The 72089-nt window shown below is 44.9% G+C and overlaps 1 protein-coding gene across 1 annotated transcript; it reads left to right on the top strand.

Moving 5' to 3' along the window:
• Nucleotides 1-38205: 38205 nt before the first annotated feature.
• Nucleotides 38206-50542, top strand: PDP2 (pyruvate dehydrogenase phosphatase catalytic subunit 2). Its single transcript, XM_073605703.1, has 2 exons — nucleotides 38206-38357; nucleotides 48738-50542. Exon 2 carries the CDS (start codon nucleotides 48803-48805, stop codon nucleotides 50396-50398), a length of 1596 nt encoding a protein of 531 aa, XP_073461804.1. The 5' UTR covers nucleotides 38206-38357; nucleotides 48738-48802; the 3' UTR covers nucleotides 50399-50542.
• The last annotated feature ends 21547 nt before the right edge of the window (nucleotides 50543-72089 follow it).

The following is a 72089-nucleotide window of genomic DNA, read 5'->3' as shown; positions in this document are numbered from 1 at the left end:
TTTTATGTGATAGACCAACACAAAGTGGCACATAATTGTGAGGAGGAAGGAAAATGATAAATTGTTTTCATTTTTTTTTTTTTTACAAATATGTGAAGTGTGGTGAGTCAATACTTTGTAGAATCACCTTTCTCTGCAATTACAGCTGTAAGTCTTTTTGGGGATGTCTCTACCAGCTTTGTACATCTAGAGAGGGACATTTCTGCCCATTCTTCTCAAGTTCTGTCAGATTGGATGGAGAGCGTCTGTGAACAGCAATTTTCAAGTCTTGCCACAGATTCTCAATTGGATTTAGGTCTGGACTTTGACTGGGCCATTCTAACACATGAATATGCTTTGATCTAAACCATTACATTGTAGCTCTGGCTGTATGTTTAGGGTTGTTGTCCTGCTGGAAGGTGAACCTCCGCCCCAGGCTCAAGTCTTTTGCAGACTCTAACAGGTTTTCTTCTAAGATTGCCCTGTATTTGGCTCCATCCATCTTCCCATCAACTCTGACCAGCTTCCCTGTCCCTGCTGAAGAAAAGCATCCCCACAACATGATGCTGCCACCACCATGTTTCACAGTGGGGATGGTGTGTTCAGGGTAATGTGCAGTATTAGTTTTCCACCACACATAGCTTTTTGCTGTTAGGCCAAAAACTAAAATTTTGGTCTCATCTGACCAGAACACCTTCTTCCACATGTTTGCTGTGTCCCTCACATGGCTTCTCGCAAACTTCAAACGGGACTTTTTATGGCTTTTTTTCCAACAATGGCTTTCTTCTTTCCACTCTTCTTTGTCCCCTTTCGCACTGAGGTGCTTCTAAACTGCCAGTAAAACATGTGAGCGCTTTTGAAGAGCTTTTCAGGCACTTTTGAAGACCTTTTCATTAATTTCAATGGAGAGGGACTTTTTTTTCACCGCCCTGCCAGCGCACTGCCCCAGTGTGAAAGCATTAATTGATTTTAATGGAAAGGTTTTCGTGATCTTTTCAGGCGATTTTTTTTATAGTGAAAGCGCCTGAAAAGTGCCTCAGTGTGAAAGGGGTCTAGAGGCCAGATTTGTGGAGAGCACGACTAATAGTTGTCCTGTGGACAGATTCTCCCACCTGAGCTGTGGATCTCTGCAGCTCCTCCAGAGTTACCATGGACCTCTTGGCTGCTTCTCTGATGAATGTTCTCCTTGCCCGGCCGGTCAGTTTAGGTGGACGGCCATGTCTTGGTAGGTTTGCAGTTGTGTCATACTCTTTCCATTTTTGGGTGATGGATTGAACAGAGCTCCGTGAGATGTTCAAAGCTTGGGATATTTTTTTATAAAATAACCAGCTTTACACTTCTCCAAAACTTCATCCTTGACCTGTCCAGTGTGTTCCTTGGCCTTCATGATGCTGTTTATTCACTAAGGTTCTCTAACAAATCTCTGAGGGCTTCAAAGAACAGCTGTATTTATACTGATACTAAATTGCACACAGGTGAACTCTATTTACCAATTAGGTGACGTCTAAAGGCAATTGGTTCCACTAGATTTTAGTTAGGGGTATCAGAGTAAAGTGGGCTGAATACAAATGCACTCCACACTTTTCACATATTTTTTTGTAAAAAATTTTGAAAAAGATTTATAATTTTCCTTCCGCTTCACAATTATGTGCCACTTTGTGTTGATCTATCACATAAAATCCCAATAAAATACATTTACGTTTTTGGTTGTAACATGAAAAAATATGGACAATTTCAAGGGGTATGAATAGTTTTTCAAGGCACTGTATAACATCCAAGTGAAAGATATAACACCAACATGTCAGAAATAAATCCAAAAATTCAAAAACAGAATCACTGAGTTGGAAAAAGGATCCCCCCTTTTAGAATTGTGTTGAACCTCCATTTGCTTTAATTCCAACCTTTAGTCTGCTGTATATGTTTCTAATAACTTTGCACATCTCCGCCGGGCTCCCGCGATCGCTCGGGGCACACCGAGAACCGGGATCTGTCTGTGTAAACACACAGTTTCCGGTTCTCTGAGGGGAGAAAAGACAGATCGTCTGTTCATACAGAGCGATCTGTCATCTCCCCTACGCAGTCCCCTCCCCCTTCAGTTAGAATACACACAGAGAGAACACAATTAACCCCTTGATCGCCCCCTAGTGTTAACCCTTTCACTGCCAGTGACATTTATACAGCAATCAATGCATTTTTATAGCACCGATCACTGTATAAATGACAATGGTCCCAATGGTCCCAAAAATTTGTCAAAATTGTCCGATGTGTTCGCCATAATGTCGCAGTTCTGATAAAAATCGCAGATCACCGCCATTACTAGTAAAAAAAAAAAAAAAATTATAATAAAAATGCCATAAAACTATCCCCTGTTTTGTAGACGCTATAACTTTTGCGCAAACCAATCAATATACGCTTATTGCGATTTTTTTACCAAAAATATTTAGAAGAATACATATCGGCCTAAACTGAGGAAAAAATATTTTTTTTATATATTTTTGGGGGATATTTATTATAGCAAAAATAAAAAATATTGCTTTTTTTCAAAATTGTCGCTCTTTTTTTGTTTATAGCGCAAAAAATAAAAACCGCAGAGGTGATCAAATACCACCAAAAGAAAGCTCTATTTGTGGGGAAAAAAGGACGTAAATTTTGTTTGGGAGCCACGTCGCACGACCACGCAATTGTTAGTTAAAGCGACGCAGTGCCGAATCGCAAAAAACGCTCTGGTCAGGAAGGGGGTAAAATCTTCCAGGGCTGAAGCGGTTAATCACTGACACAGCCTACCTGTCTGGTGTACAATCCACCACTAGGTGGGGAATAAATAAAAACATGGAAATATGGAACAGCAAATGTGCAAAATGATCAAAGGTGAGATTCAAAGAAAAGGTAAAATCCGAATTATGACCCAATTACTTCCACACTATAAGCCAGTTATTGGCCGAGAAGGTCACTAATTCCCACCGAATCTCCTTTCTTGCCGGTCCAGTAAGTGGATCGGGGTTGTCGGGTTTCATGAGTCACCTCACCGCTCCTGTGAAAGTGGAGACGAGTATTCTATCTGGAGTCTACGTTTCACACCACGGTGAGGTCTCAGCACCGCTGATTAAAGAGGGGTGGGGGGTCAGATTTCCAGATATCACAGTTTTGGCTCCATCCTCTCTTAAAGGGTCACTCCTCCTTTCCCATCATGTGTGATATAAAGTATGGGGCAGGCTTGGTGGATTGACCTGGAGATAAACCTAAAGCTCACCACAGATGTTACAATCTGATTGTACAGATACCTCCATGTCTGAGCACAATGTGAAATAAAGTGTGGCTCTGCAGTCTCCGTGTCACTGCCCCGCCCCTCTAATCTCCTCGCTGGTCTAGTAGTGATATCACCACACTGGTGACACCCTCCCTGAGCTCTCCGGTAAGCCCAACTAAGTCGTTCCTGTTTTTGTCCATTAGCACGCAGAACAAGCTCTCCAACGGCAAGCCTGATTTCAGCTTTCAGCTGGTGTGTGTAAATACAAAGGCAGGCTCTGGTTAATTGCATTGGCTGAACTGGAAAATGATTTCATAAATGACTCCCATTTGCCCGCAGCTGTCTTAGTATGTAGATAAATAAGTAAAGCCAATTAGTAAAATCTCATATAAGCCCCAACATGCTGAGGTCATTTCAAGGGACATGCAGATGATGTTTTCAATCTGCAGCTCCCATTGTTCCCCGTCAGGCACTGAGAGGGTTAATACATAGAAAGCGGGCCCTGTCAGGCACTTAGAGGGTTAATACATAGAAAGCGGGCCCCGTCAGGCACTGAGAGGGTTAATACATAGAAAGCGGGCCCCGTCAGGCACTGAAAGGGTTAATATATAGAAAGCGGGCCCCGTCAAGCCTTAGACAGGTAAAGAAAGTGCTCCCATCAGACACCTAGAAGGTAAATACATACGAAGTTGGGCCCATTAGGTACTGGAAAGGTTAATACATAGAAAGTGGACCTTGAAGTGTGAAACTTGAGTCGGAATCATCTATAAATATTGCAGTGCCCCCTCCCCCCAATCTTCTGCGGAGCCCCACCCCCTGCGCTGTCTGGATCTGAGTTCTGGATGATATGTTGGAGACACAACAAATTCCCATCTGAAGGACAGACGGGGGGCGGGGTCAGACATTACTTGAAGGATCAGTCCACCCCAAGCAGATATTTCAGGTGTAGATGGATGATGGCGGCTTAAAGGAATTTACCATCTTTACACTTTTTGTGAATGTTATTAATGAATATCATTCATTGGTGTTTCTAATGACTTGACAGTCGTCTTTCTAGCTATGATTAGTAAATACGTATCTGCTGTATATGAGGGGAGGACATATTTCTTCATTTCATCTGCGGGATCCGCTTCATACACAGTGATGGAGCTTTGGGCCGGGTTCACATATGTGAGAATCGGATTCCTCGCATACGATTCGCATGACAGGTGAGTGTGACCGGCTCTCAATAGAGCCAGTTCACACAGGTCCGGGGTGGTGGCGGCGACGGTGGCGGTGCAGTTTCCAAAAGGGCCGTGTGTGTTCTTTGGTTTCCGGTTCAGGTGCGAATTCAGACAAAAAATTCGGACCTGAATCGGTGACCAGACACGCCCCGGACCCCAGGCACAAACCCGCGGCCGCACATATGTGAACCGGTGACCAGACACGCCCCGGACCCCAGGCACAGACCCGCGGCCGCACATATGTAAATCGGTGACCAGACACGCCCCGGACCCCAGGCACAGACCCGCGGCCGCACATATGTAAATCGGTGACCAGACACGCCCCGGACCCCAGGCACAGACCCGCGGCTGCACATATGTAAATCGGTGACCAGACACGCCCCGGACCCCAGGCACAGACCCGCGGCTGCACATATGTGAACCGGTGACCAGACACGCCCCGGACCCCAGGCACAGACCCGCGGCCGCACATAATTGAACCGGTGACCAGACACGCCCCGGACCCCAGGCACAAACCCGCGGCCGCACATATGTGAACCGGTGACCAGACACGCCCCGGACCCCAGGCACAAACCCGTGGCCGCACATATGTGAACCGGTGACCAGACCCGCCCCAGACCCCAGGCACAAACCCGCGGCCGCACATATGTGAACCGGTGACCAGACACGCCCCGGACCCCAGGCACAGACCCGCGGCTGCACATATGTGAACCGGTGACCAGACACGCCCCGGACCCCAGGCACAGACCCGCGGCCGCACATAATTGAACCGGTGACCAGACACGTCCCGGACCCCAGGCACAAACCCGCGGCCGCACATATGTGAACCGGTGACCAGACACGCCCCGGACCCCAGGCACAGACCCGCGGCCGCACATATGTGAACCGGTGACCAGACACGCCCCGGACCCCAGGCACAAATCCGCGGCCGCACATATGTGAACCCGGCCTCACTGTTCATACCTCGGTGTGCTCAGAAGAGAGAGATATGGCCGCTCGCCCCTCCTCCATCTGAAAGTACAAATCGCTCGGCTTCCTTAGGTATCCAATGGCTTTATTACTTACTGAATGACTGGTGCAAAACAAATAGGCAGTCCAAGGATTCTGACTTCACTGGCTGCATGCTTGTTCCAGGACATTGGCTCAGAGAGTACTGAAACCAGAGGAAACCTGGCAAGTGGCATTTTTAGGAGATGCTCAGCAATGGCAAACTTCCTATATCCCTCAGTACAGGGCCCTGTAGGTTTTTTGTTACCACAGCCTGTCTGTCTGATGTATAGTCCGCCACTCGGTGGAGAAGAAATGAAAACATGGAAATATGGAACAGCAAAGGTGTGAATTGATAAAAAGACGTCCTTCACAGTAAAATTATAACATGAATTTAAAATGTGGTATATTAATGCGAAGTAACGCACATCACTTTATCTTGAATGGTATCATAATGTACTAAGGTAGTGCCAATCCATCCAAAGCCTCTCAAGCAGGCATTGCTCTTCCCTGGGAATACATGGTTATAGCTGGTATAGATGTTTGGTGTCACCTGCTGGCTGCCTGTGGTAATAACACCAAAGATCTTCTCTTCCCTTCTTCATTATTAGACTATTATACTATTGTTAATGGGTCACAATGACATCATAATCCAATCAGAGGCCCCAAGAGGAAATTAATACTGTTCATGGAAAAGCTTTCATCCAATCACTGAAGAGGAGACAACAAGGCTGTCCACAAGGTTTAGGAGTGTGTCTATGGTAATGTTTGACCATTCTTCCAAAAACGCATTTGTGAGGTCAGGCACTGATGTTGGATGAGAAGGACTGGCTAGAATAAGGCTTACCTATAGATAGTGCAAATATCTCCTAAACGTGCGCCGCTTAGGAGATATTTCACTTGTAGTGCACCAATGTCGTCATTGGCGCATGCGCTGTGAAGAAACGGACCACCGTGCCGTTTCTTCCCCCAGTGAGTGCCGGCTCCCGGGCACATGTGCGGGAGTGACGTCACGTGGCTCTGGCCAGTCACAGAGCCGGAGTCCGCGGCCCCGGTAGGAAGAGGGGTGAAGATGTACGCGGCCTGCACAGGTGACAGTGCGGGCCTCGGTTGCAGGTAAGTGTCATATAATGGGCTAGTATGCAATGCATACTAGCCCATTATGCTTTTAATTTGCAGGCTTTGCAGGGAGCAAAAGAGGAAGTAAAACCCATCAGGGTTTACTTCCTCTTTAATATATCTGTGGTTTTCCAGAGAACTTTAAAGCGGACCTTCAGTAATTTTTTCAACTTTCCATCTATTAAATCATTTGCCCTTGTTGTAGCAAAACATTTTTTTTCTCCCAGTTAATACCTTCTACAGCCCACTTCCTGTTTCTTGTCTGGTGGAAAACCTAGGCTTTTGCCATCATGCACAGCTCTCTGTGAGAGTTTTCCAGGAAGGGAGGGGGGATGAGCCATAAGAGGGCCAATGAGAGCTGCAGAGCGTGAGGTGTGCCTCTGTGTGTCTGTGTAAATCCAGGAAGTGAACAGGCAGCAGCTTCAGCTGCCCACAGTGAAAATGGTTGCAGCCAGACTCAGTGGAGGGAGATTTCTGCAGCATATTTGGCAAGTACAGAATCACAGTATATATAAAATAATATGCAAAGTGGTTGGAGGGAAGCTTCAGAATGGCAAAGATGTTTTTATTACAAGTTATGTGAGTGGACTGCAGTTCCTCTTTAATTGCATGTGTGTGATAAGGTTCAAAAGGCATTGGCTTGTAATAAACTCAATTGGCCACAAGATGGCGCTCGGTGATTCCTCTTGGCTGCTGTCTTTAGCTAGAAAAGATCATTTTTAGACACTTTTTATACTATAATAACAAACATCTTTATTAGGTATACATTCATAAATTACATGACAGCAACACATGCTTGTTTTATATAATCCAATGTTAGAATGACTTCAAATAAATAAATGTCACAGCCTGAGCCTTCTGAAAGTAAAGACTTCATTTATTACAAGCCTCTTCTGAAAATGCTAGTTTCCCGGCCGTCTCTGGTTTTATTACTTTCCAAGTCACAAACCTGGAGCAAACACGCAGCCAGCAAAGTCAGCATAAAGTAAGCATTGAAGCCATTGGATAGGAAAGGCAGATCCAGAGAAGCCCTCCTCTGTATCCTTCTCATGACAGGTGCTCTTTATTGCAGAGATTTCCCGGCGCTGTGGAGTGACACTCAGCAGACGCTCTTTGGGATCAGACAATGTAAAATACACAATATCCAGGACCAGGCAATCTGGTGCCAGAGAGCCGAGTCCGTATTCCGGATGTGTTTATCGCAGCAAGAAGACAATTCTCATCAATTAGCTCTCTGAGTGCTGAGCTCCAGGAATCATTGCGGTTTATTCCATTCTCTTCCGCCTCCACAAAGACAATTACCATGAAGCTGGAGGACACATGGAGCATTTAAAGGGGAACTCATTTTGTGTTCAGTATTTTTGATGATTGTGTTTCATTTACAGATTTATAGATTCTCCTTCTATCAGGCAGTACAGTCAGCACTACTGCTAAATTCCTCTGGGATCAGCCAGACAAAGGACCCGCCCGGCAGACATTTTAAAGGAGGCAACCTCTAAATTGCTGTCCCTATAGGCAACCCATAGGAATTCTTTATATTTAAATTAAAGCTAAAGATTGCAAGCCCCCCTTTATAATCACAAAGACAGAATAAAGATTTAGATTTGCTCGGAGAGACTTTGTCATTGTTTTTTATCATTGTCTCAATGGGCTAATCTCACAGGCCTGTGGGGATTGTAAGGTACACCTTATGCAGAGTTATCGAGGGTCTAAAAATACCCCTAGACAATCTATAGTCCTAATATTGCTATTGGCCAATATTGTCTAAATCCATTCATCGTGTGTATTCTTCTTGAATCTTGGTGCTCTTCTGTATTTCTTCCAGATCTGTGCAGTAATCCAATGTGAGACTTCCTGTGATAAAGACCGCTCACTGCTGCTCTCTCTCCTTGTGCAGGGGGACTGGTCTTGTCTCCGCCCCCTCCTGTAGTTTTCTGCAGGCAGACTGTAGTGGGTGGAGCCTGCTGGGCCCCTCCTACAGCTCTGCTCTCTGCACAGGCGATGTACAGCACAGTGGTGATGTCACTGCTACTTTTACAAGGTTATTTTTGGGTTTGCAATGGCATTTGTTGCACACAAAGTGGATGTATATACTTTCTGACTATTGAGCTTCAAATATTTTTTGTCTAAAAAAAGAAGATAAAGATTGTGTATTGTGCAGCTTTTGAGCATCCAAATTTTTCATCACCCATGGTGATCCTCTGATATGTTGGCCAATCTTAAGCTGGCCATGAATGGGTCTTAGCTAGTGGGCTGTACAAAAAAATAAACAAATTGATTACTCCATCCACACAATTGAGGTGGATGGAGAAATCCTCCCTTTTGGGACATTGTATTCTGAGAGTGGGGACTCCTCCACTGATCAGCGGCAATGACAAAAATCAATTTAACAATCAACTTCTATCAAACAGGTACGCCCACACGTGGATCAAAATTTTTCTGGTCCCCGCTGAACCAGCCAAATTTTGGCCATCAAATTATGGCCAGCTTTTGTGAGTTCGGTGGCAGATTTTTACCTTTCCAGGGAACTGACATTCCATGGTTCTCCTGCCACACCAGAGGAGATGGAAGTCACTGTTGTAGATTTACTCATCTATAGACACATACATAAAGAAAGATATAATATAATTTAATTTTCAATATGTGAGTAATTTAATCCACAAACTGAATAAAGGGGGAGCAGATAAGAGCACAAAAGTTCACAATCTACTGTGACTTCTCAGAGTGTGCTCTGTACGCACTGCTAGTGACTTTATTTTACATAGTATGTACCATGTCCTGGAGTGCGGACATCTTGCTGCAATCCCACAGTCTGGACTTTGTTATTGGTACAGTTTGTACTGGGGGAGAGGTGAATGAAGGTACAAATAATCTGTGTATTGCACCAGATGGTACGTGCTATTTAGATCAGCACTCCTCGTTCCTCATCTGAAGCCCCTTATCCAACAGATCTCATCCAATGCTCCTCATCTGAAGCCCCTCACCCAACCCTTCTCATCCAACACTCCTCATCTGAAGCCCCTCATCCAACAGTCCTCATCTAATGCTCCCCATCTGAAACCTCTCATCCAACACTCCTCATCTGAAGCCCCTCATTCAATGCTTCTCATTTGGTGCTCCTCATCTGAAGCCTATCATCAAACACTCCTCATCTGAAGCCCCTCACCCAACGCTTCTCATCTGAAGCCCCTCTTCCAACGCTTCTCATCCTATGCTCCCCATCTGAATCCCCTCATCCAACACTCCTCATCTGAAGCCCCTCATGCAACACTCCTCATCCAACACTCCCCATCCAAAGCCCCTCATTTAGTGCTCCTCATTTGAAGCCTATCTTCAAACATTCCTCATCTGAAGCTCCTCACCCAAATCCCCTCATCTGAAGCCCCTTATCCAATGCTTCCCATCCTATGCTCCCCATCTGAAGCTGCTCATCCAACACTCCTCATTTGAAGCCCCTCATTCGACAATCCTCATCCAACACTCCTCATCTGAAGCCCCTCATTCAACACTCCTCATCCAATTCTCCCCATCTGAAGCCCTTCATCCAACACTACTCATCTGCAGCCCCTCATGCAACACTCCTCATCTAAAGCCCCTCATTCAATGCTTCTAATTTAGTGCTCCTCATCTGAAGCCTATCATCAAATACTCCTCATCTGAAGCCCCTCACCCAACGCTTCTCACCTGAAGCCCCTCATCCAACACTACTCATCCTATGCTCCCCATCTGAAGCCCTTTCATCCAATGCCCCCCATCTGAAGCCCCTCATTCAACAATCCTCATCTGAAGCCCCTCATGCAACACTCCTCATCCAACACTCCCCATCTGAAGCCCCTCATTCAATGCTTCTCATTTAGTGCTCTTCATCTGAAGCCTATCATCAAACACTCCTCATCTGAAGCCCCTCACCCAAATCCCCTCATCCAATGCTCCCCATCTGAAGCCGCTCATCCAACACTCCTCATCTGAAGCCCCTCATTCGACAATCCTCATCCAACACTCCTCATCTGAAGCCCCTCATTCAACACTCCTCATCCATTGCTCCCCATCTGAAGCCCTTCATCCAACACTACTCATCTGAAGCCCCTCATGCAACACTCCTCATCCAACACTCCTCATCTAAAGCCCCTCATTCAATGCTTCCCATTTAGTGCTCCTCATCTGAAGCCTATCATCAAATACTCCTCATCTGAAGCCCCTCACCCAACGCTTCTCATCTGAAGCCCCTCATCCAACACTACTCATCCTATGCTCCCTATCTGAAGCCCTTTCATTCAATGCTCCCCATCTGAAGCCCCTCATTCAACAATCCTCATCCAACACTCCTCATCTGAAGCCCCTCATCCAACAGTCCTCATTCAATGCTCCCCATCTGAAACCCCTCATCCAACACTCCTAATTTTTGAGCCCCCCATCCAACACTCCTCATCTGAAGCCCCTCATTCAATGCTTCTCATTTGGTGCTCCTCATCTGAAGCCTATCATCAAACACTCCTCATCTGAAGCCCCTTACCCAACGCTTCTCATCTGAAGCCCCTCTTCCAACGCTTCTCATCCTATGCTCCCCATCTGAAGCCCCTCATCCAACACTCCTCATCTGAAGCCCCTCATGCAACACTCCTCATCCAACACTCCCCATCCGAAGCCCCTCATTCAATGCTTCTCATTTAGTGCTCCTCATTTGAAGCCTATCATCAAACATTCCTCATCTGAAGCTCCTCACCCAAATCCCCTCATCTGAAGCCCCTTATCCAATGCTTCTCATCCTATGCTCCCCATCTGAAGCTGCTCATCCAACACTCATCTGAAGCCCCTCATTCGACAATCCTCATCCAACACTCCTCATCTGAAGCCCTTCATCCAACACTACTCATCTGCAGCCCCTCATGCAACACTCCTCATCCAACACTCCTCATCTAAAGCCCCTCATTCAATGCTTCTCATTTAGTGCTCCTCATCTGAAGCCTATCATCAAATACTCCTCATCTGAAGCCCCTCATCCAACACTACTCATCCTATGCTCCCCATCTGAAGCCCTTTCATCCAATGCCCCCCATCTGAAGCCCCTCATTCAACAATCCTCATCTGAAGCCCCTCATGCAACACTCCCCATCTGAAGCCCCTCATTCAATGCTTCTCATTTAGTGCTCCTCATCTAAAGCCTATCATCAAACACTCCTCATCTGAAGCCCCTCACCCAAATCCCCTCATCCAATGCTTCTCATCCTATGCTCCCCATCTGAAGCCACTCACCCAACGCTTCTCATCTGAAGCCCCTCATCCAACGCTTCTCATCTGAAGCCCCTCATCCAACACTACTCATCTTATGCTCCCCATCTGAAGCCCTTTCATCCAATGCCCCCCATCTGAAGCCCCTCATTCAACAATCCTCATCCAACACTCCCCATCTCAAGCCCCTCATTCAATGCTTCTCATTTAGTGCTCCTCATCTGAAGTCTATCATCAAACACTCCTCATCTGAAGCCCCTCACCCAAATCCCCTCATCCAATGCTTCTCATCCTATGCTCCCCATCTGAAGCCACTCACCCAACGCTTCTCATCTGAAGCCCCTCACCCAACGCTTCTCATCTGAAGCCCCTCATCCAACACTACTCATCCTATGCTCCCCATCTGAAGCCCTTTCATTCAATACCCCCCATCTGAAGCCCCTCATTCAACAATCCTCATCTGAAGCCCCTCATGCAACACTCCTCATCCAACACTCCCCATCTGAAGCCCCTCATTCAATGCTTCTCATTTAGTGCTCCTCATCTGAAGCCTATCATCAAACACTCCTCATCTGAAGCCCCTCACTCAAATCCACTCATCCAATGCTTCTCATCCTATGCTCCCCATCTGAAGCCCCTCACCCAACGCTTCTCATCTGAAGCCCCTCATCCAACGCTTCTCATCCTATGCTCCCCATCTGAAGCCCCTCATTGAACATTCCCCATCCAACACTCCTCATCTGAAGCCCCTCATTCAACACTCCTCATTCAATGCTCCCCATCTGAAGCCCCTCGTGCAACACTACTCACCTGAAGCCCCTCATGCAATACTCCTCATCTGAAGCCCCTCATTCAATGCTTCTCATTTAGTGCTCCTCATCTGAAGCCCCTCACCCAATGCTTCTCATCTGAAGCCCCTCATCCAACGCTTCTCATCCTATGCTCCCCATCTGAAGCCCCTCATCCAACACTCCTTATCTGAAGCCCCTCATTCAACACTCCTTATCCAATGCTCCCCATCTGAAGCCCCTCATCCAATGCTCCCCATCTGAAGCCCCTCATTCAACATTCCTCATCTGAATCCCCTCATGCAACGCTCCTCATCCAATGCTCCTTGTTTGAAGCTCCTCATCCAACGCTTCTCATTCAATGCTCCTCATCTGGTGCCTCTCATCCAGTGCTTCTCATCCAGATCACCCCATATGAAGCCCCTTATCCAACACTTTTTCCAATGCTCCTCATCTGTAGCCCCTCATTCAATGCTTCTCACCCAGATCACCCCATATGAAGCCCCTCATCCATCACTCCTTATCTGAAGCCTCTCATCCAACACTCCTCATCTGAAGCCCCTCATCCAAGACTTCTCATCCAATGCTCCCCATCTGAAGCCCCTCATCCAACACTCCTCATCTGAATCCTTTTATCCAACACTCCTCATCCAATGCTCCCCATCTGATGCCCCTTATCCAACACTCCTCATCCAATGCTCCCCATTTGAAGCCCCTCATCCAACACTCCTCATCTAATGTTCCTCATCTGAAGCCCCTCATCCAACACTCCTCATCTTAAGCCCCCCATTCAACACTTCTCATCCAATGCTCCCCATCTGAAGCCCCTCATCCAATGCTCCCCATCTGAAGCCCCTCATTCAACATTCCTCATCTAAAGCCCCTCATGCAACGCTCCTCATCCAATGCTCCATGGCTAAAGCTCCTCATCCAATGCTCCTCATCTGATGCCTCTCATCCATTGCGCCTCATCTGAAGCTCCTAATTCAATGATTTGAATCCAGTACACCCCATATGAAGCCCCTCACCAATCACTCCTTATCTGAAGCTTCTCATCCAACACTCCTCATCCAATGCTCCTCATCCAACGCTTCTCATCCAACACTACTTATCTGAAACCTCTCCTCCAACACTCCTCATCCAACACTCCTCATCTGAATCCTCTCATCCAATGCTCCCCATTTGAAGCCCCTCTTCCAACACTCCTCATGTAATGTTCCTCATCTGAAGCCCCTCATCCAACACTCCTCATCTGAAGCCCCGCTTCCAACACTCCTCATCTAATGTTCCTCATCTGAAGCCCCTCATCCAACGCTTCTCATCCAGTGCTCCCCACCTGAAGCCCTTTATCCAACACTCCTCATCTAAAGCCCCTCATCAAACGCTTCTCATCCAGTGCTCCCCATCCGAAGCTCCCCATCCAGCACTCCTCATCCAATGCTGCCCATCTGAAGCCCTTCATCCAACACTTCTCATCTATCCAATACTTCCCATACAACATTGCTCGTTCAACTCTCCTCATCCAAAATTTTATCATCTGAATTCCCTCATCCAACTCTCCTTATCCAACACTCCCCTTTCAATGCTCCTCATCCAACTGTCCTCATCTGACACGCTTCATTCAACTTTCCTCCTTCAACATTTCCTCATCCAACTCTCCCCATCTGAAGCCCATCATCCAATACTCCTCCACTGAAGCCCCTCATCCAAGGCTTCTCATCCAATGCTCCCCATCTAAAGTCCCTCATCCAACACTCCTCATCTGAAGCCTTTCATCCAACACTCCTCATCCAATGTTTTTCAGCTGAAGCTCCTCATCCAACACTCCTCATCTGAAGCCCCTTTTCCAACACTTTTCATCCAATGTTCTTCATCTGAAACCCCTCATCCAACACTCCTTATCTGAAGCCCCTCATTCAATGCTTCTCATGTAGTGCTCCTCATCTGAAGCCTATCATCGACACTCATCATCTGAAGCCCTTCATCCAACACTCCTCATCTAAAGCACCTCACCCAATACTCCTCATCTAAGGCTGGATTCACACCTATGCATTTTTGGTGCTTTTTGCATTTTGCATATTTGCACTACAGAACGTGTTCCATAGGAAACCATGTTAAATGGACTGTAGTGCAAATCTGCAAAATGCAAAAAGCACTAAAACTGCATAGGTGTGAATCCAGCCTAAAGCCCCTCACCCAACACTCCTCATCCAATGCTCATCTAAAGCCGCTCATCAAACACTCATCTGAAGCCCCTCATCCAACGCTTCTCATCCTATGCTCCCCATCTGAAGCGCCTCATCCAACACTCCTCATCTGAAGCCCCTCATGTAACACTCCTCATCCAACACTCCTCATCTGAAGCCCTCATTCAACACTTTTCATCCAATGCTCCCCATCTGAAGCCCCTCATCCAATGCTCCCCATCTGAAGCCCCTCATTCAACATTCCTCATCTAAAGCCCCTCATGCAACGCTCCTCATCCAATGATCCTCGGCTGAAGCTCCTCATCCAATGCTTCTCATCCAATGCTCTTTATCTGATGCCTCTCATTCAGTGCTTCTCATCCATTGCTCCTCATCTGAAGCACCTCATTCAATGCTTTGAATCCAGTGCACCCCATATGAAGCCCCTCATCCATCCCTCCTTATCTGAAGCCTCTCCTCCAACACTACTCATCCAATGCTCCCAGTTTGAAGCCCCTCATCCAACAATCCTCATCTAATGTTCCTCACCTGAAGCTGCTCACCCAACCCTCCTCATCTGAAGACCCCCATCCAACACTCCTCATCCAATGCTCCCCATCTGAAGTCCCTCATCCAACACTCCTTATCTGAAGCCTCTCATCCAAAACTCCTCATCCAATTCTCCCCATCTGAAGCCCCTCATTAAATGTTCCTCATCTAAAGCCCCAAATCCAATGCTTCCCATCCAATGCTCCTTATCTGAAATGTAACACCCCCCATCAAAAGCCCCTCATCCAACACTTCTCATCCAATGCTCCTGAACTGAAGCCCCTCACCTATCACATTTCATCTGAAGCCCTTCATCAAACACTTCTCATCTATCCAATATGTCCCATACATACAACATTGCTCGTTCAACTCTCCTCATTCAACAATTTTCTCATCTTGATTACCTTATCCAACTCTCCTTATCCAACACTCCTCTTTCAATGCTCCTCATCCAACTGTCCTCATCTAACACGCTTCATTCAACTTTCCTCCTTCAACATTTCCTCATCTAAAGCCTCTCATCCAAAGCTCCTCATCTTGCACTCAACATGATGCTGCCCACCTAAAGCTCCTCATCCAACACGCCTCATTCATAGCTCCACAGATCACAGCAAACATGAATTATTTTTAATCTCATTTACTTACAGCCACAGTGAAATAAATTAGTGTTTAATAAGTGACATGTATGCTTTCTGCACACCTGCTGTGCCCATTATGAGGGTTTCCCACCACCCCTGCACTGAGCTCCTGGGTCTGCACATGTGGAATGGGATGGTACCCAAGTGGTATCAGAATTCACCAGTTGTTCATCTCACTAGACTCCATCTATAATTGAACATATCACTCTAGATGGATTATTGGACCCTATTGTTGCTGTACAGCCATTGAAATGTCCTTGTGCTGGGACCTCAGGGTTCAAGTATAATCAATCTGAGCAGTAATAACACCTTGTGGAAATGTGATAGTCCCTCAGATAGATGTCAGATGTAAGAACATTCTTCTGTCACATATTTTATCTCTACAACAAATGCTGACTTCAGAACAATTCTGCCGAAGGTTGCAATTATAAATCTCTGTAAAAACCAGACTAAGATTAAAACATAGAATTCGAGAATGGTTTGGTTTGTCGGTTCTGGGCAGATCATTCTTGGTGACATCTCACTTCGGCATGGGGAATTCCAGTCTGTACAGAAACTTTCAGGTTCCTGCATACTTTAAAAGGAGATGTAAACCCCAACTAGGTGACATTTAGCGTTCTCTGTGTATAATAAACTATTGCTTTTCTTTTTACCTTTGCTACATCTCAGCACTGCTGATCTTCTGCAGCCTATTTGCTGCCACATCCGGTCTACATGCACTCCAGTAATGGCTGCATGGCATTTCTCAGAGCGGGATTCCTGACAGTGATAACAGTGGACCATGCAGTTTGGTATGGCAAGTTTTTGGAAAGGGTACAAGAACTTCTTTTATGTGTTCCTTGTGCGTAGGGCAGCCCATTGAAATGAATTATCTAGCCCCCAAATGACGCGTGGGAGCACTTGCTCACTGGGTCTCACCTGTGCAGTGTATTGTTTTAGTTTAATAATGATATAGATTTATTCCTTTTATTTATTGATCCAGGGATGAAAGGTTATCTGAATTCTCACTGTCGAATCTGTTATTGTGCTGACTTCCCAGCTACTGAGTGTGCCTATCTGCACCCAATAATAGAGCCTAATATGAGGGAAGGCTGCAACCTGTTTGATACTGCTATGTGCGTTCAGATGCCAGTAGACAGTGTGTGATGGCCAACAGATGACAGGACAGCGATTGTCAGACCTCAAGTGACCTCTGAGCCCTCACTCACAAACCGATGAGCCAAAGTGGCCACAGACAACTATCTGGTGGGGGGACATCTGTCCATCTTCTATAACAGAATCTGCTGCAGCTTCTCTTTTGGCTTACCCAATAAGCTGAAGAGTCACACTTTGGGGTGTCCTAAAGGTAAATAAAGTGTGCAATTTGCAAAGTGCAGTTACACTCTGCAAGTGTAGTTGTTCCAGAGCTTAGTAAATGAGGTAAAGCTTTACTTTGCAAAGAGTACCCAATCACATGCAAGGAAAAAAAAAAAAAAAAAAACCCACAGCATTTTTGCTTGCACATAATTGGATGATGAAAGTCATCAAAGCTTCACCTCATTTACTAATCTCTGGAGCAACTGCTCTTACAGAGTGCACAGTCTATTTTTCTTTATTAAATCAACCCCATTGGGTTAACACTTTATTTCCACCTTCTGGGTCTGAACCTCTCTTGAACTGAACTTATGCCGCGTACACACGACCGGACTTTCCGGCAGACGGAATCATTCTGTCGGACATTCCAATCGTGTGTGGGCTTCATCTGACTTTTTCTTTTGAAAATTCTGACGGACCTTAGAAATAGAACATGTTTCAAATCTTTCGGACGGAATCACTTCCTATCGGGAAAACCGCTCGTCTGTATGCTGACGGGCCAAAAACGACGCAAAGGCAGCTATTGGCTACTGGCTATTAAACTTCCTTTTTCTAGTCCCATCGTACGTCATCGCGTTCTAAATGATTGGACTTTGGTGTGATCAAGTGTAGGCAAGTCCGTTTCAGCGGAACTCCGTCGAAAAAACCGTCAGTTTATTCTGCCGGAAAGTCCGGTCCTGTGTACGCGGCATAAGTGGCACAGATGATTGGCAAAGGTAGGAGGGGGCGACGTAAAAAAAAAACGTCAGAGTTGTTTTCGACAGAAAGTCCGGTCGTGTGTACGCGGCATAAGGATGAGATCTCGGCTTTTTTAGCCAACCTCCAATGCCAACCCGAACAAGAGAATCGAAATCTGTAAAGCCTGCGCAATACTGATCACTGATTTCTGTATGAGTCTGAGAATGACCGGTTCTCTTTAAAATTGCCGTCATAATAAAGGTGAGATCCTTTAATGTATAACACAGAATATCAGCTCCACTCACAATAATTAACTTTGTCCCATCATGCGTTTTTATTTTTACAGCTCGGAGCAGAAAAGCTCGAGTGCATCATGTGCGCAGCATGCAGCTGAGTAATCATTAAACGCAGTTATCTGATCGCCAAATAAACAGAACGCCGGCGCTACGGGGGGGATGAATGGCGGTGAAGGCAGCGCTGAGAGGAAAAAAAAAACTGAGCTATATAAATGTCTAATATAATAATAGTGTGTGACTGTGGGGGGACCTTAGAGTGTAAGCTCCTTTGGTTCAGAGGTTGATGTGACTGGGTCAGTACTCTCTGTACAGTGCTACAGTATACAATGCCTTGGAAAAGTATTCATACCCCTTGAAATTTTTCATGTTACAACCAAAAACATAAATGTATTTTATTGGGATTTTATGTGATAGGCCAACACAAAGTGGCACATAATTGTGAAGTGGAAGGAAAATGATAAATGGTTTTCAATTTTTTTTTACAAATAAATATGTGAAAAGTGTGGGGTGCATTTGTATTCAGCCCCTTTACTCTGAAACCCCTAACTAGAATCTAGTGGAACCAATTGCCTTCAGAAGTCACCTAATTAGTGTAATGAGGTCTCCGGCCTCCTTTAGTCTAATGAGAGCCTCCAGGGCCAGAGATAGCCAACATCCTTCTGTATGTAGGGGGTTGTGAGGCATAATGGGTGCAAGGTGGAAGTTATTGGGCGCCAGACACTTCTTGAATGGAAAAGAGATATTTATCTTACATACTTTTATGGGGAAAAAGAGGGTTAGGGCCAGGACACCCTTGAGTAGTTGCAAGTTCAATTAACCGACTCCGAGACTTCAATAGAAGGACAGCCGTGCAGGGAAAGGCCTCCAGCAGGAAGCCACATCTGTCCCCTTTTTAATATTTTTTAGTATATTTTACATTGACCCTGCACACCCAGGTTGGGTTTAACATTTTGCTTCATGCATACGTTCTGGTCTATGCCTTCAGCTGCACCTGAACGTTTGGATTCCATTCATGTGGGAAGTACTGTTATTGCGCTACAGCGCATGCGTATATTCATGTGTCGGCTCGGAACGAGGCTTGATACGCTCCCTGTTTGTATATTAGAGGTGACGCAGCGCGCCGCCCGTGCCCCTGGACAACGTAAGTTATTACGAAACGCGTAGGGCGGAGCGACGCGCTGACGTCACCTCGCACTCCACTCGCTATCCAGTAGGAACGGGCTGTCTGTTTGTGCTCCGGCCGGTTCGGAATTTTTACATCCATTTTCTTGTAAGTGCATTATTCTTCTTTTAATAATAAACAATCGTTGGTTTTACACTATTGGAGCATTTATTTCCTCCTATGTACCACGGCATTTCCTTGCTGATCCGAGCCGCTGTAAAGTGATTTCCCACCATCTGGTGTCTGCTCGCTCTTCCATGGAGCCGTTGTGTAGTACAACATATGCCTTCCCTGATCCTCTGTGATGGGGGATCATGGTATTCCGGTAAGGGCGCATTCTTGTTGGCTTGTGGTGGTGGATTTCACATATTATTTGAAGACAACAACCGATTCACCAGTTTTTCATACCATTTTTCATATTTTGATGGACTTTAATTCACTTTAATTCGTATCTCACTGGTGTACACTACACTATTTTGTTTATCGATCACTGATCATTTGTTATTGAAAGCCTATTGATCACTGGTCATTTGTTATTGCATATGTCAAATATTATTTTCACCACTGTTTAATATTACCTGTATGGTATATCAATTTTCCTGTTTGTTTTTTATTGGTTTTGGTTTATATACCCATGCTATACTCATCACGCAGGTTTCTATATATATATGTGCTATACTCACTATACAATAACTTTTAAGGGTAACGCGATTTTTTAAAAAATTTTTTCCAGGAAGCCACATCTGCATGTGCAGGAATGCTGTCTTCTATGGTAACAGTCTTTAACAGTTCCTAACACAAAGAGTAACAGTTCTTTCACCTTCACTACAACTTCTCCTTGTAGTTCTTCAGCACACTGAGTTCCCAGTCTCTCTCACTAGACCCTCTTATTCACTGCCACTGAATCCCTTGAGCTCCTCCAATCTTCATGGTGGTATTTTCCTCAATCGTCACCCCCGCCTCTCTGCTGGGTCCCTAGCTTGGCACTCCCGATACTTCTCAAGCTTCACCCCACTGGTCTGCTCGGTCCCTGGCTTGGCACACAAGGCTTTTGTGGCCCCCAATGAATCCCTGAGTGCCGCACGGCGCTAGGGGATTCGTTGGGGGCCACAAAAGATATATACCGTAATTATGGTTCCCCGGAGGGGACAGGAGGGGGAGGGACAAGTGCCGTCAGATTACATACAGGAGAATCTCCTGTATACTCGTATGTAGTTACTGTATCTAATCTGTTGGCGCTCTTCCCGCCCCCTCCCTGTCCCCTCCGAGGCTGCAGATGCGCATGCATCAGGCTGCACTGATGGCACTTGTGGGGCTGCATTCATGGCAATGGTGAGGCTGCATTGATGGGCACTGACTTTTATTTTGTTTTACAGTTCTTTATTTAAAATGTAAGTTTTTTTTCCCTAAACTTCCCTCTTAAAGTGAAGGTGCGTGTTATACGACGATAAATATGGTATATCCAAATAACATGCCCAAGTTCATCCTTAGACTCTTCACCACACAGCCACAAAGGCAAGAGTATTCTTGTTGGGCAGTGTATTGGTTAATTTGCATTACATTTTAATGGTTCAAAGAATGGCCCTCTTTGAAAAAAAGTTTGGACACCCCTGGTTTAGAGCAAAGCATATTTATGTGTTAGAATGACCCAGTCAAAGTCCAGACCTAAATCCAATTGAGACTCTGTGGCAAGACTTGAACATTTCTGTTCACAGACGCTCTCCATCCAATCTGACAGAGCTTGAGATATTTTGCAAAGAATGTCAAAATAAGAAACGGCTGCACCTCACGTGGGCTCCAAGTAAAGTTTATTGGAATATGAAAATATCCAAGGGTCTATGGGGGTTTTAGTATATTTTCCCCGACTTTTACTGCCCACCTATGGACATGATACTTCTGGCCATGTGTGATTGTATACATGTCCAGGTTTGCCACATGGCTGAATATGTCATCTTATGCAACTTTTATAGGGTTGATGGGATTTCAATATATTTTCCCCAACTTTTCTTGGTCATCTGCAGATGTAAGATCTTTGGCCACATATGGTTTCATACATGTCCAGGGTGGACATAGGTAATTGGTATATTTACCATCCTACAGGGTTGATGCAACTTTAGTATATTTTCCCCAACTTTTACCGCCCACCTGTGGATGTGATATTTTTTGGCCCTGTGCGACTTTACATATATTCAGAGTTGTCACATTATACAATATGCTTCCACGTGCAACATTCAATGGGTTATCTGTAGTCATATACAGGAAAAACTTGGTTTGAGAGTAACTTGGTTTGAGAGCGTTTTGCAAGACAAGCAACATTTTTTAAATAAATTTTGACTTGATATACAAGCGATGTCTTGATATACAAGTAGTGTCATGTCACAACTGAGTATAAAAGAGAAGAGAGTCACCTCTAAGTGTAGCAATATGGTTACATTTAATGAAGGTCCAACATTTTGCAACATATTGCTACACTTAGAGGCGCCTCTCTTCTCTTTTATACTCTGTAGCTCCTGCTGGATTTTGCTTCTAATCCCATTGTGGAGGCTTCCATTTGTGGAAGGACATTTTATGGTTACACAACCTATCACATTGCTATAATCTTTTTATATGGACTATAAACTGAAGGACTTATGAATAAATGGCTGTGGAACGGATAATTTGAGTTTCCATTATTTCTTATGGGGAAATTTGCTTTGATATACAAGAGCTTTGGATTACAAGCATGTTTCTGGAACTAATTATGCTTGTAATCCAAGGTTTTACTGTATTATGGAAAAAAAGAAGAAAAATAATTGCGCTTCAAAATATCTAAAATGTGAAAAAAAAAGCAGCGAAATCTAAAATGTGACACAAACACACAACATAAGTAAGAAAAATAGAAATGATTTGCGCTATATAAATTAGTAAATGTGTGGCCGTTTAGTCACACCAAAAACACTAAATGCAACCTGTGTAAATGAATACATAACCATATGTGCAATAGTGTATCTCAATCAATGCAAACAAATGTAGAGGATAAAGTCCAAACAAAATAAATGTACTGAAAAGTCATTTGTGAATAATTGAAAAAATAGTCCATAAGAAGAACCCAAAAAGAGTGAAAATAGCGATCACGGGTTTTTCAACCACATGGAACCTCAGATATATGGGACCACCACCAACAGTAAGAGCCTGGCCGCTTACCAGAACCCCATGACCCCCCGTTACAGAGGGTCTAAAGGGCTTTTGAGATCCTAGTAATCCGAGCTATCCAGGAACAGAGATGGAGGTGGAAACTGGAAGGAGCGTCAGGTGTTGGGATGAAGATGGATGGGTCCACAGGAAGGGGGCTCAGCCCTCAGCGAGGCAATATCATCATAGGAAAGAAGAAAGGGAGGGCTCCCATAGTGTAAAATCCGGTAGCAATTTATTATAAAAAAAGTATATAAACACTCACATGTAAAATAAGATGATCAGCATCATCAGACAATCAGCATCATCAGACGGAAGAACAAACTGTGGCACTGGCCGGATGACCACAGATAGCTCGTCCTGTTAGATGTACAGCGACAGTGGGAGGTGGCGCGATGATACCGCTCAGCCCTACACTGCGTTTCGCAAAAAAATGCGTCTTCCAGGGGTTTATATACTTTTTTTATAATAAATTGCTACCGGATTTTACACTATGGGAGCCCTCCCTTTCTTCTTTCCTATGATGATATTGCCTCGCTGAGGGCTGAGCCCCCTTCCTGTGGACCCATCCATCTTCATCCCAACACCTGACGCTCCTTCCAGTTTCCACCTCCATCTCTGTTCCTGGATAGCTCGGATTACTAGGATCTCAAAAGCCCTTTAGACCCTCTGTAACGGGGGGTCATGGGGTTCTGGTAAGCGGCCAGGCTCTTACTGTTGGTGGTGGTCCCATATATCTGAGGTTCCATGTGGTTTAAAAACCCGTGATCGCTATTTTCACTCTTTTTGGGTTCTTCTTATGGACTATTTTTTCAATTATTCACAAATGACTTTTCAGTACATTTATTTTGTTTGAATTTTATCCTCTACATTTGTTTGCATTGATTGAGATACTTTACTGTATTATGAACTTTTAATTCTAGTTTGACAGTGTTTACCCGATGTCTTTTTTTAGTTGAAAACATGTGATATTTATCATCTTTCATGTATTAATTTATTATAATTTGTTTGTTTTCTTCTTTCATTCATTTTGTTTGAATGTTTCACTTGGTAAATATTTGTTTTTATGTGTTTATACTTGTATGTTTTGATTTAATCATTTATCAAGGTTGTCACCTGCCTTGATGTTCCCCTAGCACCTGTACAGGGGATGGCTCTATAGAACACGTATCAGTTATGCCGCGTACACACGGGCGGACTTTTCGACCGGACTGGTCCGACGGACCGAATCCAGCGGACAATCCGATCGTGTGTGGGCTTCATCGGACCTGCAGCGGACTTTTTCTGTCGAAAATCTGACGGACTTTTGATTTGGAACATGTTTCAAATCTTTCTGATGAACTCGAGTCCGGTCGAAAAATCCGCTCGTCTGTATGCTAGTCTGACGGACGAAAACCAACGCTAGGGCAGCTATTGGCTACTGGCTATCAACTTCCTTATTTTAGTCCGGTCGTATGTCATCACGTACGAATCCGTCAGACTTTGGTGTGATCGTGTGTAGGCAAGTCCGTTTGTGTAGAAAGACTGTCGAAAGTCCATGGGAAAGACCATTGGACCTTTGATGCCGAAAAGTCCGCCCGTGTGTACACGGCTTAAGGCATGTCTTTGTAATGATTGAGCATTTCTGTTGCGTGAAACGCATCTGCCTTGACCACCGCTGGTGTCCTCTGGTGTCATTTTGGATATTTTTGTATTCCAATAAACTTTACTTGGAGCCCGCGTGAGATGCCGCCTTTTCTTATTTTGACAATTTACCATGGAGGCGAGCCGGGGTTGGCGCTCAGGTGTGTGTTCCAGTGGGCGTATCAGTTACACCTGGAACGGTGAGCTCTTTTCATTTGTATTTTGCAAGAAGAATTGGCAAAAATGCCACTCTTTAGATGTGCAAAGCTGGCAGAGACATCCCCAAAAAGACTTGCAGTGAAAGGCGGTTCTACAAAGTATTGACTCCGGGGGGCTGAGTACAAATGTACACTACACTTTTCACATATTTATTTGTAAAAAAATGTGAAAACCATGTATCATTTTCCTTCCACTTCACAATTATGTGCCACTTTGTGTTGGTCTATCACATAAAATCCCAATAAAATACATTTACGTTTTTGGCTGTAACATGCAAAATGTGGAAAATTTCAAGGGTTATGAATACTTTTTCAAGGCACTGCAGGTCAGAGCAATTTAAAGTGTAAGTTCACCTTTACAAAAAAATCAGTAAGGTGAACTTACACAGGACCCCCCCCCCCCCCCAGTCCCATTGACCTGCAGCGTGGCGATCTCCCATTCTGAGCCCTGCTCACGGGTCCGGGGCTTAGAAATCCTCTCGGCATTCCCGCGTCGTCTTCCCCACTGAGAGAACGGGCTACGCAAGTTCTGATAGGTTGGCTCTGCCCATGTGACGGCGCCGACCAATTTGAAATGCTCCTAAACATCCCTCCTGAAAGGGTACATTTAGGAGATTAAGTTGCAGGGATTTCTAAGCCCCGGACCCGTGGGGCGGCTATAGCAGGGCTCAGAACGGGAGATCGCCGCGCTGCAGGCCAGCGGGACTGGGGAGGGTGAGGAGGGGGTCTTGTGTAAAGCCTCGTACACACGATCAGATTTTTGGACATGTTAGTCTCATGTCAAAGGAAGGAGGTTACTCGCAATACGAACATTTTCGTACGACAGAACAACGTCAGAAGTGACGTAATGTGTTGAATAGTTTTGTATGTAGTCTTTCGTTCATGAGCATGCGTAGTCTTTTGTTTGGGTACAGCGTCGCACCACCGCGCAATTGTCAGTTAAAGCGACGCACTGCCGAATCGAAAAAAAATGGCCTGGTCACTGAGCAGCCAAATCTTCCGGGGCTGAAGCGGTTACATATATGTCAGAGCTATTTAAATGTATAATTATAATAGTGTGTGACTGTGGGGGGGACATTAGAGTGTAAGCTCCTCTGGTGCAGAGACTGATGTGACTGGCTCAATGTTCCTTGTACAGCACTATGGTATATGGCAGAGCTATATAAGTGTATAGTAAAAATAATAATAGTGTGTGACTGTCTTATGTCGGAGCCGATGTGGTGAAGGTTTGTTCCTTTTTTCAGAAAACAGGAACAATCGCTCATCGGTCAAAACAACAAATGATCGGCACATGGCGGCAGAGATGTGACAAGAAGACAAAAAACCTCCGATTTGACCCAACCAGCCGTAAAAGGATAACAATACTGACAACGCTTCCTTCCCTGCGATGAATTCCCAGCAGCGTTGTCACCATACATGGCTGCTTTCTTACACATGCGGTGGAATCATGTATTATCCAATCAGTGCAGGATATGTGATCTAAGCGGAAGAAACACGTAGAAGGTACTGAGGCATCAGCATGGAAGCCAGGAAACTAGTCTTTTCAACAGGAGAAGATAGTGATTATTGCTAGCAGCTATAGCAGCCGCGCTAGCAATAATCACAAGTAAATCTCGCAGACTGGTTGTGCCTACGTTGATCGATCGACTTCACTGGGTCTCTGTGCTTCTCTCTGCAGTGCAGGCAGATCATGGCTGGTGGGAGGGGCTGGCAGGGGGTTGTACATAGCTTCCTGAAAACATCCCAACCCCCCGGCCTCAGTACTCTTCTGAAAAGCCCTCAGTCCTGATGCAAGCAGTAGACTGACTCTTAGAAGTTCTGCAAATATTAATCCACACAGACAATTCGATTTTGCCCCATTAGCACAGGATGAATGTACAGTACATGCAGTTTTGGTGGATGAACAGCTACGCACATTTTATTGTATACATTGACCCCCTAAGTGATGCCGCAGCTTGATAAATCAGGGTCCCGGGGTCTTCTATATGAGCACAGATGGTGAGATCAGATCTGAGAGAGACCGGCCGCTCCTCATTCTTGTTGTAGAGTAGACGGGTGACCGACGGCTGAATACGTCCTACAACACCCAGTCAGCTGATTCTGGATCCCCGGAGAGGAACGTCCGCTGGGGAATTTTTGTGTCACCAACCGAGACAAACTCGCCCTTTTCTAGTGTGACGGGCGGCTGAGACAGGAAATCTTCACCTTTAACAGTAGAGGAGAAACGTAATCCAGAGACTGGAGAATCCGTCCCCCAATCCTTCTATATGGGCTGTACTGGGTATCATGGCGGAGATAGAAAAGAGATGTAGAAATTTACTTCAATGGTACCCAATGATACTCAATGGATGTAGAAATCTACCCCAATGATCCCCAATATGGAAATATACCCCAATGATGCGCTATGTAGAAATATACCCCAATGATGCGCTATGTAGAAATGTACCCAATGATCCCCAATATGGAAATACACCCCAATGATACCCTATGTAGAAATTTACCCCAATGATACTTTGTGTGGAAATATACCCCAATGATACCCTATGTAGAAATGTACCCAATGATACCCGATATGGAAATACACCCCAATGATACCCTATGTAGAAATTTACCCCAATGATACTTTGTGTGGAAATATACCCCAATGATACCCTATGTAGAAATGTACCCAATGATACCCAATATGGAAATACACCCCAATGATCCCCAATATGGAAATACACCCCAATGATACCCTATGTAGAAATTTACCCCAATGATACTTTGTGTGGAAATATACCCCAATGATACCCTATGTAGAAATGTACCCAATGATACCCAATATGGAAATACACCCCAATGATCCCCAATATGGAAATAAACCCCAATGATCCTCAATATGGAAAAACACCCCAACCCTATGTAGAAAAATACCCCAATGATACTTTGTGTGGAAATATACCCCAATGATACCCTATGTAGAAATGTACCCAATGATCCCCAATATGGGAATACACCCCAATGATCTCCAATATGGAAATACACCCAAATGATACCCTATGCAGAAATATACCCCAATGATACATTGTGTGGAAATCTACCCCAATGATCCCCAATATGGAAATACACCCCAATGATACGCTATGTAGAAATATACCCCAATGATCCCCAATATGGAAATATACCCCAATGATCCCTAATATGGAAATATACCCCAATGGTACCCTACAGGGCCGCTGATAGATATTATGGGGCCCCGTACAGCCTACCTCACAGGCCCCCTTCAGCTCCGCCCCTGGCCCCTACCCAGACCCCGCCTTCAAACAAAGTGAAGGTCTGTCTTCAAGTGATTTTTATCTTTCTCCAGCCAGTTATAAGTTTGATTATCCAAAAGAAATACGGTTTTCAGATGAGAACAGACCTCTTTGATATCTATATGTGATAAAATGAAATGAATGAAATGAATGAAGCAGTATTTTGAAAAAACTATGGAGATTAAACAAATGCTGCCATTGCCATAACGCATGTGCTGCCTGCAGAGACAAGAGTGACACCCATGCTGCCAATGCCATAATGTGATCCTGATCCTGCTGCTGCCTGGAGTCGGTCACAATTTCAAATGTCAGCTGCTTCCTCCGCCGTTCGCCTCGCTGCTTCTTCTCCAGGCCAAGTGGAGAATAGAGCAGAGCGCCATGAGCGGAGGGAGAGCACCATGAGCGGAGCCAGCATGCGGAAGCGGGCACGAAAGTGACATGCACCCGAAATAGAAAAAATAGTCCCTCCCACATACCCACAAGGGGGTAAGGTGCTGGCTGAAGAAAGACTTCTTTTTAATATTCGGTATTCTTTCATTCTCTGATTGCCCGGGCACCTCTGCTGGCCAGGACCGGAACAACAGGGCCAGTTGTACTGGCTTATCAGCGGTCCTGGTACCCTATGTAGGAAAGGTACCCCAATAATCCCCAATGTAGAAATATACCCCCATCAAATCATTCCCTGCATCTATTACCTTTTGTACCATCACCCCCTCCCTTTAGAATGTAAGCTCTACGAGCCGGGCCCTCCTGTCCCTTCTGTATTGAACTGTACTGTAATTGTGCTGCCACCCCTCTACATTGTAAAGTGCTGCGTAAACTGTTGGCGCTATATAAATCGTGTATAATAATAATAATAATATAAACATATCCCAATGAGCTCCAATGTAAAAATATACCCCAATGATACCCTATGTAGAAATACACTCCAATGATACCCTATTTGGAAATATACCCCACTTCTGATGGCGTCTTGATGACGAAACGCATAAGGCAAAGCTAGGGCGTCATTATGTCACATCCGGTTTGGGTCCGTGGAGCGCAGCGAGCTCCAGATTTCCTGTTTTCAATGCCTTTTACCTGCTGTAAGTTCAAATATACCTTTAAATCCAATAAGCGGTTTACAGAATTACACTATGGAGGCTTTTTATTATCCCTACATGGTACCACTGTGACAACAAAGCACGCTAAGGAAAGCAAGGCAACCGTGAAAAAATCTATATACAACTGTGAATACACGCTACCCCTTGAGTGGGGAGATTCAGCTGGAGAGTGCAATCACATAGGGCGGCAGCACGAGTGATACACGGATACCGCTCGCCTGTGTGGATTTTGCAGTACTTTTGATTTAAACTTTTGATTTTGATTTAAAGACTCTCTGGTTTTTTTATCACGCTTTGCAACGGTGGACTTCGTATTAACTATATATTTTTTAATTTAGTTATGCATGTGGAACTTTTATATACTGTATGTTTTATGAATTTCGTTTTGATATTGGAGTACTGTGGAAACTTATGCATTATATGGTATGTTTACTTTAGTTTAACACTGGTTTAAGTTCACGGCATTTGCAAATTTGCACAGTTTCTGGCAGTAATGTAATATATATATATATATATATATATATATATATATATATATATATATATATATATATATATATATATATATATATATATATATATATATAGCGTTTTTTGCACATCTTATGTCATATGGTGATATTTACCTTTGTTTGACACCTATTTGAACAGAATTCATTTTACCTCATTAACAGCGCCATACCCACGCTTATAATTTACTTTCCTGGCCCACCTCCCGTCAACCCACAACGGGTTAACACCTCCTCCGGAGCCCCACATGACCACCTGTATCTAGCTAAATCTAAAGACAGCCCCTCCCCCCAACTAGGATGTTCTTCTTTTTTGGTCTGCTCCAGGCCACCTGTTGATAAGTCATTTGTTTGCTCCATCCCCCCCTGCTGAACCTACCCCTCCATGTTCAGTCTCTCATGGATTTCGAAGACCCAGAATGCTGAAAGTAAATCTTTCTGAAAACTGAGGTGCCTTGTGCCAGGGCTGCGGGCAAAATAATGCTTAAACAGCATTGATGTTGTACAGGTGTGGTATTATATGAGCTCTGCAATGTATCTTTTGCCTTTCACCTTGGTTTTTTTTTTTCCTGTCTTTTTATATGCAGCGCACCGCACTGCACTCCTGGCTTTATTGTCTGTCTGAGAGTGGCTGTGAATGGTGTCACAGGGGGCAGGGAGATGGGCAGCACAGGATGGGAACCGCCAGACACCACGCAATGGGGTTAATGATTTTGGAGGTCTGCAGTTGGGAGGACTTCTCTCCCTCCCTCTCTCTCTCTCTGCAGTCCTTCCAGGTAAAGGACTTACCTCAGATTCTGACTGAGTCTCCTGTCTGTCTCTGGATGTGCTGTCCTGGCTCCCCTGCTATGCTGTGTACTTTTGTGGGTTTGACAGTCTGACTGGTTTTTGTCTCAGACTCTGACTCTGTCTGCCTTTGGAAATTCTGCCTGAAGCTCAGCTGCTGATGCCTTGAAGTGAGTTGATGGAGGCAGATGGGTCTTAAAGAGACAGGGTACCATGTTTTTTGGTGAGAGGTAAGATGCTTTTCTCCATATGTTTTGTACAAATATGAGCTTGCCACACCTGTTATGCTACGTACACACGACCAGACTTTCCGGCAGAAAAGGTCCGACGGAATCATTCCATCGGACATTCCGATCGTGTGTGGGCTTCATCTGACTTTTTCTTTTGAAAATTCTGATGGACCTAGAAATAGAACATGTTTTAAATCTTTCCGACGGACTCAATTCCTATCGGGAAAACCGTTTGTATGCTATTCCGACGGACCAAAAACGACGCAAGGGCAGCTATTGGCTACTGGCTATTGAACTTGCTTTTTCTAGTCCCGTCGTACGTCATCGTGTTCTAAGCGATCGGACTTTGGTGTGATCGTGTGTAGGCAAGTCCGTTTCAGCGGAACTCCGTCGAAAAAACCCGTCAGAGTTTATTCTGCCGGAAAGTCCGGTCGTGTGTGCGCGGCATAAGTGGCACAGAAGATTAGCAAAAGGTAGGAGGGGGCGACGTGGGACGTATTTCTTAAAAGAGTGCCCAAGGAAAATATGCAAATTAAGGTGTTTTGCATTATTTGAGGAGCAGAAACCCTGAACACAAATGCTCCAAAAAACATAAGACCCGCCAACGATTGCAGGATGACGACACCTAATGCCGTGTACACACGAGCGGACTTTTTGACAGCAAAGGTCCGACGGAACGAATCCGCCGGACAATTTGATCGTGTGTGGGCTTCTTCGGACCTTTGCTGTCGAAAAATCAGACGGACTTTAGAAATAGAACATGTTTCAAATCTTTCCGACGGACTCGAGTCTGGTAAAAAAATCAGTTCGTCTGTATGCTAGTCCGACGGACAAAAAAGGACGCAAGGGCAGCTATTGGCTACTGGCTATGAAATTCCTTATTCTAGGCCGGTCGTACATCATCACGTTCAAACCAACAGACATTCGAACGGACTTTAGTCTGTTCGTGTGTGGGCAAGTCCGGTCGTTCGAAAGTGCGTAGTAACTCCGTCGAAAGTCCGTCGGAAAGACCGTCGGACCTTTGATGCTGAAAAGTCCACTCGTGTGTAGGCGGCATAACAGGTTGTCACATTCATTAAGCATGTGGTCAATACACTCTAAAGTAGTTGTTTCCACTTACCCTGTTAAGGGACATGATCCAGGAGATTGGCACATGCATTTATACCAGCATGACAAAAGATGCCTTGCCAAGATCGGGGTGCTTTTTGGGGCCTGCATGCAGTCTGCAGTGTCAGAGAAATTAAATTGTACAGGTTGCCTCACAAGGATGTGGTTGTGCAAAATTCTAAGGCTTATTAAGGTGGCTATAGCAGAAAATATGCTGCAAATATCCACGCCACAAGCAACACCCATAACGATAGAGTGTAAATCGCTGGTTCATGAAGGATGGTCCTTTTCCCACAATGGCAGAGCGTAAATCGCTCATGATGAAAGATGGTCTTTTCCCATAACGGAAGAGCGTAAATCACTTGTTGATGAAGGATGACCGAGACCTCATCAGAAGACCAATTTACAGTAACAGGTTGTCTGAACTTTATCCAAATAGGATGGCTGATGTAGGTTTATGCCCTGCACTCCCAGGGGTGGATGCTGCCCTCTAGTGTCTGGGACAGCAAGTGTCTTTGCCTTTTTATAACCCGGTTATCTTCAGAGATCCTACGGATGAGAACATGGACTTGTTCACACCAGATGCAGTCCAGTGCGTTTTTATTCTGCATCAAGAACGCTTGGACAGTGTCTAATTTTGATTCCAATTACTTAGTTCACACCAGTACAGCGCATTCTAGTGCAGTCAACAAAAGTAGAATGTTGCATTGTTTCTGTATGGAACACATCTGGAAAGTGGCAAAAACGCATTGAGAATGGGTCAAAAACACTCATGCAGAAACACATCCGGAACATAGCAATTGTGGCAAACAGGCCATTAGACTTGCACAGTATCTATACAGTGACAGATTTTGCCTATGGTTTGTAGCAAGAGATATACAAATAAACCGCCCCTGAATCTCTCTTACTCCACTGCGCCAAAGAAAAGTGCAAAGCTATATAAAAGATGTGTAAATGAATAAAAAATGTGTGTACATACACAGTGTACAGTGGAAAAAAAAAAGCTGCCACTTAAATACGTAAACTGATCAGAATCCCAAAACTATACCTCTCACACGTGTACACAATCTATATTAGCGCCGCTATCTCTATCTGTACACGTGTGAGAGGTATAGTTTTGGGATTCTGATCAGACAGATTTTGCCTGCCAATCAGCAACAGAGTTAAATTTGCTATATAAACTTCAGAAATGGTATTGCATTCAACACAGGAAACTACAAGTTTTGGCATAGCTTCCAGAAAGAGTTAAATCTAGCAACTGACTTTTGGTTGATGCTATTGGTAGACCTATTACAAGCGCTGGCGCACTCAGTCACTGCTATGAGAGCATTATGGTTATGCCACTGGAGGGCAGGCGGAATTTCTACACAAGCCTTTGACATTACCTGTAATGGGAGGTTAGTGTTTGGCCAAACACTGAACTATGCAATTAAGCGAAAGACAGGAGGAAAAGTCTGGACGGTGGCCACAGACTAGTAAGATCATCCTTCACTCAAGCCTACTGAACTTCAGAAGGTGCAGGAAGCCAAACCTTATAAGACAGGCTGCAGAGTTAACAGATCACAGTGGAGGTGTCTCAAAGTTACTTTTGACATGAAATCAAGTCCAGAGCAAGCTGCTGAGATGGCTGGAAAGTCTTTTGAAGGTGCGTCCAACCAGTGTCTTCCAGTTGGGACCATGGGGGCCTGAGTGAAATTGATGGTTGCAGCCTCCTTCTGGAGGGTCCAGAGGACAGGTGGGAGTACAATGGAGAATTCAATAGTTGACCACCTAATTCATTTAATTTATGTTCAACAGCTCTCAGAAGAGAAAAAGTGTTTGCAAGATTTTCATACTGCTACAAGGCCATCAGTGATGCCGGAAACATAGAATCATCTGTGGGCCTTTCTCCCCAGTTTTTCTAGTACTTAAGGCAAGAGCCTTCTGGCCCGTTTCAGTTTGAAGGAATCGAATGTGTTTATATACACCAAGAGGATGTGCAAGGCCATTGGAATGCTTTTAAAACCCAGACTCCCCAGGTATCTTGAATGGAAGGAAGTCTTTTCTAGCATTGCAAGCCTTTCAGGATTTTCCAGGGGGCCGAGTAAGGTTGACAACAAGACTGTAGTAGCCTACATTGCCCGACAAGAGGACACCAAAAGTCTTTTCTTGTTACATCTTGCAAATAAGAACCACTTCTTGCCTTCTTGCCAGGGAAGCAAAATCGAATTATTGGTTCGGTTAGGTAGAATATTTTTTTCTACAAGTGCCTCATACCAATATTGGCCCTATGGGGCATCCCGGCAGTAGTTCTCAGGGAGACTTCACTGAACATGCAGCTTTTGATATTTGCAACAGGATACCAATGCAAAGACTCCGTCATACAAGATACGTTCACAGTGCCATGGAATTTTCTGTCTGATCTTTGTCTCTGGTCGAATGAAATCTTTCATGGCACCCAATCCAATGAGACTACTTTTGATAGCCTGGCTATGGAATAGGCTACACTAGAGGTGTAGGGATTCTCATCTGAGGTTGTTTCAGACCTTGGTGACCAGAAGATCATCCATGAACAATACATAGAAGAGGATATGAAAGAGGTTTGTTTTGTTTCCTCAGCGAAAGCTTTCTCTCCTGCATTTCCTGCTCTAGCCAACATCCTTGACGTTTTACAGTCAACGCTAGAGGTTGGTCTGGCATACAACTCCAATTAAGGTGCAGATCTCTACCTTATCTTTTCACAGGCTGCAGATGCATGCAAAAGCTGATGCTTTATCCAGATGGCAATCTATACATGACCTTGAGGGAAATCCTTGTTCCCTCTGTGGGACTTGGGCTTGAATCTGAGAGCACCCGTTGCTCCAATAGGTTTAATTTCCATTGAAGTACCTCACGGTAAAACTAGTTCTCCTGACAGCAACTACTTCAGACAGAAGGGTGCTGAAGATTGCAACACTTTCCTGCAAGGACCCTTTGATGTCTTTTTTTTTTCTGTTCCTTTTACCAGAGATAGGGATACCATGTCTATCTCCAAAGTTCAATTTTAAAGTGGTATCCAGTTTCCAGAAAAACTTGGAAGTAGTCCCTCCAAGTTTCACACGAGAGTCGCTGGGTGCACAGCAGGAAGACTTCAGTTTTCTTACACATGGTCGAGTTATTAACAGTGTACTTGGTCAAAAGAGGAAAGTGTACAATCTTTTCATTTAGCCATCAGGCCCTCAAGAGTCATCCACTCTTGGGTTACCAGCATAGCTCCCAACTGTCCCTGATTTCGAGGGATTGTCCCTGATTTGGAACAATGTCCCTCATTCCTCCTCCATTTTGGTCTGATCTATATAGAAGTCTATAAAATGCACTTTTTATCTATCTAAAAGTGTTTTCCACCACTGGACCTTTTTATCCGGATTCTAAATTGCTGCATTTGTAAATACCAAAAGCCAATATAAAGGAATATTAGTGGTGTAAAAATCTCCTTTTAAGGGGGCGCGGCGAGGGGTGTGTCCTATGCCTGCATACTTCTGCTGATAGGTGTCCCTCATTCTCATCTCAAAGTTGGGAGGTATGGTTACCAGGGTGATTGGCATGCAAAAAGTATGATTTTCTGCAACAATTGCAAGCCTATTTGACGAGAGGGGTGGCAGTCTTTGGGGCAGTTATGCCAGGATTGCTTGGAAGATATAGGTAAGGGCTAGCTTGAAGGTCTGGTGCCTTCATTCAACCTTTACAAGCTAATATGTGACCAACAAGTTTCGGACAAGAGAGATCAATTCTTTCTGGCTTTAGCAGCTTTCTGCGATTGTCAGTGTCTCTTTTCGTTTGTTCTCTCCCGCCCTATATCAGCTTTGGTATATCCCATTGTGTTCTGATAGGAGGTGGGCCAGGAAAAGGGAAAATTGTTATCAAATACTGTAATTTTCCTGGCCCATCCTCATGTCCGCACAGGACTCCCTCCCTAGTGGCCTGTCACAGGCTAAGTTATCCGACATCCTAGTTGGGGGAGGGGCTGTCTTTATATTCAGCTAGATACAGGTGGTCATGTGGGGCTCCGGAGGACGTGTTAACCCGTTGTGTGCTGATGTGAAGATGGGCCAGGAAAGGAAAATTACAGTACGTATTTGATAACAAATTTTCCCTTTTCTATTCACACCCCAATAATACCCTATGTAGAAATACATCCCAGTGATACCCTATGTAGAAATACACCACAAAGATACCCTATGTAAAAATACACCCCAATGATACCCTATATAGAAATACACCCCATAATACCCTATGTAGAAATACACCCCAATGATAACCTGTGTAGAAATACACCCCATAATACCCTATATAGAAATACACCCCAATGATTCCCTATGTAGAAATGCACCCCAATGATTCCCTATGTAGAAATACACCCCAATAATACCCTATGTAAAAATACACCCCAATGATACCCTATATAGAAATACACCCCAATGATAACCTGTGTAGAAATACACCCCAATGATTCCCTATGTAGAAATACACCCCAATGATTCCCTATGTAGAAATACACCCCATAATACCCTATATAGAAATGCACCGCAATGATTCCCTATGTAGAAATACACCCCAATGATTCCCTATGTAGAAATACACCCCAATAATACCCTATGTAGAAATACACCCCAATGATAACCTGTGTAGAAATACACCCCAATTATACCCTATTTAAAATACACCCCATAATACCCTATGTAGAAATACACCCCATAATACCCTATGTAAAAATACACCCCATAATACCCTATGTAAAAATACACCCCATAATACCCTATGTAGAAATACACCCATTAATACCCTGTGTAGAAATACACCCCAATGATAACCTGTGTAGAAATACACCCCATAATACCCTATGTAAAAATACACCCCATAATACCCTATGTAAAAATACACCCATTAATACCCTGTGTAGAAATACACCCCAATGATACCCTATGTAAAAATACACCCCATAATACCCTATGTAAAAATACACCCATTAATACCCTATATAGGAATACACCCCAGTGATACTCTAATCTAATGATGATTATATAATCTCATGATACTTTATGTAGAAATATACTGATGATCTAAGTTTGGGAAGTTTAGAAGGTTGCAGGATGACTCATGCGGATTGTTGTGTAAGCCTTTCCTGGTCAGGTTTAAACATGTATTGGAGGATTCTTGTTTAATATACAATACAAAGTAACTTCAGGAAGAATAAGAATAGTTGTATTTGGGGTGACAGGGAGGTCCTCAGACTCTCAGCCTCATCCATCGATTTGGTAATGAACATCTCACAAGGACTCCCTTTTTCAGGTGACATCTCTGGAGCTTCTCTGTGATTGGATGAGACTTTGTGACTTCATTTCAATTGAGATTTATAAATGGAATCATTTTACATGGAAGATAACAATGTGGAAATGTTTATGAATGACTAAACCTTTCTACTGCTTTGTAGCACATTCACACAATTGGGAGATGGGGACAGAGCGTTGTCACCCTACAACAGGAAGTGCCTGAACAAGACCACATGGCAGGATCACCAGGGATTATTATTATAATGAAAGTTACATAGTCAGGTTGAAGAAAGTCATCTAGTTCACCGCTATGCAGAGCGATTCAGGGTAAAAATGACTTTTAACCCTTTCACATCTCGCAATTTGGGATCACGAGCAGAATGGGTGCGATTCTGTCCACAATTCCTAATCCCCGCAGAACGTGTGACGTGCTTCTGGGAGCCATTATTCTTTAATGGTACCCGCAACGCGATTGAATTCATCCACCATTGTCACAAGACGTGTGGCGATTGCGGCAAAAACGGAGTTTTAAAAACACGCTAAAAGGACTTTTATGTTGCTGAAAAAGGAGGAGGAGGAGCTTACACACACATCGGGCAGCCAATGAAGCGAATGGTTTTTAACTTTTCAAAGTTGGAGCGACTTGAGTTGCACCGATTAGAACAGTTCCATTGCTGTTAATGTCGTGCTTGTCGAGCTTGTCGTGCGACTTTGAACTGTCAAGTCGCATGGCAAGTCGGGGCAATGTAAACCGGGGCTTAAAGGGGGAGATTTATTAAAACTGGAGAGCACAGAATCTGGTGCAGCTGTACATAGTTACCAATCAGCTTCTAGCTTTTAGGCTGGGTCCACACCATTGCGAATTGGATGTGGATTTTCCCGCATCCAATTCGCATGTCAGGAGATTGTGACCGGCTCTCTATGGAGTCGGTTCACATATCTCTGCAGCGGGTCTGGTGCGATTTACACAAAACACTGTGCGTCTTTTGGTCCATTTCGGGTCCGAATTCAGCCCAAAAATAGGGGCTAAAAACCTAGACGCACCGGACCCCTGCTGGGAGCCGCATGCGGCTCATATGTGGACCCAGCCTTAAAGTCGCTGGGACACGAGTCACAGCAATTTAAACGGTTCCATTGCCTGCAATGTGGTGCGACTTGCGATCAGGAACGGTCAAAATCGCATTTAAAAAACCGCACCGGTGTGAACCAGGGCTGATTGCCAAAGCTTAATTGAACAAGCTGAAGTTAGAAGCGGATTGGTCCTCTGCGAATTGCTGTGATGATGGGAAGGGGCTGCGTCTGCGCGCTGGCGAAGAAAAAGTCGCATTTTACAGCTGATGATTCCTGAAATGTAAATGAAGTGACTCAGCTGGAGGAGCAACAAACACACGTGTGCAACTGTGCGTGGTAGTCAGAGGGCGTGGAGGGGGCGGGGCTGGACACAAGGGGGGAGGGGAGGGGCTGGACACATGGGCTTGTCTCTAGCTTCCAATCCTCTGCTGGAGTCACAGATCAGAAGCTCGTTGACGGAGAGTCAGCAGAGGAGCAGCACAGCGTCCCACCGACCGATCGACTCCATATTATCCGCCCAGCCGGTGAGTCCACCATCCATAATCATTATTATTATAAGTAGTAGTAGTAAAAGGCGAAAGATTTATTCAATCTGAAGAGAAACCAGAGTATGTAGTAGTATTATTATTATTACATCTGATCCCTCTTCTCATGCTGATGATCTCCCGCCTTCCCCGGTCGCTCAGACCTCTCTGCGGGATCCCCAAATGCTGGATCCCCCATCCCCCGTAGTCACAGCATTGTGATGGAAGGTTCTACCCCTGGAATCCGAATGAGGGGCGTGTCCAGAAAGTCATTTTGGCACGATGGAACATTTTGCTCCACCTCCCCGTATCAGGACAGCTAAGATCGAAAGGAATGCAGCGATTGGACCCCCCCCCCCCCCCCGTAAATCGAATTGTGCATAGCTCCCAATTGTCCCTGATTTGGAGCAATGTCCCTCTGTCCCTCATTCCTCCTCATTTGTCCCTCATTTTGGTCTGATCTATATAGATGTATATAAAATGCACTTTTTATCTATCAAAAAGTGTTTTCCAGTGCTAAACCTTTCATCTGATTTCTAAATTGCTGCATTTCTAAATTCCAAAAGCCAATATTAAGGAATAATAGTGGTAAAAAGAAAGCAACTTGTGTGTTTAACCCCTTCAATACCAGGCACTTAGACACCTTCCCGCCCAGACCAATTTTCAGCTTTCAGCGCTGTTGCAATTTGAATGACAATTACGCGGTCATGCTACACTGTACCCAAACAAATTTTTTATCATTTTGTTTCCACAAATAGAGCTTTCTTTTGGTGGTATTTGATCACCTCTGCGGTTTTTATTTTTTGCGCAACAAATAAAAAAAGACTGAAAATTTTGAAAAAAAACAAGTTTTTCTTTGTTTCTGTTAAAATTTTTTGTAAAGAAGTACGTTTTCTTCTTCAATGACGGGCACTGATACGCCGGCACTGATGATGGGCACTGATAGGCGGCACTGATGGGCACTCGTAGGTGGCATTAATTAGTACTTATGGGTGGCACTGATAGGTGGCACTGATGGGCACTGATAGGTGGGCACTGACAGGTGGCACTGATGACACTGATGGGTGGCACTGATAAAACTGATTGGTGGCATTGCTGGGCAGAACTTAAACATAATGGTGCCAATCAGTGCCCATTTGTGGTCACTGATTGGCACAGATTGGGCACATGTGGATGGCCATGGGGTACATACCTGGCCATCCACATGTTGTCCCTACCCTGGTGGTCCAGTGTGGTGATCTGAGGGGGGGGGCTGTGCTGATAAACAATCAGCGCAGACCCCCCCTGTCAGGAGAGCCGCCGGTCGGCTCTCCCCTACTCACGTCTGTCAGACGCAAGTGAGGAAAAGCTGGTCAGTGGCTCATCCTATTGACATCGTGATCAGCTGTGATTGGACACGGCTGATCACGTGGTAAAGAGCCTCCGCCGGAGGCTCTTTACCAAGATCGATGGAGCAGTGTGTCAGGCTGACACACCGCTCCACCGATCGCCGCGATGGGTGCGCGGCGGCAAGTTATCCTGCTGGATGTCATATGACGCCCAGTCAAGATAACTGAACCACCGCCTGGCCGTCATCTGCTATGGGCTGGGTGGGAAGTGGTTAAAGTGGATGTAAACCCGAAATTTTTTTTTTTTAATGTCATACTGTAGAGTATAAGATTTCCTATCATTTGAGCCCAGTCTTGCCACACAGAGTTAATCCATCTCTGAGCAATCCTCTTTTATTGTTCAGTGAGATAAAACTTGACAAACTGAGAAAAACTTTGTCAAATCCTCCCCCTTGCTGTGAGTGACAGGTGATTTACATATCTCGTGCACCAGCCTTAAGCAGGCCATACACGGTGGAATTTAGAACGAATTTTCTTTTCAAAATCAGAAAGTTTTTTGTTTTTTTTGTGATCCGATGGTGCCACCATTGATTTTCGAAATTCGGCCGACCGAGCCCTTCAATTTCACCGCATGTTGCTAGAGAAAAGAATTTTCTTCACCGGGAATCTTCTTTTCTGTCCGTAAATTTTCTTTTCTTATTACATTTCTCGCATGATTCTCCCATCATTGATTAGAAAATCGTTCATTTTTCTAAAAATTTCCAGCATGTCCGATTCCTCAAATTTGATTGCCGCACTAAAATCGGCCGTTGTTGCAGCCCACTAATTTATTTATTTATTTCAGGTACTTATATAGCGCCGTCAATTTACGCAGCACTTTACATATGCATTGTACATTCACATCAGTCCCTACCCTCAAGGAGCTTACAATCTAAGGTCCCTAACTCACATTCATACATACTAGGGACAATTTAGACAGAAGCCAATTAACCTACCAGCATGTCTTTGGAATGGTAAATTCTTTCATACGATTTTCAAAAGAAAATTCTTACAAAATTCGAACCGTGTATGGCCAGCAGAAGACATGCATTATTTTTTTTTAATTCCCACCCCCCACTCCTTACTTCAGCAGCTCTGCAAGGATTGGCTGTTCCACACCTCAGCATGATTGGGCCTGCTGAAGTCATGTGGTTACTTTCCTGTCTTTTCACTGGATGTTAGAGATCATAGCTGAAGTTCAGTGTAAGAAATACACAGGAGAAAATGCATATTAATAAGGGAAGTGTAGAGGTGGGCGGGGAGTCTGACATCACGACTCCACCCACCGAGCTCCAGACAACAGACCCGCCCACAGAATCTGCAGTTTTTCAGGTCTCATAACAGACAGAGGGGAGACATTTGTCAGGTAAAGATACATGCAGGAGGCATGTATATCCTTATAGATAACCCCTATGGCAGTAGCTTAGAAAGGATGACATTGGGTTTACATCCACTTTAACCAATCTTTTTTTTTTTTTGTACAATTCTCCTTTAAGGGGGCGTGGCAGGGGGTGTGTCCTATGCCTGCATACTTTTGCTGATAGGAGTCCCTCATTCCCATCTCAGAAAGTTGGGAATTATGAGATTGTGTGAGATCTGCATTCATGTCGGATTCCAGTTCTGTGCAGAGCATTTTTCAGCCCATTAATTTTGAATGCGCCAAAATCGCATCGCACCAAAACGAGAGCACTACTTACTTTGTAACCCACAATCCGCTGTGCGCAAAGTCGCACCTGCATTTCGGGTCTCGTTAACATACTATTGACGCACGCTGCAGATCGCATATGCGGTGCGTGGAATGTGCACGGAACGCGGGTTTCATGCCAGGGCTGCCACCTCATCCCTTTAAACCCGAACACATATGAATCACACGGGTTCTGTGGCTGATTAAGGTGGTAATTAAACTCACTTGGCGACTTATCTGCATTAAATTGGCCTCATTCAGTGTCATTCATATGTGTTCGGGTTTAAAGGGATGAGGTGGCAACCCTATTTCATGCACCGCGTTTTGGTGTGAACCAACCCTGAGCCCCAGTTCACAGCAGTGCGACTTGTCATGCGATTTGGCAGGTCCAAATCGCATGGCAAGTTGCACCCTATTGTCCGCACTGGAGATGTACAAATCTGTCTGGTGCCAATTAAAAAAAAAAAAAGTTCCTGCACTATTGGCGATTTCAGGTGCGACTTGCATAGATATCTGTGCCTGAAGCCGCACAAATATCAGCCAAGTTGCACCAACATGCAGCTTTTAAATGCGATTTCAAGTGAAGTCGCACAATTTCAAAACCACATTAAGCCCCCGTTCACATTGGAATCGTGCGACTTTGTCTGAAACCACGCGATTTCAAAGCCGCAGATCGGTGCGAGTTGGAAGACATCTGTGCAGCTTTACGCCCAGATGTCTATGCAAGCCGCACCCGAAATCGCCAAAACTAATGCAGGAATGCCTTTTTCAAATCAATGCGGCACCGCAATGTTGGCGTCGCACTGGTTTGGAACAGTGCGATTGCCGGAATTGGGGTCACATGACAAGTCGCTCCAATGTGAACAGAGGCTCGGCGTGAACTAGCGGTGCAACTTTAAAAAAAAAAAAAAAAAAAAAAAATGCTTTGCAGCACTTTTCAAGCGATGGGCAGGGGAGCTTTTTAAAGCGCTCTCAACATGCCTCCAAAGATGCTGCTTGCTGGACTTTTTTAAAAATGTTAAAAAAAATTCAAAATCTTTATTTCATGCCTCACCCGTTCCCCATCTGTTTCTGTCTGAAGATTCGATTTCCCACTAATATCTAAGGCTGCTTTCACACTGGGGCTGTGGGGGCGTCGGCGGTAAAACAGCGCTATTTTTAGCGCTGCTTTACCGTCGTTTTTGCGGCGGTATTCGGCCGCTAGCGGTGTGGTTTTAACCCCCGCTGGCGGCCGAAAAAGGGTTAAAACCGCTCACATAGCACGGCTATAGCCGCGGTATTGCCGCGGTATAGCCGCGCTGCCCCATTGATTTCAATGGGCAGGAGCGGTTTAGGAGCGGTGAATACACCGCTCCTTCACAGCTCCAAAGATGCGGTTTGCAGGAGTTTTTCTCTTCTGCCAGCGCACCGCACCGAGGGCTTTCACACTGAACAAACAGCAGCGGCTGTTTTGGGTCGGTTTGCAGGCAGTATTTTTAGCGCAATAACGCCTGCAAACCGCCCCAGTGTGAAAGGGGCCTAAGGAAACAAATGAATTTAATGTTTCCTACTTGGAGAGCACGAAGGGTTAAAGCCTAAATCCATTCTTCCTCTCCTTATAATGAATCTGGGTCTATATTTCTGTCTGTGACCCCCAGTGGGGAGAATCTCCCTCACTTCCTGTCTCTGTGACACCCATACAAGAAATAGGGGGTGCAGTGCTAATCATTTCTCACTGTATAAAGCAGAACCCCCCCCCCCCCCCCATCTCCAATGTGTGTCAAAAGAACCCCCTCCCCCCATGTACACACTACTGTGCAAAAGTTTTAGGCAGGTTTGAAAAATGCTGTAAATGAAGAAGGCATTCAGAAATAGAAGTGTTATTCGTTTATTTTTATCAATTAACATATTGGAAAGTAAATGAACAGGAGAGAAATCCAAATCCAATAAATATTCCCCCTCACACCGACATAGGTACACTTACATTGAAGGGACTCGGCAGGTCGGTTGTTTCAATCATCCTGGAGAACTAATCGCAGATCTTCTGTGGATGTCGGCTGCCTCAGATCCTTCCGTCTCTCCATGTAATCCCAGACAGACGCCATGATGGGGAGATCAGGGCTCTGTGGGGGGCCAAACCATCACTTCTGGTCAATTGAGAACAAAGTTGCAGGGTGAAGTTGCAATGGAAATCGCATGATTTGTAAGCCGCACTCCATGTGAATGGACTCAACACTGAAAGAATTCTTCATTTACAGCATTTTTCTTCATACCTGCACAGTACTGTATACCAGGAGATGACATTGTTGCCGGATAGCCCCCCCCTCCCCCCCCATTGTTGGAGTGCCCCCCCTCCCCCCATTATTGGAGTGCCCCCCTCCCCCCCATTATTGGAGTGTTCACACCTGACATTATTTCATCATGTGATCTAAAACATTTTTTTATGGTCGCTGGGCTCTGCGATTTTTAGCATTCCTGTCATTTTAATGATTCATCTGCTGCGGCCCAGCAAAGGGTTAAACGTGTCGGTGGAGCCGGATTCCTCCTTTACCACTTCCTGGTCATGTGACCCGCCGCAGGAGAGCCGCCAGTCAGTGTCAATAAAGCCGCATGACCTGCAGAGCATTGCACAATACAATCCGATTGTACAATCTCCTTCAGATCTACCAATAACTATGTAGTACACGGGGCGATCTGATTGGATGCGGAGTGACCGGACAGGTCAGCCCGGCTCTCGTGTTCCGTAATTTTAGTAATAATAAGGTGTCCATACACAGCGACTTGTGATTGATTTTATAACAAACAAGGAGCTCCTTATTGACAGATACAACACATACAGTAATGGATTGAAAATGATCATTTAATCGATTGGCATTACAATCAGTTGTCTGACACACACACACAGATATTTGTCCAATCGATCAGAATCAATTGAAAAAATTCTGCCACAACTGATCGATTGAAAGCTCACTATGTTGATGAAATGGAAGGTCTGTTGTTTACCATTTATATACAAATTCGATCATTTTAGGCCAGCCGTACACAATGCAAATTTCTTTCCTGCAACCACAGGTTGCAAGAAAGAAATTCACACAATACCCCACATTGACGCTGACACTGTCTTCTCCCGGTGGGGGAGGGGGGGGGGTTGTTCAGACGGATGGGGGGGGACTGGGGAGTTGTTTGGGGGGGGGGAGCCATTCCCTTCGGGAGAAAAAAGCGATTATTTTTAGCCCCTATAGCAGCCGCTAGCTATAATTTTAAATCAATTAGTCAGGCCGGTTGTACCCGAGTTGATCGATCAGCTTTGTACATTCGGCCCACCCACAAACTTCACACCGGCACCTCCCGGGCCTTTAAGGCCCCTTTTCACACTTTGTGCGGCTTTTCCTGCGATCCGGGACTGCAAAGTCGCATGACAAGTGGTACCCCATGATTCCCAATGAATACCGTTCATATCTGTGCGACTCTAAAGTAGTCCCTTGTCCGGCTTTGATGTGACTTGAGATCCATAGACCTCCAACATTAGACATTGCTTCAAGTCGCATCAAAGTCGCGTGACTTTCAGGTCGTAGGAGTGTGAAAGGGGCCCTAAGAGGTTTAGGTTGCCGGGAGGCGGGGCTTTAGACCCCGTGTGCACCATGATTGGCTGTCGTATGTTCCGAAAACTCCCGATGTGAAGCGGTGATTGGAGCTTTTGATTGGGTGCCGGGCTTCTCGGCTCAGCTGTACGGATCTTGGGTTCACGCGAATATGTGACCGCTCAGCGCCAAGGACCAGACGCCGTATATTTTGCGTGCGGCCGGCGCTAAGGGGTTAATGATTGGATCAGTGCGTGGCCGGCCTTGGTTGCATTGATTGATCAGATCCATACAAGGGTGACCACCGTTCAGGAGATCGTACAATCAGATTGGATTGTGTATGGTGAGCATTCGATCTTATCAGTCAGCATGTATTATGTGACTGGATACAACCAGAATAGTTTAGGATTGTCCTCCTAGGACAGCGGGGGAGGGGGGCGACTAGACACCCCCCCCCCCCTCCTGAAATCCAACAACCTCCACCACACCTCCTACAAAAAGACAACACAATCCCCCCAACAACAAACCTTCCCGGGACGTGTCCAGATCTGGCGGGTGAGGGGGGGGGGGGGATTCGATCTTCTCCGATATTTATAATCTCCAATGTTGCAAATCAAAAATGATTTATTTGGGATTTTACAAAAAGAATGATCACATGTGATTAGGGGGGAGGGGATTCTGCTGGTTTCCTGGCTTTGAGCGATATTTATAGTGGGAGGGGGGGGGATGTAGTGAAGGACATACATGGAGATTGTTGTGTGTCGGGGGGGGGGGGGGGGCATTCATTCATTCTTGGGGTTCCTGGCAGGAAATTCCTCCATAAGGCTCCATTCACATTTGTGCAACTTGTCCTGCAACTTTGGACATCAGAGTCCCATGACAAGCCGTTCCCCGTGTTTTCCAAGGATAACCATCTATACGTGTGGTTCATGCACTACTTTGGTCCGACTTTCATGCAGCTTGAGGGCGTTAGACTTCAATGTGAACCCTCAGAAGTTACATGAAGGACCAGTTCACACCACATGCAGTCCAAGGCGTGTTTTATTTATTTATTTTTTATTTATTTATTTGTTTTCTGCTTCAAAAACGCATGGATAGTAGGTTATATGGTTTTCAATTACATAGTTCACAATGAAGTCTCAGTGCGTTCCAGAAAAAAAAAAAGTACAACATGCTGCATTTTTTTCTGTACTGTAATGCAGTAAAATGCATTGAAAACGCACATGTTCTTATTTGGTAAAAAAAAAAAGAGTTAGCATTAAAGCATTAAAAAAGGGCCAAAAACGCATCAGAACGTACTTAAAAAAAAAAAAATTGCATGCAAAAAAAGCATCTGGAACACATCCGGACTGCGTTTCTATGATGTGAACGTGCCCATTCTGCTGCATTTTTGATGCGTTTCCAGATGCTTTCTTCCTGTTTTTTCACTGTACTGGGGGGTCCTGTCCGTTTTTTATGCGCTCCAGTGCATTCTTGATGCATTTTAGTGCTAGTTCACACCAGATGCAGTAAAATGCGTTTTTTTTTTTTGTTTTGTTTTAGGTTTTGTTTTTTACTGCATGAAAAATGCATACAGTGTATTCTAATGGTCCTAGTTCACACCAGTGCAGTCAGTTCCAGTGCAGGAAAAAAAGGTAGAACACATGTCATGTCAAATCGCATCAAAAGTGAATCAGGGCTTAATGCATATCGATTTGCCTTGATCTGACGTGCATTTTTCAAGTGTGCTGAAAACACAGATCAACGCATATTAAAATGCATATAAAACAAATAAAAACGTACATGCATTTTAGCGCAAGTCGGCGTGAATTCAGCCTTCGGGAGCTTATCCAAATAAACGAGTGGGGGGAGGGGATTGTACATTACAGGTTTACAAACATGAAATTGCGACTCATTCCAACCGTAAATGGATCGCATATTTGTCGCAGATCGCCATTTGATGTGATCCGCTGATCTGGTAATTGAATTCTCTTGGGGGGGGGGGGGCTGTACCCCAAAAAGGACACCATTCAAAGGACCCCTTCTTCAGATTGTTTAATGCTGGAGATTCGCCGCCGCTATCTGGATTCGCCAAATCTCACTGGAGCGAATCTGCACGTATTTTGCTCCTCGCTGGTGACACTTTCCAGTCTGAACTTTCTGCGAATGGAAATTTCCTCCACGTGTGTATGTGAGCCACAGATGGTTCTGGAATATGTTTCCCTTTTTATGATCTGTAGATAAGACTGAAAGGCGGAGGCCGGAGGCTGTGCACTCATATGGGAGGAGGTGACCTGAACCCGTTCACCTTCCGCATTCCTCAACCCAGCTGCCGCCCCCTGCTGGGGACTCTGAAAACTGCACACTGTGCTGGGGCTCATTTACACCGAATGCATCGATCAATGCAAGGATACTGCCAATTCTACGGCTGCGTCCAGTTTACACCAAAGTTTTGCATTGGTGTGTGCCGGGGAGCAATGTAGACACGCTTCATTTTTAAAAAAAAATTTGTTTTGCAAGGCAGTGCATTATAACGCGCATCAATGCATTGCAATGGGCTGCAGTGTATAAAATGTACATAGAAGGTAAAAAAGAGAAAAAAAAACAAAAAAAAAAAAACCAAGGACCGTCATGTGTTAACAACGTTATCCAGCTCATAGCACTGTGTATTCAAACCGCAATCCAGTACAGGCGCATTATATGCACCAAAACGCACATCAATTTACACGTCACTGTAACATGATTGACCGGAGCTCCAACATCGTACCTCTGGCAATTCATGGTTGTGTGTTGGGTTGCATTGCCAATAATGGTGCACGTCTGCTGTTTGGCCTCCTAGGGATCGTTTGCAGTCCATTCATTTCAATTGACTTTCTTAACGCTATGCAAGTTAACAGATTAACGCACTTCTAAAATGTAAAAGGGCCATTTAATACGTCTTGTTTCTATGTATAGTATGTGTAATAATAGGTGTAGAGAACACATTCTTTTCCACTAAGGACTGTGCCCTTAGGCTCGATTCACACCTATGCATGTTGCTTTTGGGCGTTTTTGGAGGTTTTTTTTTCATGCTTGCCACGTTTTTGAGCAGCGTTTTGCGGCGTTTTTGCCGCGATTTGCGTTTGCGTTTTTTTTTTTTTTTGTTTTTTTTTTTTACTGTTTTTTTTTACAGTCTTAAAAAAAAAAAAAAAAAAAAATGTAAAAAAAAAAATTAAAAAAAAAAAAAAAAAAAAAACGGCAAGAACGCATCAAAAACGCACCAAAAACGCTGCAAAAAAACGGTGCACTTGCGTTTTTGATGCTTGTCCATTGAATTCTATTACATGCAAAACGCTGCATTTTGCATGAAAAAAAGTCCCTGACCCTTTCCAAAAATGCAGAGAAACAAAAAGGCATTGATGTGAACATGTTCCATAGGAACCCATGTTAAAAAACTCCCGTGCATTTCTGCAAAATGCAAAATGCATCAAAAAACGCGCTAGTGTGAATGGAGCCTTAGAGTGACCTGATACAAAGGTATATACTCTCTGTATTATATTCCTTGGCATTATATTCCTGGGGCGCCTCCTGGCTTGGCTCTGTCAGACCCTACGCCTCCTACTAGAGGGAGAACTTAGAAAGCGGTTTGTGAAATTAAAATATGAAAGAACAGTCATGTAAAAAATAATTTACAGGTATTATGATAACTAAGATGAGTACTTGGTGTGTAGTTTTTTTTTGATTTGTCGGTAATATTGTAAATCGGAAATAAGTCTAATGGGTTTGTTTTTTTTTTTTTTTTCTCCTGCAGGAAACCGAAGATTTCTCTGCTCTACAGACCAGAAATCAGGATATCTTTGTCTGGCGTCTGTTAGAATGTCCAGCGCCTTCTCCGGGTGGGTCCTGAGAACCGCAAAGCGTCAGATTAACCTTCTCCATGGAGGGAAACGTTCTTATTCGCAAGGTCTGATGAGAAGAGGCCAGGCAAGATGGCGGCGAGCGCGGCCTGGTGGTGCCGCCACGCAGACGTGTCTGTGCTACCCACTGCTCTACTCCACTGACCGGTCCTACCGGCCCACGGCTGAGGATGTCAACTATCAGTTGTTACCAGAGAAGATTAACGACATCCTGCGAGCCAACGAGCAGTCCTGCAAGATGGCGGACAGCGATCCCAAGAACCGTGGCACAATCCTGAAGTTTGAAAGCAACATCCTGGCCTCTAACATGCCTTGCGAGGACCGCCGGAGCGCCGCCACGTGCCTGCAGAGCAAAGGGAACTTGTTTGGGGTCTTTGATGGCCACGCTGGGACCGCATGCGCTCAGTCGGTCAGCGAGCGCCTCTTCTACTACATTGCCGTCTCCCTGATGTCACAGGCAAGCTTGGAGGAGATGGAGCTCGCCCGAGAGAAAATGAAGCCCGTCCTTCCCATCCTCCACTGGCACAAGCACAAAAATGACTACATGTACCGAGAGATCGCCTCGCTCTACGCTGACCACCTGCGGGTGTTTTGGCAGGAGCTCATCGACCTGGACAACGAATCCGGCATGAACGTGGCGGACGCCATGGTCTACGCCTTCCAGAGGCTGGACTCTGACATCTCGCTGGAGGCCCAGGTCCCCACTGACAACCAATTGCTCAGGAACATCACCTTGCAAGTCGCCTTTTCTGGGGCCACGGCCTGCGTCTCGCACGTAGACGGCATCCACCTGCACGTCGCTAATTCTGGAGACTGCCGGGCGGTGCTGGGCGTCCAAGACCACAATGGCACTTGGTCCAGTGTCCCGCTTACAGCTGACCACAACGCTTTTAATCTATCCGAGCTGCAGAGGGTGCAGTCAGAGCACCCCGAGTCCGAGGAGGAGACAGTTGTGTCTGACCAACGGTTGTTGGGGCTCTTGATGCCCTTCCGGGCCTTTGGGGACGTTCAGGTCAAATGGAGTGAGGAGCTACAGAAAAGCATCCTTCAGGGCGCCTGCGATGCGGAACCTTTAAATATTTATCAGTATTACCCGGCAAACTACCACACCCCTCCATACCTAACGGCAACCCCGGAGGTCACCTACCACAAACTGAGGCCGCAGGACAAGTTCCTGGTCATGGCCTCCGATGGACTTTGGGACTTGCTTGACAACCAGGAGGTAGTGCGCCTCGTAGCGGAACACCTATCCGAAATCAGCATTCGGGAGCCCCAGATTTCCACAGAGAAGCGTAGCCTTGGCACCATGCATGACCTGCTTCTTCAGAGACGGAGCAGCAGGGTCAACACACAGGACCGGAACGTTGCCACACACCTGATCCGGAATGCCGTCGGCACCAACGAGGACGGAGAGGTGGACCAGGAGAGACTGGCTGCCATGCTGAGCCTGCCTGAGGATCTGTCCAGGATGTACAGGGACGATATTACCATAACAGTCATCTACTTTAACTCCAGCGCTATTGAGGCGCAGTACCAGGAGAGCGAGGAGCAGTAGAGGCGCCAAATCAGTACGCCATCTGCTACCTTGTGAGGTTTTATAAATGATTTTCTTTCTTGTACAGTAATGTTGATGTGTGACCATTAGGTAAAGCTGTTTGAATTTTTTTTTTTTATTAAATAAGATGCTTTATTCTACTAAGCCACTATGTCTGGCTTTATTTCAGTATTCAGTTATTGCAACCAAATATCAGCGAAGAACTTAGTAAGCGGAGAGAGAGGCTTCATTCTCTGAAATATAACTCCAGCCCATGAAATGCCAACCCTCATACAAAGTTGTTCTAACCAGAACTGGTCTTGTGTTTGTTCCCGGATCTGTACACCTGCTGTGTCCATTATGAGGAGTTCCCAACATCCCTGTGCTGAGTTCCTGGGTCTTGTACACCTGCAATGTGGATTGAGGTGTTCCCACCATCCCTACACAGTGTGTGTGTGTGTGTGTGTGTATATTTTAATATTTTTATTTTAATTTTATTTTTTTTTGTTAAAAGTATTGGAACGCCTGCCTTTACACGCACATGAACTTTAATGACATCCCAGTCTTTGTCCGTAGGGTTCAATATTGAGTGAGGCCCACCCTTTGCAGCTATAACAGCTTCAACTCTTCTGGGAAAGCTGTCCACAAGGTTTAGGAGCGTGTCTTGCTTTGTGAACTGGTGCACAGTCGTGTTGGAACAGGAAGGGGCCATCCCCAAACTGTTCCCACAAAGTTGGGAGCATGAAATTGTCCAAAATGTCTTGGTTTGCTAACAACTTAACCAGGGCCATCTTTAATATTGATTGGACCCCGGGCGAACATTTTTTTTATTTTTTGGGGCCACCCCCCCTCCAAAGCCCCCACTCTGAGACATACAATAAATAGCAGCTAGACTCAAAATCAGTTCACTGCAGCAGATCAGGCAGCGATTGGTTGCCAGAGGTTACAGCACACATTACGGCTCAGTGATTAGTTGCTAGAGCTTACAGCACATCATTTCTGCTTGCTGATTGGTTTTTAGTGGTTACTGCACATTATTACTGCTCACTAATTGGTTGCTAGAGGTTACTGCACATCATTACCCCTCACCAATTGGTTGCTAGAGGTTACTGCACATCATTATTGTTGCTCACTACTTGGTTGCTAGAAATTACAGGAGATCATTACTGTTCACTGATTTGTTGCTGAAGGTTACTGTAGCACATCGTTACCACTCACTGGTGCTAGAGGTTATAGCACATCATTACAGTGCAGGGTTGAGGGGTGCGCTGTGTATGGAGTGCAGGGCGAAGGGGTTGCTGTGCAATGCACGCAAGTGTGAAGCAGTAGTACGATAATTAGAGGTTTAAATCAGGTGTGAGGAGGCGACATTGGGCCCGGTGATCTTTGACGTCTCCTTTGTTGTTCAGGAGTTGTTCTCAACCTCTTTAACACCCCTTTCACACTGAGGTGGTTTTCAGTTGTAGCACTAGAAATAGCACCTGTAAAGCACCTGAAAGCTGCCTCACATTCATTTCAGTGCGACTTTTCACACGGGGCAGTGCACTTGCGGGACGTTAGGAAAAGTCCTGCAAGCAGCATCTTTTTTGGGGGGGTGGGGGGGTGGGAGCGCTGTATTTAGAGCTCCCAAAACACCCTGCCCATTGAAATGAATGAGCAGCTCTTCCAAAGCACCTGAAAAGGGCTTCGGAAGTACTGCAACACGGGCACTTTTAACTCCTTCTTAAAAGCGCCGCATAAACAACGCTTTAGCGGCGCTTGAGCGCTAACGTGGCTGTGGCCCCAGTGTGAAAGGGGTCTAAGGTTGCCTACCCCTGCTCTACAGTATATGTAGTGCTCACATTCTAGCCCCTGTTCTGGATTGGTTTTTAAAGAGCTGAAAAATGATGAGTATATTAGAATATATATATATCTATCTATCTATCTATATATATCAATGAGAGAAAGTGTTCTGAGTAATAAAGAGTAAATTATTGGTTTACAGGTCATATGTATTTCAACATTTTCCATTCTCCTGAACATCAGATCAATCCAATCTGCAGAGAATAATCAGCTCTTGAATAGGCCGGTAGCATACAGGTTGGGAATATAAAAAGGTACAAAGATCCATCTGCCCCCTTCTGGCCATAACTGGTATGCATTATTTCATACAAATTTTCCTGCCATAAAGCACCACGGACCCCCCTCTACATTCAGGTTATTCTTCATCCATATCTGCCAATGGCCCTATTCTGCAGCACTGTATAGGGAACAGTCACATCAGTCTCTGCACCAGAGGAAATGCATTTTAATGTCGCCCCCCCCCCCCCCCATTACACACTATTATTATACATTTATATAGCTCTAACTCATTCTGCAGTGCTGTACAGAGAACACTCAGCCAGTCACATCAGCATAACTCCCAACTGTCCCTGATTTGGAGCAATGTCCCTCTGTCCCTCTTTCCTGCTCATTTATCCTTCATTTTGGTCTGATCCATATAGTTGTATATAAAATGCACTATTTATTTTTCAAAAAGTGTTTCCCAGTGCTAAACCTTTCATCTGATTTCTAAATGGCTGCATTTGTAAATGTCAAAAGCCAATATAAAGGAATAGTAGTGGTAAAAAAAAAAAAGCACCTGTGGCTCTAACGAATCATTTTTTTTTTGTGTCCTATGCCTACATACTTTTGCTAACAGGTGTCCCTCGTTCCCATCTCAAAAAGTTGGGAGGTATGACATCAGTCTCTTCACCCGAGGAGCTTACACTCTAATGTTCCCACCACCCTCTATTCTTTGGGTTTTGCTGCCATGCATCCTACTCAGCTATTCAGTTCCAGCCTGGCCCACCATTTGGGGGAGGAAAGGCACCGAGCGGCAGCTGGTATTTAGCAGGTCTCAGGTTGGTTTCACTTACTCTTGTTGTCTTTCCTTGTATCTCCTATGAGGAATATTTTTATACATTACTGATGGACCTGTGTTAAAAAAAAAAAAAAAAAAAAAAATTATAAATCATTTAATAATTTATTATTATCTCTACATATTATAAGTGAATGTTTGCTGCTGTTCCAGGAATCTGATATAAAATATATGCTGAAAATGGATGACCTTCTACATTTGGAGGGGGGCTCATGTCACCATTTAGTGGCTGCATTACCCAGAAGGAACGAGCCAAAGAAACAAATCGCAGAGGTGGCTTCCATCGTGGCTCAGTGGCTTTGTCCTCCAGCAGGCCAGTCCTGGCAGGAAAGAGCGCAGAGAAAGGCGGCCAGGATGGTTCGGTGGATTTGTCTTCCAATGGGATAGTTTTGGTGGCTTATTTGGATGGAGACATCTGGTATCTGCCACATACAGTCACTTTGTAGAGCAATGGTCTCCAAACCTTTCGGTACACACTGTGGGTTTTACAAATATTGGTGGGCCAAAGAAAAAAGTCTGTTTTTAAGGAGTCCCCTCTTATATCCAGGTGTACCCAGAGACTTAACCCCCCCAACCCCTAACATCCAGGAGTACCCATCAGAATCTTACCCCCCCCACCGGGAATGATGAGAGCACATGTACAGTATCTTACAAAAGTAAGTACACCCCTCACATTTTTGTAAATATTTTATTCTATCTTTTCATGTGACAACACTGAAGAAATGACACTTTGCTACAATGTAAAGTAGTGAGTGTACAGCTTGTATAACAGTGTAAATAGTTACAATCCACGGATATAGCACCACTAATGCATTTCAGCCTGAAGTATTCTTACTCATAGCCAGCAGGGCTTTTTTTTTCTCAAAGAATAGGTCCCGGTACTCTCCCCACCCTGACCTACCTCTGAGCACCATCCCTTGTCTTCGCCCCATACCCACCTCCTAGTACCACTCCATTCAGAGAATACAGAGCCAAGTATCATTATGAGGGAGTTTAGTTTTTTGTATGGAATTGGTTAATGATAATAGACCCCCCCCCAGAAAGAACACATTTCCCCCAGCAACAACAGATCATTCCCAGCACCAATAGACCCCCCCAGCAACTACAGACCCTCCCGAAAGAACAAAACCTGCTCCCCAGCAACAATAGATTCCTACTAGAAACAATAGATCTGCCCTATCAACAAAAGCTACTGGCAACAATAGATCCCCCAGTAGCTAGCATCAATAGACCCTCCACTGGATCCACTCCATAAGAACCCCAGAGCAAAAGTTCTCCCACCAGCAACAATAGATCCCTCAGCAACGGGAAGACTCCCTACAAACTGCTCCTGTTGTCAGGATCCTCCCAGGCCAGCTCTTGAGCCCCAGCCCGAGGCAGGGCACCCCCTCCCCCCCAAGACTATGGGGTTTGCCTCAAGGGCCACCGACTGTCCCCTCAGCAACACTACAACCCCCAGCTACAGTAGATCCCCAGCTGTCAGCATCAAAAGACCCTCCAGCACACCCCATCCCCCTTTGCTAGTACATACATTCTGTGCTGGAACTGTGTTCCCATGTGTTGCCGCCGAAAAAAAGCCCTGCTCATAGCTATGATTAAGGCCACTTCAGGCTAAAATATTTTAGTAGTGCTATATCCATGGATTTTAACCATGAATCAAAATAAAGCTGTACTAATCAGGATCCTGGCAGGTGCTGACTTTACTATATACACTATATTAGGCCTGGCTCGCAGTCTCCACTCTAATTCATCCCAAAGGTGTTCTATCAGGTTGAGGTCAGGACTCTGTGCAGGCCAGACAAGTTCCTCCACCCCAAACTCGCTCATCCATGTCTTTATGGACCTTGCTTTGTGCACTGGTCCAAATCATTTGGTGGAGGGGGGATTATGGTGTGGGGTTGTTTTTCAGGGGTCGGGTTGGCCCCTTAGTTCCAGTGAAGGGAACTCTTAAGGCGTCAGCAGAACAAGACATTTTGGACAATTTCACGCTCCCAACTTTGTGGGCCCCTTCCTGTTCCAACATGACTGTGCGCCAGTGCAAAAAACAAGGTCCATAAAGACATGGATGAGCGAGTTTGGGGTGGAGGAACTTGACTGGCCTGCACAGAGTCCTGACCTCAACCCGATAGAACACCTTTGGATAAATTAGATTGGAGACTGCGAGCCAGGCCTTCTCGTCCAACATCAGTGCCTGACCTCACAAATGAGCTTCTGGAAGAATGGTCAAACATTCCCATAGACACACTCCTAAACCTTGTGTACAGCCTTCCCAGAAGAGTTGAAGCTGTTATAGCTGCAAAGGGTGGGCCAACTCAATATTGAACCCTACGGACTAAGACTGGGATGTCATTAACCTCTAGCCAACCAGCTCAAACAGATATACTGGGGCAGGTTGGCTCTCCTGCGCGAATCGACGTACCTGTATGTCGGTCTGTGGAAGGAGGATAGCGCGCGCGTGCTGCAGGAGCGTGCCCACGAACACGAGGAGAGGCAGGACGGGGAACTGCCTATATAAACAATGTGATTCCCCATTCTGCCTGGTGACATGACAGAGATCTACTGTTCCCAGTGATTGGGAACAGTGACGTACCAAGGGGGGGCGAGGGTGCGGTCCACCCCAGGGCCACACATTGGGGGGGGGGGGGGGGGGGTGTTTGCAGTGTTGGATGACCCGGAGAGGAGATCACAGCAGGGCCGTCTTAATGAGCGGGTGCCCCTGCACTTTCCCAGCTTTGTAGTCATCAGAAGTCCATTGGGGCGGCAGGGGGCCCAGCGGTGTGGGGGAGGGCGGCTGCCTGTCTCTCCAGTCATCCAATCAGGCAGGCTGTCCCTCCCTCGGGGATCTTCAATACCGAGTTCCGAGGCAGCTGGAGTTAGTGGGCGGAGCCAGGGGTGTGGCTGCCTCCTCCACTCCTCCCAAAGACTCATTCACTGGCTGATCCTGTAGCTGAAGGAGGAGAAAGAGGAGAGAACACAGAAGCCGCCGGTGTCTGCATCTCCAGGCATGCTGTAACTGACTGAGCACATCGTCACTGTATACAGCCCTAGCCCTGCCTTGCAGGAACACAGGATCCATGCCTTCCCTACTGACAGAACGGCAATCTGCCTGACAATATTGTCAGGATCCTTCCTTAAAGTTGAATTCCAGGCTAGAACGACCTACGTTTAAAAACAGCTTCCACCCCCTTCTAACTCCTATACTAACTAACCTGTAGAAGGACGATGCTTGTACTTATTGTACCTATTCTCGGTCCGGTCACGTGATCGTCTCCCAGTGGCTGGCTTCAAGGGAGAGAATGGATAACTGACAATGATTCCTCATAGAAGAAACCCTATGGGTGATGTCACCACACAGACATTCCACCCCTTGTCTGTGATCTCTCCTCTCCCCTGATGCCGGCCGCTTGGGAGATCACGTGACCGGACCAGAGCGCCTTTGAAATAGGTAAGTGCAAGCAGGGCCGGTGCTATCACTAGGCAAACTAGGTAGCCACCTAGGGCGTACTGCCTAGGGTGTCCGGCCACTGGTGTTCCTACTCTCTTCTCTCTGCGGCAAGCAACTAAGTCTCAGCATCAGCAGGCAGCCGCCGCTCCATTCCTACATAGTGTCAGAGGTGCAGCGGTGACAGAGGACTGTGTCTGTGTCCTGACTCCCGAATGAATGGAAGCAAACATTCATTGATGGGCACTGGTGAGGCTGCATTGATGGGCGCTGGTGAGGAGGCATTTGATGGGCGCTGGTGAGGCTGCAAGGGCCAATGGAGCTAGTGGGCTGCATTTGATGGGCACTTCATTAAAAAGTTGGGGAATACATGAGCAGGGCAAAGGGGGTGGAGTCAGGGGTGGAGCCAATGGGGGGGTGGAATTAGGTTTCGCCTAGGGTGTCAAAAATCCTTGCACCAGCCCTGAGTGCAAGCATCTTCCTTCTACAGGGTAGTTAGCATAGGTGATAGAAGGGGGATGGGGACAGTTTTAAGATTAGTTAGTTCTAGTCTTGAATTCCACTTTAACCCGGCTCTGCCCTGCCATCTGATAGCGGGCAATAGTGATCTTTTAGCTGACTCTGGGTCAGGAGGACAAACATAAATGTATTCCAGTGACCCAAAAAAGAAATATAAAAAAATGGGGTGTGATTCCGCGCAATGGAAAAGTACAGGGCAGTAGGTAAGGAGAGGGAACTGCAGCCCCTACAACATACTAACACCTAGGTGAAGTACAGAAATGAGTGAAAAGAGAGGTGTATAGCGCTGTTCCTCTATAATGAAAAAGGTATTGAATAAATATATATATATATATATATATATATATATATATATATATATATATATATATATATATATATATACATATATACATATACACACATACATATACACACACACATATACACACACACACACACACACACACTCACATTTAATCAAACAACATCAAACACACAGTATCTCACAAAAGTGAGTACACCCCTCACATTTGTGTAAATATTTTATTCTATCTTTTCATGTGACAACACTGAAGAAATAACACTTTGCTACAATGTAAAGTAGTGAGTGTACAGCTTGTATAACAGTGTAAATTTGCTGTCCCCTCAAAATAACTCAACACACAGCCATTGATGTCTAAACCTCTGGCAACAAAACTGAGTACACCCCTAAAAGGGAAAATGTCCAAATTGGGCCCAATTAGCCATTTTCCCTCCCCAGTTTCATGTGACTCGTTAGTGTTACAAGGTCTCAGGTGTGAATGGGGAGCAGGTGTGTTAAATTTTGTGTTATCGCTCTCACTCTCTCATTCTGGTCACTGGAAGTTCAACATGGCACCTTATGGCAAAGAACTCTCTTAGGATCTGAAAAAAAAAGAATTGTTGCTCTACATAAAGATGGTCTAGGCTATAAGAAGATTGCCAAGACCCTGAAACTGAGCAGCAGCACGGTGGCCAAGACCATACAGCGGTTTAACAGGACAGGTTCCACTCAGAACAGGCCTCGCCATGGTCAACCAAAGAAGTTGAGGTCACGTGCTCAGCGTCATATCCAGAGGTTGTCTTTGGGAAATAGACATATGAGTGCTGCCAGCATTGCTGCAGAGGTTGAAGGGGTGGGGGGTCAGCCTGTCAGTGCTCAGACCATACGCCACACACTGCATCAAATTGGTCTGCATGGCTGTCATCCCAGAAGGAAGCCTCTTCTAAAGATGATGCACAAGAAAGCCCGCAAACAGTTTGCTGAAGACAAGCAGACTAAAGACATGGATTACTGGAACCATGTCCTGTGGTCTGATGAGACCAAGATAAACTTATTTGGTTTGGATGGTGTCAAGCGTGTGTGGGGGCAACCAGGTGAAGAGTACAAAGACAAGTGTGTTTTGTCTACAGTCAAGCATGGTGGTGGGAGTGTCATGGTCTGAGGCTGCATAAATGCTGCCATCACTGGGGAGCTACAGTTCATTGAGGGAACCATGAATGCCAACATGTACTGTGACGCATCCTCAAATGGAAGGTGGAGGAGCGTAAGGTCTCTAATATCCACCAGCTCCGTGATGTCGTCATGGAGGAGTGGAAGAGGACTCCAGTGGTAACCTGTGAAGCTCTGTTGAACTCCATGCCCAAGAGGGTTAAGGCAGTGCTGGAAAATAATGATGGCCACACAAAATATTGACACTTTGGGCCCAATTTGGACATTTTCACTTAGGGGTGTACTCACTTTTGTTGCCAGCGGTTTAGACATTAATGGCTGTGTGTTGAGTTATTTTGAGGGGACAGCAAATTTACACTGTTATACAAGCTGTACACTCACTACTTTACATTGTAGCAAAGTATCATTTCTTTAGTGTTGTCACATGAAAAGATAGAATAAAATATTTGCAAAAATGTGAGGGGTGTACTCACTTTTGTCAGATACTGTATATTGCTGACACAATCGCAGAGGAAAAAACTGTCTACGGCCTCAAACGGAAGTGACGTTAAGACGTACTGTAGCTCCGCCCAAAAAAGAAATATACCCCAAAAACCCCTGACCTCACTTCTCTTTTAATAACTAATGATGTTTTATACTTTTGGCATTTGAAATTTGTATACAACTGTCATTTATATAATTCTACCATTCGGGGTATCACTCTTAGGCGTGTGACTTTAATACAATATTGATTTTTTTTTTTTTCTTGCAGTTTGGCCCATTCAGTGTTATCCTTTATCAATCACTCCAATCTCCTTTTATCAGGAAAATCATACATTATTATTCATAAAACCCCTTCAACCCTCTGATCTCATAAAACCTGACTGTTCTACTAATGAGATGCTGCTGTGTGAAAATTCAGACACCAGATGGCACTATAAGACTACTACAGGCGCCTAGAGACCTGGAAATCTCTTCTAATGTATAATATGGAATTATCTGATTTCTGACCTATAGGAATGACCGATGTGATCATACCATGCACTGCGCCAAGTGTAACCGGAGGGATATAAGACGGGCTCAGTACAACTTCTCTTGTCCTGTATGCCGGGTGTAATTCTCAGTATCTGTTCTTATTCTGTATGTATGGACTCTGCACAGTACAACTTCTCTTGTCCTGTATGCCGGGTGTAATTCTCAGTATCTGTTCTTATTCTGTATGTATGCTGGTAGGTTAATTGGATCATGTCTAAAATTGTCCCTAGTATGTATGAATGTGTGTTAGGGACATTAGATTGTAAGCTCCTTGAGGGCGGGGACTGATGTGAATGTACAATGTATATGTAAAAGCGCTGCGTAAATTGACGGCGCTATATAAGTACCTGAAATAAATAAATAAATAAAATAAATATGTATGGACTCTGCACAGTACCACTTCCCTTGTCCTGTATGCCGGGTGTAATTCTCAGTATCTGTTCTTATTCTGTATGAATGGACTCTGCACAGTACCACTTCCCTTGTCCTGTATGCCGGGTGTAATTCTCAGTATCTGTTATTATTCTGTATGTATGGAGATTTTTATTTGTAAAAAACAAACAAGATACATAATAACAAACTAACTGACTGAAAAGAACATAAATACAACAATTACTGACATGTTGTTTAGGTCAAACACTTAGCAGTTAAAGGGCATTAATAGGAAATAAATGTCATGTGACAATAAGACTCCTTTCCATAAATCTATACTTCTCCAACATTTCATTAGAAGTCAGAATCGGAGTCACTCTGCCCACTACCAGTTTCCATATCAGATTCTGCGGATCCAGGATCAGGGGGCGGATGCCTTTTAGTGGGTGGGTCATCCTCTGAACCAATCACATACTCCTTTTCCACTCTTTTTAATTCCTGCTCCAGTTCCTGGGCCTCCAGAGAATAGGAGTCGGCATCCAAATCTGATAACGCTTCATACCTATTGGTGGAAATTGCCGTACCCACTTCTGGTGCCCCTTTCATTTTAGCTGGCTTCTGTACTAATGTCCAGTCACTTTCGGGTTTACTTGTAGACTTATCTTTTTTTTTCCTCTTCTGACCAGTGATCTTCACAGAGACAATAACCGGAACAGAAGAAGAATGTGGGGCCGGCTGCTCCTCAGCCTGCTGAACACTGTCCATCAGCCCGGGAGTAGTCTCCTGGACCTCCGGGACCACCTCCTCCCTAGTCAATACAGCCCCTTTCATTAAGGCTTCCTCCTCTAGTTGTTCTGCTGCAGCCAACAATTCATTGTCTACAGATTCCCCATCCTTATTATGGAAGGCCTCCGGGCAATCCCTGTGGAAATGGCCAAGCCCACCACATAGATTGCACTTAACCTTCTCACAGGTGGAACTGATGTGGCCAACCTCCCCACAAAGATTACACTTCAGGATCATACAAACACTCGCCACATGGCCAGATTTACCACATTTAAAATATAACCTGGGCTTACCTGCATAGAAGCAAACTCCTCTCTCCCACCCAATGAAAAAGGAGTTTGGCAGGTGATGGGTACCATTGTTACTTTGCCTCAACTTAACAAGAACCCTCCAACCACCAGTCCAGATCCCATCACTGTCTTTAGTTTTTGTCAACTCAGAAACCATTTCACAATTTCTTCAAAGCCAGATGACAACATCCTGGGGGGGGCACAGACTCATTCCACAAAATGATGTTAACATTTACTGTGTTAGGTTTGGAGATGGGAATAAAGATGAAATTCCTCCAACCCTCTTTGTCCCGCAAACCACTGAAACTGGCCCAGAACCAGTCTAAGTCAGACATGAGCTTAAAGCTGACATCATAACATTGTCTGTCAGGGAGATTGATGACTGCCAGTATGTCTGCAGGAGCAAACCCCATCTGATGACACAGCAACTCCCTTACTACAAACCTCCTATCAGGGGGCTCCTCTCTGGAACCCCTATGCTTAAATCTGACCACATTTCTCCTCTTAAAGGCCTGACCAGTATAACTGTTACTGGAGGAAAAAGAAAGAGCCCCACGACTCTAGGCATTCCGAGGAGGGACATGACCAGATGGACCAGCATTCCCTTGTGGAGCAGGTGGTGGATCCACCAAAGGGGGGAAATCCTGAGGGTTATTCTGAACTGACTCCTCCATCGCTACATTAGTATTAATAACATCAGAATTATTCACCACATCAATATTAGTGACATCCTCACTGCACCTCATATCATCATTACTAGCAACATCATTACTAGTTACCCCAGTGTTACTCCCACCATGAACACCAGTCACCCCAGCATGGCTCCCACCAGTACTAGTGGCAGCAGCACTGTTCTCACAATCCATGTGCTGGGAGTCCACCATGTCACTCCTCTGAGTCTCCTGTACTGTGAATGTCTGCTGGGTTAAACTGATGTTCCCACCACCCTCCAGAGCTGGAAGTCCAGAAGGAGGACCTGCTCCAACCTCACTGTCCTCCAGAGGCTGCACAGTCTTCCCTTCAGGAGACACATGTGGTGGCTGCGTGCGTTGGACTGGTTCCCCAGAGTCTGACTCTGTAGAAGACTCAGTCCTGCCTCAAATTGGTCACAATTGCGGTACACCTCCGCCACTGGTCCCAGTTCTTCCAGAACAGCATCAATAACCTTTGACACACCGGCCAAATCAATGCCCAGGGAATTCAATTTGCTGTCATATAAAATTTCCTTCTTGGGGTTGGCAGCTTTAAGTCTTTATACAGAGTCAACCTGCTTCTGGATTCTAGTCTTGGCTTTTCTCAGGGTCTCCATTCTTTTTGCCATGGAAGGAATCTTGTCAGCCAGGTGCAGCGCAGGTTCAGACTTTAACCCTTTTGCTTTGCGGCTGCAGGACGCTTGAAATCCTGGTCCACCTTCCCATTACCAGTGCTGGGCTGAGGGTCTCTGCTGGGTGTAGATGGTTTCACTGGGGCAGATTGTGGAAAATTATTACCACCCTCCTCTTTATTCTGCTGCAACTTAGAGCGCGATGAACGTCCCTGGCTGCTGCCCACCATTACACACTGTTGTAAGTTCTCTTTAATGGTTTTCTGTTCTAATGAAGTTCTAGTGTGTTTTGTGAGGAGTACTGGGAGAAACCGATGTCTCTGCTCCACTCTGAGCTTGCTGTGGTTGTAATGGCTGACTGCCTTGGATCACGCTTCCAGAACTTGGACTGTACTGGGTGGTATTTGTATGTTGCTGGACTGAATGAGCCTCACTCTGCAGGGTTTGCATTGACTGTAATGACTGGCTGGATTGAGTTGCACTTCCAGTGTTTGGACTGTGCTGAGCAATAATATTATGTCTCTGAACAGACTGAGCTGCACTGTGCTGGGCCTGCAATGGCTGGATGGACTGAGAACTCTTTTGCTGAATAACATCACCAGACTTCCTATTATCAGTATTATCGGTACTTTTCATGCAAACATTTCCACGTCTACTTACAGTCTCTGCAAGTGTCTTCCCATTCCCAGAACTCTGTCCTCCTGCTTCACCACCAACCACAGCTTCACCTGACAGTCCTTGTGTAGGCCGGAAAGCCTGGGACTCTCCTGAGAGAGATCCCCGCCCAGAGGAGCCCAACCCTGGGCTTGTACCAGACATCAGAGCAGCTCAGCACCACACAGACTTCAGCTGCTCCACAAGCAGCCACACCCTCTGCACAGTACTGCTTCTCTTGTCCTGTATGCTGGGTGTAATTCTCAGTATCTGTTCTTATTCTGTATGTATGGACTCTGCACAGTACCACTTCTCTTGTCCTGTATGCTGGGTGTAATTCTCGGTATCTGTTCTTATTCTGTATGTATGGACTCTGCACAGTACCACTTCTCTTTATTTTCAGCGTCTGGGAGGAATTTGGGGGCGATGATCTCGGTGTTGTCACTCTGAATGGTCGCCCCTTCACTCATTGTTTGCTTTCCTTCAGTGATGAGCGATGATAAATAGACTTTAATAACACATCATGACTCATGGCAGCGTCTTCCGCGCTCGCTCTGCCCTCCCCCAAATCCGTCTTCCATCGCTCGCTGCATTACTGAGCGCAGACATAATCGCCACTTAGCTTAAATGCTTCTGACAAGTTGAGAGAAAAGATGTTTTTTTTTTTTTTTTCCTTCAAATAATAAAACGGAATAAAAATAGACGCAGGGCCTCGCTGAACCCGCCATAAAAGCCAAGCGACGCTGCGAAGGTGACGGGGGCTGCAAACATTGGATTTTGTTTTTTTCTGTATAATATATGTATAAATGTTCCTATTTGGAAAAAGCAATTACTTCTTATCAGAGCGGAGTTTATTTCCTGTCAGGCGCCTGCATTATACATATAGCGCTATGACGTCAGCGCCACCGAGGACTCGTATATGTCAGATGAGGCCAAGAATAGGGATCACGGAGATGGGTGAAGGTCGGGTTGCAACATTTTTTTTTTTAAGGCCAGTTTGCTTTTCCTAAAAAAAAAAAAAAAATGTGGCTTAATGTGGAACATTATTACAATTAGTACACAATCCTTGCTGGGCACCTTGTCCTCCAGAAGGATGTTGGGGGTTTGCCCAGGAGACTTACAAGGCCCACTTTATAGCAGTCACTGCAAAACACGTGGTGTACGTTCTGGTGCCATTACCCCAAATGCTTTGTGATTTTGCTGCGATTGTCACGCAGCAGAATCGCACAGCAATCTCAGCAAAACGTGCCTTTAAAAATCGCATGAAGCTTGTCACCCAAAAAGGAGCAGGAGCTTCTTTTGGGTGAAAAACAGGCATAAGGTAGCTCATTCAAGTGAATGCGCTTTAAAAAAATTGCAAGCGGAAACACTCGTTCCCGCTGCGCTTAGTGTAAATGGGGCCTAAGAGACCATTCACCCTTGTGCAAAGTAAAAATCGTGCAATTTCCATTGTGACTTTACAGTGCAACTTTACAGTGCGACTTAGGCTCCATTCACACTTGTGTGACTCCAAAGTTGCACAGACTTTGGAGTGCAACTTTGGTGCAACTTTGATGCAACTTTGATGAAACTTTGGATGGGTGTAACTTGGACACGACTTTGGCTTTGACCAGTGATAATGGACAACTGTTGCACACAAGTCGCATTTTATAACATTCAGATACGACTTTCATGCAACTTTTGAGGGCTAACACTGAAGTCTATGGCCCTCAAGTTGCATAAAAGTCAGACCAAAGTAGTGCATGATTTACTTTGAAGGTGCTGCAACTTTAAGTCATGCATATATGAGTGGTTATCTTAGGAAAACATAAGGAATGACTTGTCATGCAACTCTGATGTCCAAAGTTGCATGACAAGTCGCACAAGTGTGAATGGAGCCTAAGGCTCCTTCCACACTTGTGCGACTTTTCCAGTGACTATGGACATCAGAGTCATGGGACAAGTCCTACACCATGATTCCCAATGATAACTATTCATATCTGTGCGACTTCAAGTCGCACCGACTTCAAAGTAGTCCCTGTACTACTTTGGTCCGACTTTGATGGAAGTTGAGGTCCATAAACCTCAAGTTTACACAGGCATTCCCTGAAATTGTGGCAAAATTGCACGACTTTTAAGTCGCGGCAGTGTGAAAGGGGCCTAAAAGCAACTCTTTTGATGAGCACTCTGGATGAGTGCGACTTTGTCGCTTCGACCAATGTGATTGTTTTTGCTCTACAAAGTCGCACACAAGTCGCAAATATATCATGCAGGTGTGACTTTCATGTAGATTTTGAGGGTTTACGTTGAAGTCTATGGCCCTCAAGTTGCATGAAAGTTGTACAAAAGTAGTACGGGGACACTTTAGAGTCGCTGCGACTTTAGATCACACAGATATTAGTGGTACTCATTGGGAAACATGGGGTGCACAAGTGTAAATGGGGCCTAAAACACTCACAATGTAACAAAGCCCTTTATTTAAATAAAAATTAAAAAAATGTCACAAAATGTAAATCCAGCAACAGTTGCATCATTCGGTGATGTGGATCCTCGTCAAGCATGATAAGCCGCCACTTTGACAACCCACCACCTGATGATGTTTCCCCGACACTGCAAAGACCACCAGGTCATGACCACGCTCTCCCGCTGCTACTTTGCTGCAAATGAGCCGAGTCAGCAGAAGATCCTGTGTGATGTCATAGTAATCACCATATTTGGTCAATGACATCAGCCGGTTTGTTTCCAAACAGAAGCTGTGGGTTCAGGCGAGTGAATTTCCCGCACTTAGCCAGTTTGTTTGGCAGTTGCTGAACCACCAAGAGGTTTGGTTGGGGTTGAACTTTACTGGACCTGAACCTGAAGCTCATCCAGACATTCTGCAACTCTGAGCATTCCTACCAGTGAAGGGGACGTACACAGAAGCAATATTGCGGTTCATGTCAAATGCTGCTTTTTCATTTGAACATATGAAGCTGCACTCAATTAGAAAACACCATGTTTGACAAGGAAAAGATGCATTTGATTTGTCTGTTGCTCAAACACACGTGACATGTCAGTAACACATGGAGCGTCCCAACAGATGCAACTTCTGCCATATGCATAGCTCCCAACTGTCCCTGATTTCGAGGGACTGTCCCTGATTTGGAGCAATGTCCCTCTGTCCCTCTTTCCTCCTCATTTGTCCTCATTTTGCTCTGATCTATATAGATGTATATAAAATGCACTTTTTATCTATCAAAGAGTGTTTTCCAGCACTAAACCTTTCATCTGATTTCTAAATTGCTGCATTTGTAAATCCCAAAAGCCGAAATAGTAGTAGTAAAAAAGCACTTGTTGGTTTAACCAATCTTGTTTTTTTTGTACAATTCTCCTTTAAGGGGGTGTGGCAAGGGGGTGTGTCCTATGCCTGCATACTTTTGCTGATAGGTGTCCCTCATTCCCATCTCAAAAAGTTGGGAGATATGCATATGTACCCCTCAAATGAAGTCAATGGGATTTGGTTGAGGAGTCTTGCATAGTTGTACCGGCTCCTCTCCTGGACTGAAATGGCTTACTCTGATTTCACTGCACACTGTGAGCTTCTCACAATGTGCATTAGAAGCTGCAGCAAGTCAGATAGAGCCCCGCCTCATTTCCTGGCTCCAAATCTCCCCCTCCCAGCACAAATACCCCATCCTTCCCAACAAAAATCCCCTAAATTTCCCCTCCCAGAATAATACTTCCTGACAACCTCTGAATTCCCCCTTCCAACACAAATCCCCCCCCCAATCTCCCTGCCGTGCCCTTCCACTTCTCATAATACCACAGTGCCCAAGGCAGCTGCCCCTCCTGCCCACCCCTTATCCCAGCCATGAGCACAGAGACACAGTTGTGACAAAACTGGGCCTAAAAATTATTATTATATAATTATTATAATAATTATAATTTTAAATGTTAAAACCATTATACATTATTGTTTGACTTTTAATGTGCTCATTCATATATTGTATTTTCTAGAACTTTTTACTCCCCCCCAAGAAGACCTTTACTACATATGGTCGAAACGCGTCGGAGTTGTTCTAGTATGATCTTATAAATGTACATCATACTAAATTTTATATGTTTGCTCCACGGCTGTATCATCATAAATGTTTGTCAGCCTCATCCACAGGGCTGATGTTTTAACAGATATTTATGCCTCTGTATGTTCAACTTTTGTAATAAATATATTTTTACAATTTACTTTGAATTTTTTGGCTGCAATACAAAACCCCATAGGGAAACCTTTTCCATTCTTGTACCTCAATCGGGGCGCGCAGCAATTGTACCGCCTTCCATTTTTCGTACTTTTTATTGTTATTTACCAGCTTCCAAAACAAGGATATTGTAAGTTTATTCTGTTTGCATGGAGGAGTCCAGGGGGCGCCCTTCGCTCAATGTGTTTTATTTTAGTTTTGTTACTTTGTTACTTTTTTTTTTTTTTTTAATATTTCTTCAGTTTTTTTCTTTATCGGAGTGTCATGCTTCATGTTGATAAACTGTTTGACAAATCACCATTGTTTGCAGATCTGTCCTTTATGATAAATAATCCTCTTTATAAAACAGGTCTATCCAACCGTCTCCGCCGCGTCGGCTCCTTTTTAGTACATCAAAAAAATCCGCTGAAGGATTTTCTGGTCCTATATGGGATTAATCATATTTTCGGGTCCTCCAATCGGCCTCTGCTCGCTGAGGTGTGACTCCATCTTGATCGTTTCCCAGCATGCCCAGGCGAGGTGCTGATTTTGGAGTGCTGACGGTGTCAGGGGATGATATTAATGGAGCAAATCTCTCTCTCAGGTTGGATCGTTCTATTCCTAGCAGAGCAATTTTCCTGCCACAATTTTCAGTTACTGACATCAGCAGCTTGGCGGGCGGGGGGGGGGGGGGGTCCATCTTCTAAGATGAACGTTTTTTTCCCTGCCAGCTACACAGCGTGCAAATCTTGGAGCACATTCACACCAGGTGCATTGAATCGACCAATGTGGGCTCAACGCCAGGACGCAGAAAAAAACATCGCTGTCTATGTACCCCGTTCACACAAAAGGAAAGCGTTGATAAGCGCTAAGGAACAACGTAGGCATGTGCCATTTTTAGCCCCTGTTCACACCCGTGCAGCTGGGAATGCACACTTATGCTGGCCATACACTATAGGAAAAATCGGCCAAATCCATTTTCAAAAAACGGACATTAGGCCGTGAGAGCAAACGATAGTGCCATCGTGTAATGACTGAAAAACCGTTCAGTGGACATAAATTAATCAATTTTTTGTTCGTTTTTTACATATACCTAATGCAGACAGTTCGGATGGGAAACACATTAACCTTCCAATTTATCGTTCGTTCGGCAGAACATTTCCAAACTTGTCCTTCGTTTTTTCGCCTGGAACGATTATTGATTTTGTGCCCGTTAACTGGCCAAAAAACGAACAAACTGTCTAAATGACGAATTTTGACCTATTTTTCCTATAGTGTATGGCCAGCATAAGTCGCTGTCTATATTGCTGACGCTCCGTGATGACATTCATTTTTAATGGCACCCAAAACGCGCCAGTCAATGCATAGGAACTAAATCACACCAGAGTGCATGGAAAGATATTGTTATGCATTTGAATGTGATATGTTTTAACCATTTTAAGACCAGGCCAATTCTGAAACGTTTTGTTTTCATTTAAAAATCTGTAATTTTGCTAGAAAATAACTTAGATCCCCCCAAACAATATATACCCTATATATTCCCAAAAGTATTGGGACGCCTGCCTTTACGCACACATGAACTTTAACGGCATCCCAGACCAGTCTTAAGCCTCGTACACACGATTTTCCGCGGACAAATGTTGGATGGCAGATTTTAACATTTTCCGCAGACAAATGTGTGTTGTCAGATTTTCCGAGCGTGTGTACACAAGTCCGTTGGACAAAAGTACAAAGTACAAACACGCATGCTCGGAAGCAAGGACGAGCCAGAAGCGGTCAGTCTTGTAAACTAGCATTCAGAATGGAGAAATAAAATTTGTGACGCTGCAAATTATGAAATCTCAAAGTGCAGCGCATATGCTCTTCTTCTTTAATGGGATAATAATGAAGCTGCTTTGCTGGTGATACTGATGGAGTTATTGCAAACTAATTTTCAAAGGCTTTTTTTTTTCTAGTGATATCAAGAATAATATTATTATGCTTTTTTTTTTTTTTTTTTTTTTTTTTTTTTTTTTTATTTGGGCACGTGACGTTACCACAACACCATTATCCTGTAGTTTTTAAGACCAAAGATACAACTATGTTGGTGTCCCTTGTCAATTTTACATTGTATTTTTTTTTAAATGTTACTGCCTACTCCCAAAATGTCATTTGAAGTAAAACACATCGCCAAGTATTATTCTCCACAATTTTTTTTATTGTGCATTAAGAAAAGAAAACAAATAAAATTAGACATGCTATCTGCCAATAGAACTTAACCAAAAAGTGCATTCTATGCATCCAAAAATATAGAAAATATACCAAATCAAATCATTATTATTCAACCAAAAAATAAAATAAAAGCCTCATGCATGTGTCCGGCTTCTTAATATAGGGGGGTCAACAATGCCAAGAGTTGGTGAAAGCAGGGGTCCGTCATCCAGAGATAATTCTGAAAATCATCCGGATTATTCTCCTGGAGCTCCCGCAGCAAAGGCATATGACATAATTGGTCACCATTAATAAAGCAACCAATTTTTGGTCCAAGAAATCCTCCTCCTCCTGTTCCTGGACTTGGGTCAAAGCAATAACTCCAAGGCCAATAATAAATAACACGTTATCTCCTCCGATTCTGCAACATGTCTGGTTGACGAACGGTCGTTCAGAAACAAACTGAAAATCGTTAAATGAAAATCGCGAAATGAAAAGCGCGAATCAACACTCATCAAACTTCTACTAACACGAAATTAGCAGAAGGAACCCAAAGGGTGGCGCTAAAGAGCTGAAAAACCACGTAGTACGTCACTACGTTCGTGTTTGTTGGCCAACAATTCCTTGCCATTTGTATGCATGACAAAATCCAGGCACACGCCTTTGGACAAAAATCAGAGGTTTTGTCTGTGGAAAATCCGATTGTGTGTACGTGGGTTAAAATCCAACCGTTAGTACGCTCCATCAGACAATTGTTGGCCAACTTTCCGAAAACAAATGTTAGATGGCAGGATAGTACATTTTTGTCGGACAACGGTCTGTTGTCAGATATTACTATCGTGTGTACACAAGTCCGTCACACAAAATTCGAAAGTACAAACACGCATGCTCGGAATCAATGCTCACCAAACACAACATTAGCAGAAGGGTGGCGCTCAAGAGCTGAAATTCCATGTAGTACGTCACTACGTTCATGTTTGTTGGCCGACAATTGTGTACCGTTTGTATGCAAGACAAGTTTCTGGCACACGCCCTTTGGACAAAAGTCTGACGCTTTGTCTGCCTAAAATCCAATCGCATGTACAAGGCTTAAGTCTGTAGGGTTTAATATTGAGTTGGCCCACCCTTTGCAGCTATAACAGCTTCAACTCTTCTGGGAATGCTGTCCACAAGGTTTAGGAGTGTGTCTATGGGAATTTTTGACCATTCTTCCAGAAGCGGAATTTGTGAGGTCAGGCACTGATGTTGGATGAGAAGGCCTGGCTCGCAGTCTCCACTCCAATTCATCCCAAAGGTGTTCTATCGGGTTGAGGTCAGGAATCTGTGCAGGCCAGTCAAGTTCCTCCACCCTAAACTCGCTCACACAGGAAGTGAGAGATAATCCCTCTAAAAATTAGGTCATTACCAGAACAAGTGTCCCCATTTGGAAGATTTCCCCTCTATTCCTGTTCCGGTGAAAACCCAAAATTTGTGATTTTCTTTTGCTTTCGGAGATAGCGATAAACATGACAAATAGAGAGGGTGAATCTCCCTAACGGGGCACAGACAGCATTGAAAATCTGACAAAACTAAAACTGTTTTCCTTTAGTTATACTATAGATGTGTTTGTATATGTGTGCTTGTTGGATACAAGAAAGTGGTGAGCTCCTTTAAGATAGAGAATTATTGGCGGGGAATACGCAGAGCGGAGTCCTACTAATGACCTTAGAAGAGCCTCGCCGGGCTCCTGCTTATCTTGCGTTTCTAGTATTTAAGTCAATACTTTCCAGAGAAGCTGCATTAAATTTTTATAGGAGTTAAGTGGAGACGCCGGATTTAGCTGATGCAAAAATAGCCGCATTCTAAAATAACGGCTGATCCAGGAGCCTGATGGAAATTGTGCAATATCAGCTTCTTCTCCGGTAAGCCTTTTCCTGTCCGCTGGGAATTCTCTCGTGGAGTCGCATCATACGTATTTATTGCTTCTGTGATGCTGGATTCTCCTTTCTATAGATATCCCATGTGAGGATCGGATATCGCTATATAAAGATTCCTCTTACAGTAATACATCTGCCTAATGCTCGCCATACATTGATCTGAGGAGTATTTTTACTTCCCTTAGGCTGATGACGTGGACCTTCTGAGAGACTCAATCTGCTCGTTCCTTTCCTAAAAGTGACCTTGTTTTCTGAAACATGCATGATAGAAGCCGGGCCTACAACATGTCCATCAGATCTCGAACCCCTCTGTCCTTTTCTTCTTCTCAACTGTCCCCCTTATAGACCCAAACCCCTCCATCCCTCTCCCCTCCACAACTGTCCCCCTTATAGACCCAAACCCCTCAGTCCCTCCTTCCTTCACAACTGTCCTTCTTATAGACCAATGGCTCGAGTCCTGAGGGAACATGTGGGAACGGCGTTCCTGCACTTTTTTCACAGCAAGAACATCATTCCAGTTAACAACCGCGTCCTGCAGGACTGCGAGTTGTGGCAGGCAGTGTGGATGTGCGGGAAGGGCAGGACGTCTGTCCGTCCCGAGTGCCACACATTGGGGGGGGGTGTCATCCCAGCACGCCTGTCCTCCCCTCCTAGGTCCTC

The sequence above is a fragment of the Aquarana catesbeiana genome, linkage group LG11 (assembly GCF_042186555.1).
Source record: "Aquarana catesbeiana isolate 2022-GZ linkage group LG11, ASM4218655v1, whole genome shotgun sequence".
NCBI classification, from domain to species: domain Eukaryota; kingdom Metazoa; phylum Chordata; class Amphibia; order Anura; family Ranidae; genus Aquarana; species Aquarana catesbeiana.
This window is presented reverse-complemented; position numbering and strand designations above follow the sequence as displayed.

Coding starts and splice junctions, on each gene's coding strand:
- PDP2 (XM_073605703.1), top strand. CDS start 48,803: ATGTCCAGCGCCTTCTCCGGGTGGGTCCTGAGAACCGCAAAGCGTCAG.